General features: G+C 40.9%; 3 protein-coding genes and 1 long non-coding RNA gene across 6 annotated transcripts; 3 read left to right on the top strand and 1 right to left on the bottom strand.

The window, feature by feature from the left end:
- Positions 1 to 903: 903 nt before the first annotated feature.
- On the top strand, positions 904 to 8,771 carry lpla (lipoprotein lipase a). Its single transcript, XM_056379029.1, has 10 exons — positions 904 to 1,154; positions 2,110 to 2,315; positions 2,911 to 3,090; positions 3,683 to 3,794; positions 4,560 to 4,802; positions 5,515 to 5,757; positions 6,539 to 6,659; positions 6,906 to 7,088; positions 7,191 to 7,298; positions 7,423 to 8,771. Exons 1-10 carry the CDS (start codon positions 1,052 to 1,054, stop codon positions 7,472 to 7,474), a joined length of 1,551 nt encoding a protein of 516 aa, XP_056235004.1. The 5' UTR covers positions 904 to 1,051; the 3' UTR covers positions 7,475 to 8,771.
- Positions 8,772 to 13,694: 4,923 nt separating this feature from the next.
- LOC130171386 (lipoprotein lipase) lies at positions 13,695 to 19,592 on the top strand. Its single transcript, XM_056379368.1, has 10 exons — positions 13,695 to 13,947; positions 14,884 to 15,080; positions 15,430 to 15,609; positions 15,850 to 15,961; positions 16,099 to 16,332; positions 16,892 to 17,134; positions 17,462 to 17,582; positions 17,820 to 18,038; positions 18,191 to 18,298; positions 18,388 to 19,592. Exons 1-10 carry the CDS (start codon positions 13,848 to 13,850, stop codon positions 18,407 to 18,409), a joined length of 1,536 nt encoding a protein of 511 aa, XP_056235343.1. The 5' UTR covers positions 13,695 to 13,847; the 3' UTR covers positions 18,410 to 19,592.
- A 731-nt stretch (positions 19,593 to 20,323) lies between these two features.
- si:ch1073-396h14.1 (disintegrin and metalloproteinase domain-containing protein 10) lies at positions 20,324 to 48,342 on the bottom strand. 3 transcript variants are annotated; one of them, XM_056377668.1, is made up of 15 exons: positions 48,093 to 48,342; positions 47,021 to 47,168; positions 46,699 to 46,817; positions 46,101 to 46,256; positions 40,610 to 40,695; positions 39,755 to 39,877; positions 37,140 to 37,232; positions 36,639 to 36,807; positions 30,037 to 30,200; positions 25,923 to 26,094; positions 25,592 to 25,736; positions 25,144 to 25,327; positions 23,810 to 23,909; positions 23,152 to 23,372; positions 20,324 to 21,063 (listed from the first exon to the last, which is right to left on the bottom strand). In XM_056377668.1, exons 1-15 carry the CDS (start codon positions 48,151 to 48,153, stop codon positions 20,959 to 20,961), a joined length of 2,046 nt encoding a protein of 681 aa, XP_056233643.1. In that variant the 5' UTR covers positions 48,154 to 48,342; the 3' UTR covers positions 20,324 to 20,958. The 3 variants fall into 3 exon arrangements, 2 of the variants coding, with proteins under 2 accessions (XP_056233643.1, XP_056233644.1); XM_056377669.1 differs by lacking the exon at positions 46,101 to 46,256; XR_008827980.1 differs by lacking the exon at positions 20,324 to 21,063 and having other exon boundaries at positions 23,288 to 23,372; positions 23,585 to 23,909.
- On the top strand, positions 39,948 to 43,210 carry LOC130170417 (uncharacterized). Its single transcript, XR_008827981.1, has 3 exons — positions 39,948 to 40,069; positions 41,066 to 41,132; positions 42,638 to 43,210. It is a non-coding gene; the product is annotated as an uncharacterized LOC130170417 (long non-coding RNA).
- Positions 48,343 to 64,893: the final 16,551 nt, after the last annotated feature.

The following is a 64,893-nucleotide window of genomic DNA, read 5'->3' on the forward strand; positions in this document are numbered from 1 at the left end:
TTCCTTGTAAAGCACTTTGTAACTGTGTTAAGAAAAGGGCTACACATAAAAAGTGTATTATTACTATTATATTTAGAGGGATAAGAAATCCAATCAATTTATTTCACTTCTGACCCTGGGAAGAGAAAGATGGCTGAAAGACAAAAGGCTGGTCATTAAAAGTCTGCATAGTCTGCAGCCCATTTCATACGATTCAGTCCCATGTGGGCAGGAAGAACAGCCACTGCCAGGGGCCTTTAGCCTAAAGACAGACAATAGGAAAAAACAGAAAATATTAACACCAAAAAACGAATCAAACCGATAAAATCGCATCATTTTCAATGTTACAGTATAAAAATACACCAGTTTTGGTGTTCAATTAGTAAAAACATTACCTCCTTTTAATGACATTTCTCTGTATTAAAACCATTTAGACTTTGATTTTTTTTTTCTCACATTTCTGGCCACAAAACTGGACTCCCTGAAAATGAACACCTCCATCATGCAAGTGAACTCTTCACAAAAGATTTGCACATATAAATTCCAGATAATTTCTTTGTTCTTTATACCAGGATAACATAAGTCATGAAATAACTATATCATATTCATTTTCACACACAAAAAAAGTCTAGAGTCCAATTCAACTTTCTTGTATAGTCTCCTATAAATCCAACAACTTCATTGAGCTTCGTAGCTGATAATCAAGTCTAATAATAGTGTTGACATTAGACTGTGTACAGAGGGCTGGGGGCAGCAGTGCATCAGCTCCCCTATGCGGAAGATTGTGAATGATTTCTCCTGGTGATTAAGATCAGGGACAAAGGTTAAACTCCGCCCTCTAAACTTCAGCCAATCATGTCTGAATATTCAAATGAGCCACCCATAAAGATCACTTGGAGCGGCAACATTGACAGACCACAAGAAGAAACTTCAGTCCTTAACCGCAACTCCATACAGCGCTGTGACCGGTGCTCTGTGTGTTATAATAAACGATTGGATATAAAACTGTTCGACCAACACCCAGAGATTTTTTTATTCAGGATATTTTTTTAGAAAAAAAAGGCTCAATAATATGGGAGAAGAAAATATCAGTTTTTTGGCTGTTTGGATAATTTTGGGAAACATTTTCTTAACTTTTTCTTCTGTCCCTGAAGCCACCACCGACACTGTGTTTGGTAAGACTGAGCTAACATTGCATTTAAAAAAAAATTTTTTTTGGCAGGATGTTATTTTCATGATATATCGGCAGCTTTAATGAAGTCAACATAAGTGGGAAGCAGGTTAATTAATGCATGCTGTTACGCGTTGACCGAGAATAACCCCGTGAAAAGTTTTCTGGTCTGCAGGTCTGCATCTCATTTCATAGCATTGAGCCTCATGTGAGCAGGAAGAAAAGCCGCTGCTGGGGGCCTTTTGTCTGAAGACAGACAAGAGGGAAAAAGAAAACATTAATAATGAAAAAATCAATCCATTTAAAATCATATTATTTAAAATGCAGGAGTATAAAAGAGCATCCGTTTTATTGCTGAATTAGAAAAACATTACAATCTCCACTTAAAATCACTTGGACTCATTCAATTTTTTTCATTTCTGTATTTCTACTAAAGCGGACTCCCTGAAAGAATGGGATTGGTTTAGAGGTGAATTTTTAAATCCATTTTTAATGCATGTATCTCAAGTTTAGCAAACCCAGGTATTAACAGTGGTTTCATGCAGATACTTTCACTAGTAAAAATGCAGGGGAGACAAAAGGGGGCGACACTACCATGCTCTATGTCTCAGTGTTGTTGCTGCTTGAGCGAGTCACGCTGGTGAGATTAGTGCTCGCTTAGTATTATTGACTGGAGCAAGTTTTCATAATTTGCATGCGTAAGTTTTTTTTTTATTGAAGACGGTTTAATTAATTTTGTTTTCTGCAAAACATCAGTGTTTCCAACAACAGCTGAATATACATGATTAGACTGTGTAATAAAAATCTAATTTATCAAATTTATCTTTTCCCCGGTCAGACAACAGTCATCTGCATTTCTATCATGCCACAACAATTTAATAACCTACTGCATACTGTCTCTCTCCCTCTCTCTCTCTCTCTCTGTCTGTCTGTCTCTCTCTTTGTGTGTGTTGTAACAGTAAACCCCACAGTCTCCACTTCTCCCCTGCCGACCACCGCTGAATGGCTGACAAACTACACCAACATTGTGTCCAAGTTCTCCCTGCGCACGGCAGACATCCCTGATGACGACATGTGCTACATCGTGGCCGGAAGGCCAGAAACCATCAAAGAGTGTGAATTCAACTCAGAAACACAGACCTTCGTTGTGATACATGGCTGGACGGTATGTCACTCAGCATAAATAATCTATACAGGTAGCCTATATTAGCAGCTTTTATCAGTCTGTGTTGTGGGTGTTTCATTACTTAAGTATCTGTTTGTGTAATGATGATGTTGACAAAAAACTTCAAATTTATAAAACAGCATGTTGCATAAACATAAAATAAACGGGGGTTGAGTCATATTAACACAATTTGGAACAACTTAACTAACTGATCATAAACAATGAACCAAGTCCAAGAACTGACAGAGTGAATTGAGAGTTGTGATTCAGGCTCAGCTGATGAACATCCATTCAGTAAAACCGAGATAAGTGTTAATGTAACAGCAAGTATTCTCAAAATACACTTTATTTTTGAGAAAACAGACTGAGAGTAGTGCGTTAGCGGTGTGAACAGCCCATGCATATCCTATAATGTGATTTATAGCCAGTCAAGCAACAAGATGTGAACCTGATGACACTCTGGCTGCTCTCCAACCACAGGACACAGAACGAGGGCTAAGGCCAGAATATATCACACTATCTTGCAACTGACCTTAGAAATGTGTGTGACCACGTGTGTGTGTGTGTGTGTGTGTGTGTGTGTGTTTAACTATAGGTAACAGGGATGTTTGAGAGCTGGGTGCACAAGCTGGTGTCTGCGCTGTACGAGCGAGAGCCCACTGCCAATGTCATTGTGGTGGACTGGCTGACCCGTGCCAACCAGCACTACCCGACCTCTGCAGCCTACACCAAACTAGTGGGCCGCGATGTCGCCAAGTTTGTTACCTGGTTACAAGTGAGTGTTTTAGCTGATTGACAGCTAAATTACAGATAGAATCACATTTCCCACATCCTCTTTGTTGATTGTTGCCTTTGACCTACTGCAATTGAATAACCAAATTATCCTGTTAAAATTGCCAGCAAAGAAATTAGAGCAGCTGGTGAATCTGTAGCTGATGATGTAATGTTTTTGTATCCAGCGGATATGTCTTCCTACTGGTTATGATTGTAAAAGATCCATAAAGGCGTTTTATGGCCATGTCTGTGGCTCACAGCGGCCTCTCATTACAAGGCTCAGTATTAAGTGGAGCACAGCATTTATATGAACAACTTCAAGGTGTATTGGCATCCTCTGTTTACGTGACTTCCAAGTTTAAAGCTTGCAAAATGTTGGCAAAGCATAAAATAACACAAATTAATCCTTGCCTTGGATAATGTCCCAGACTCTATTAAGACTTGAACTTGAGTGCTGCAGAGCTTCGCCAGGTTCGGCCCACTGTTGGTTTTAATTCCTTCCACCAAGTCTGCAGGATTCACTTTAAACCATTTCTAAGGTACGTCAACATGTCAAGCTTTCTGACACATCTCATCCATCTCTTCCCTTCCAGAATGAGCTGCAGTTGCCCTGGGGGAGGATTCACCTGCTGGGTTACAGTCTGGGAGCACATGTGGCTGGAATCGCCGGAGACCTCACTGACCATAAAATCAGCAGGATCACAGGTGCGAACCTTAACTTAACCAATGGATCATCATCTGCTTACATTACATTACAGATAAGCATAGGGGGGCATAGATAGATACTGTAAGTACTGATACTCTCAGTTCTGATTAATCAGTGGATAAACCTGCACCTTTTCACATAATAACACTTGATTTAAGCCTGAATTTATGAACAAAAAATTGTCAGCTCTAAGTGCAACTTTTTTTTAGTATTGATTAGTTTATTATAAGTGATTTAAGTAAAGGAATCATCAAAGGTAAATTCTGTTTTGAGCGCAGTGTGTTTCCTCCTCTTTACCAATCAAGTATGACCATGTGTTGTGTGTTTTAAAGACTTTATATGTCTACAGCTAATGAAAGTATGCATGTGAACAGGCTGTACTGTACTGTAATGTATGAGCACTTTTCTTTGCAGCCCAGCTCGTGAAAACAGCACAGCTCGCCAATGAAATATAATCTGTCGCCAGTTACATTCCAGGCCTGTATTGTATGTGTGCACATAGTCAGTTAGTAGCTCCAATCCCCCTATTTGTCACAATGAAGTTTATCCAGCTTTGAAGTCTCTCTGACCTGCTTAGAATAATGGTGTGTTTACTGTGAGAGCAGTAGCCCATTAAGAGCCCACAGTCTCTGCTTCACATTTTTCTGAGCTGCAGTGAGTCTGCAGAGCTGCACACGGCAGAAAGAGTCCAAATGAAACACATACTCTAATGATTAAATGTACAGTTTTTAATCCACAACATCCATTCTCCTCTTTCTACCCAGGTCTGGATCCGGCTGGTCCCACCTTTGAGCATGCAGATGACCAGAGCACCCTGTCCCGAGGCGATGCCCAGTTTGTGGACGTCCTGCACACCAACACCAGGGGCTCCCCAGACCGCAGCATCGGCATCCAGAGGCCTGTGGGCCACATCGACATTTACCCCAACGGAGGCACCTTCCAGCCTGGCTGCGATATCCAGAATACCTTGCTAGGGATTGCAATGGAAGGGATCAAGGGACTTCAAAGTATGTACCACAAACCCTCCCTGCTGTTTGTAATTAGTTTTAGAGGCTTTACTCAGGTTTTAATTTATACAGTGCAAATGCTGTGGTTTGTTAGCACTCAGTCACTTTGGCAGTAGGGTAATACAGTCAGTATGAAGTCCACACACTCTGCCTCTGTGTTGGCAAGCATCTGCCCTTATTATAAAAGTGTCACCACGCTACAAGAGTTAAATTTAGGGAGACCCTGTTACATCTGCTCAAACCTGGTGGTATCAATCTTCTCCACCTCCTCTGTGTGACACACTGCACCATAAATACACAACTCAGCTCACATTAAAGTGAACATTTTGTAACAACAGTGTTGTGAATCATCAAGACAGGTTCATGTACGTGTACAGACACTTTTGACTCTCAGGGGCTACAATTACAATATGCTTGCCTCCAGTCATAACAGCTACGGATTCACAGTATGTCACAGACATGTTCTTTTATACGTAGAGATGAAAGGCCTTGCGTGTTGTTTTGCTGGTTCACTGCTTCTTAGCTTTTGCTAAGTTCTTTAACTGAGCGAGGCAGGACTAAGTGAGAAATGCCATCTGAGTCAGCGTTCAGTGGTGGCTGACGTGAAGATTCAGAAAGAGCCACAAATGAGGAAGATATTTTCTCTGCGTAGCATTACCTCGGAATAGATGAGGAGCTTTCATAAAGTCTTTGCTCTGTGTGTGTGTTGCAGACATGGACCAGCTCGTCAAATGCTCCCACGAGCGCTCCATCCACCTGTTTATCGACTCTCTGCTGAACACCCAGCAGCAGAGCTTTGCGTACCGCTGCAACTCCAAAGAGGCCTTTAACAAAGGACTGTGCCTCAACTGCAGGAAGAATCGCTGCAACAAGCTCGGCTACAACATCAACAAGGTCCGCACGGCCCGCAGCACGAAGATGTACCTCAAGACTCGTGACATGATGCCATACAAAGGTAAATACCAAGAAAAAAGGACATCTAGTACCTAAAAGGAATATTGTATCTCTCAGTAATATTTAGGTAAAGGAGAATTTGTAGGTTTTGTTCTGGCTTAAGTCATGTACTTTACTGAGGATTAGTGAGAGTTGAGTTAATTAATGCACATACATCAACTGGAGTAATCCCCAGTGTGTGAGCTACTGTTGCTGAATGTGCTTAGTCTGGATGTGACTGCTCGGAGATGGAATTAATATTAGTACAGTTAGTGTTGTTACAAATAGACCACACACGATTTGTGGACAGGGTAACACTTCATGCGAGCCCATATGTACAACAAGTAGCAAACACTCAGGAGGTCACATGAACAGGAGGTCACGGGTATTTTAGTGGGTATGCTAAGGTAATGCGACACCGCTATATGTAATGCACCGTCAATGGAAAAGTTTATTTAAGATTTTGGAACAAGTCAACAGTATTATTGTTGCACAGTGAGATGATAATATTTTAGAGATGCAAATTTGTATTGAAAGCTTAGTATGTTTGGTACACACTTATATAGTCATATACGAGGGTGTGTAAATGAAACCAGGGAGGATTTTGTTTAAATGCAGCACTATGAGTGTCACATGAGGACAGAAAGATCAAGGTTACATAACGGCTTTTCTAGTGTTGAACTAACTTTAAGTCGTGTTATGAGAAACATGGACCAGTTGCTGGGAACCTGTCAAGCTGTGAGAAAGTGTATAAAGTGTAAAACTGACCCTCAGTAAACTTTCTGCTTCCTCCCCTCTCACAGTTTTCCATTACCAAGTGAAGGTTCATTTCTTCAGTAAGGACCGGCTGAGCTTCACAGAGCAGCCAATGAAGATTTCCCTGTTTGGAACCCATGGAGAGAAGAATGACATTTCCTCTGTCCTGTACGTACACCAAACACCAGAAACACACACACACACACACACACACATGCATGTGCAAATTACAAGAAAAAGCAAAGAGATAGTCAACATGGTATTTCCAACCGTTCCGACTCTAAACAAACTTTAAAGGCCCTCATGCTATTTACGTCACGAACATGTATGCTGACACACACATGCACACATGCCAAGGATGCCTTTAAACTGAGCGGCTGACCTTTGAACATCACATTTCCTTTCACCCTGCAGGCCAGTCATGAACGGTAACAGCACTTTGTCCTTCCTCATCACCACCGACGTCGACATCGGAGACTTGATGATCGTGAAGATGCGCTGGGAGAAGGACACGATCATCAGCTGGTCCAACTGGTGGGGCAGCAGCATGTTCCACATCCGGAAACTGCGCATCAAGTCTGGGGAGACCCAGTCCAAGTAAGCTGTCAGCAACACAGAGACACAGAATAGACCTGGTGATATTTATGTATTTCCATTTAAAATGACATTCACAACAATTGTTTTCCTGTGGAACTCCAGGGTGATCTTCAGTCCAAAGGAAGGAGAGTTTGCCTACCTTGTCAGGGGAGGAGAAGATGCAGTCTTTGTCAAGTCAAAAGAGGACAACAGGAGCCGTAAAGAGAGAAGGTAAGTTAAGAAGTAGCTTCTTCTAAATGGAGTCTGGATGGGCCACCTAAAAAATGAGCCTTGTTGTGTACCATAAGAAGCAGGAGTTCTCCTGTTCACTGTTCTCTTTTGTTTTCCTTTCCAGGATGCACAAGCTAAAAATGCAGGGCAGTCTTTTTGGGCAGAACGATGCTTGAAGTTGCACTTGACCACACACCCACATCATGCACACTATCCATCTCTACATACATACCCAAAGATGGACAGCACACAGCAACACTGGGAAGGCCTCTGCAAGTAACTGGACATATATAGGGACTGCTGCGTTTTTTCTGATTCTTCCTGTTTTTCCTCAACTCCCAGTGCAACCAACACAACCTCAATGACAGTGCTGGAAATCAGTCTGTTCATAAGCTCTCTCCTATCTCTGAACGCTCTCTCTGCTGCTGAAAAATGTTTCAGGCTTCTTTGTGATGATGTGCTCCCAGTTTTACAAATTCACAGTAACTTTTGCTGCATATATTTGTAATCATTCATTTATGCTTTTGTAGCCTACATGTACTGTTTATACTGATTTTAATGTAATTTGAAATCCTGGACTGGTGTGTTTTCTTTACTTATGTGAACTTGGATTATTGTTAATGTAAAAATGATTCAGATTGACAGGCATAGTTTAGGCACATCTTTTTGTTTTTTGTTTGTTTTTTTAAATGTGCAAAATGATCACTTTGTCCCTAATGTTTGTCTTTACCTAACCACTAATTGCCAACAATCAACAGGGACCAAAGAAATATTTACTATCTGCTGAATGGAGAATCACAGTGGTCATTGTACATACCTTTTTTAATCAACATATATATATATATATATATTTTTGAATATGAGTTCTGTGTTAATATCTGATCTCTTGAAGCCTTGCTTGTTCTTTGATTGCATCTTGGTTATTGTGTCACTGGTCACTTTAAAAAGCTCTTCGTCCCCTGCAGCCATATTAGATGTTAAGGTCATTGAGGGTGCAGTCCAGCAGGGACATGCATTCTTTAGTTTTGGTCATTTTCTTTCATGATGCAGTAAAGGCTAAGTTTGCCTGAAAACTTCATGAATGGGTCAATAGTTGAAAAATGAAATAGTTTACCTCATTGACTAAGCTCAGTCTACAATATGCCCTTATTTTGAAAGGTCAAATGTTTCAAAAATTGCTTAAAAAATAAAAATGAAATTTGTGATGGACTGGCCTACATGATTGCCATAATACATCTCAAGAATACTTCATATTGTATTTATTGAATGTACATTTATATATATGTATATTAAGCTGTAATATATTTTTGCCAGGCTTCCATTGTCATCTGTATTTTTATAAATGAAGCGTTTTGTGATTTTATGCAAAAGGCTTTGGAACGATCGATCAAATTGGTCTCCATGCCAGCTGTTGAGTGCATTTGTATGTATAAAGAAAGAGCCCAGGATGGTTTAATAAAGAGATAAACTACACATTTAAATCTTCCAGACTGCTCAAGTTGCTTTTAATAATAATAATTAAATAACTAACTCGTCAAAAGATTGTGGACCTGTGTTGGAGTTAAGGTTGTCACTCACCATTTCATGGATGAGAAACGTGGAGAGAAACGTCTTGGCCAAGAGCTTACACATGTCTCTGTCATATATCAGTGTAATCAGATTTTAAATAACTTGTAGCAGCTCATTGATTTTGAAAGCAGATGAAAATATATTAAAATGTACACATAACATGCATTTAATCAATACAACTGTCTACACAGGCTGGGCAACAGCTCATGCTTCACTCGCTCCTGTTTAGACACTGATTGGAGGACTGTGAATAACTGTAACAGTTGTTAGACACTGCTGCTGCTGCGCTGCTTTCACTGCATAGCCTGCGCAGACACTATGAACTGATCTATACCAACAAAACAGGGAACCTGCTCATAAAAACATTGCTCTGTAGTGCCACCAGTGGTCAAAAGCTCCACAGTGTGTCTTTAAGTAGGTTGTTATTTATACTGTATACTCTCCCTCATGGCTTACAACTGTGTTAACACAAACCTCATTGTAGATCAGCCAACATCTGAAGGCACTTAGAGCTAACATCCAACATGTTTTAATAGTACCGGATTATAACTGGTTGTTGTTGCTAAGCCAGCTTGGCTAAAAATTCAAAACATATTGCATAACACCGAACCAATCCAAAGTATAGCTGCGAAAAAAAAAAACCATGTATCTCTGATTCTTTGAGTTTGTTGAAGAGATTCCAACTTGACTGTGGAAAGGGAGGAAAGGCACTGAGCAACAGTTGGGATTAGGACGAAGTTAATGAAGTGAAAAACAGTATGACGAGTAACTCATGCTTCAGTTCCTTTAAATTTGGATTATTGTAGTTGGTTGACACTTGAAAGGCCAATCTGCCCCTCAGCTGACAGCTGTTTTGATCTGAATGTATCAAATCAAATTATTAAATCTTCTGAAGAAAAATGTTTTTCTCGTCTGCAAGTGTTGTTTCCAGAATTGGGATACTGAAAAGAATAATGATGCATAATCACATTTTTCTACTTGTTTTTTCGTCTAATCATGAATGAAACAAAGAAAATGCAGTTGACAATGTTTTACCCTTTAACACTGAAACATTCCGTACATATTCTGTACAAATCATCAATCACAAATCAGCATTTCATGATCTTCAGACTATTGGTAGGATATACCATTGGTTCCCTTTGGTTGACAAAACTTTTAACATTCTTTATTCATCACTATGTGAACTATTTGACCTCACCCACAAAGTATTACTGACATTATACCTCATATCCCTTATATGCTGACATTTCTCGAACAACAGTGGAGAAGATTGAATGCAAACATCTGTATCAATGTGCCCTGAAATCGACTGTGTATAAGAGAGGTGAGGAAAGAGTAATAATAAGAGCTGAGGACACTGGTTCCAGCTTGCACAATAGTAAAGTAAAACATCATGTGAACATCCATCTTATCTCTCTCACTGTGGTCACTGTGGAAACACTACCTCATGACTTTGTGTTGGTGGTGGACAAAAAAGACTTTTAAAATGGTGTTCAGCAACCAATGTGCAGCCTGGCTCGAGAGCTACAAATCCTGTATGTATCTAACTCTTGAGAACTGTCTCTTTTCCTGTCAATGATTCAAACACATCAAGATCTGCTACAAGCCTCCCTAAAGTCAGTACAATATATTGGTCTTTTGCATCATATATTATTCCTAGAAGTAATCCTGGAAAATAAGTCTTGGAAGTCCAGTAAATTTAAGACATTTTGTTGTTTCCAAACTTTGTGGAGGAGTTATTGCTTGTCCACTATCTCTCTGCTGGTAATGACATATAAATCTGTAAATGTCTGACTCCCTCTGCTCTTCATTAGTTCCTCGTCACCACAGCAGAGTCCTTCCCTCGCAAAGGCGAGAACGCCTGGATAAGAACTGCAGCAGCAGTATGTGGGAAAACAAATGTAGTCACTGCTTTTCAAGGAAAATGTTATCATGTTCATGGAAGAGAAAAAGCTCATGAAGCCAGATGGTCTGCTGTGGGAGCAACGTCTGGTGTGTATATGTTTGTGTGTGTGTGTGTGTGTGTGTGTGTGTGTGTGTGTGTGTGTGTGTGTGTGTGTAGAGGAGGAAGAGGAAGAGCAACACTGAATTAAACAGCCTATATTACGCAGCTTTCCTCAGTGCCACTGAGGCTTCTCATATAGCTAAAGCTTCGTTTTTGGATGAATGTGATGACTTGTCTTGGGTAGACAGCTGGACTCTGATTGGCTGAAACGGCAGCCCCTCTTATTTAAATCAGGGAAGGCTTCAGATGCTGCAAACCTGCCTGACTGGATGGAAGTGTGTGTCCACAGGGGAGCTGTGTTTTCATCTCCCCTCTCCTTTCATTTCCTGTCACCTCTCCACTGTTTGTTCCCTAATGAAAATAATAATTTAAAAAAATGCAGCCATGAACAAAGCCAGAGGTCATTTAACAATAAAGGATGCATTTTTGAAAATGCAATAACTAATTTGGATCAATATGTTGGTTGAAAACCACGCATTTCCAAATGTCAGGATTTTTTGAGATAAACTAAAGGATTAAGTTTCTTTATGGGTTAAGAAATGATCATACTTTTAAAGCCAACTAAAACATTCAAAACCCCAATGGACAATCTGAAAACGCCACTATCACAAAGCTGAAAACTGGACTGTTTTTCTTGGCTTATGAAAAGCTATTCATACAGAGCAGAAGAGAATTCTTCATTTCTACAACAGGGCTGTTGTTTCTACTGCTGACAGACTACTTCTACGGACTGTATTCTTTATGTAATGTTATCAAGTAAACTGTAGCTGTTATTACGCTGGAATCCGCACACTACCTGGTAATTGGTTACAATGTCAGTGGTTTGTTGGAACAAGTGTCAACATCCCTGTGAACATCACTGTTCAACTGACCCTCAAAGCAACAAGCTTGTAACTCTTCAACCATTAGCTCATCGGCCTCCTGCCCAGTTAATCTTGGCATCTCGCACCACAGTTTTGGGCAACAAGTCAACCAGAGGCAGCCAACTACTCTTGCCTGAATATTAGCACATGATCTCCGGCGGGCATGTAGCAGCATTTTTTACCCAGTTAAATGCTTTATGCAATAGGTCAAAGGTCAAAGTTTTTAAGTAATGGAAACTCAGAACATGCTATAATAGCAATCTGTGATTCCTAGTGATATTGCAGGCCAGCCAAGAGCTTTACTGACTGTTACACACTGTCCAAATGTTGCTGATGCTCAGGACCAGGTTTGTTGATCAGCACTGCCAGGAGTCTGAGAACAGGAACTTGATCCCAGTAGGTAATTTGATATTTCCCAAAATTAGATATTTTTGAAGATATTCTTTAGATATGTATATTCTAGTTTTTATTTTATGCCTCAGCGCCGGTGTAGCTGGAGGCACTATGTTTTCGGGTTGTCTGTCCATGTATCCTTGAGGGAATTTCTTCAAATTTGGTACAAACATTCACCTGGAACCAAGGATGAACTGATTAGCTTTTCGTGCTTAAAGGTCAAAGGTCAAAGTCACGGTGACTTCACAGAACACAATTTCGGCCTTGTGAAACGCAATATCTCCAGAACTCCTCAAGGGAATCCCTTGGCAGAAACATTCACTTGGATTCAAGGATGAACTGATCAAAATTTGGTGGTCAAAGGTAAAAGGTCAAGGTCAGTGTGACCTCTCAAAACACTTTTTTGCCATAATTCGAGACTTCACACAGCAATTATGACAAACTTTCACACAAATGGTCAGTATCTTATATAATTCTGGACAAACAAGACGTAACCTGAAACTAGTATACTGTATATATATATACATACATATATGATACGATGCTCTTTAAAAAGAAGAAAGAAGATAAGAATAAAATAACAGTCGCATACTTTTTAAATGAAAGAGCTCAATAATTGCAAACTTTCAGCATACTAAGATTTGCTTGAAGCAGGTATACATCTGCTCTCATCTGGTCAGTGAAAAGGGGCCTGAAAACACTCCCTTATGTCCAGCCTATAGCTGCCTGCATCCTGGAATGTCAGGGAGAGCCAGCCATGTAGGTGACCGGTGACTCGTACTGTACACTGTTAGTGCGTCTGCTGCACTGTGCACAACAGCTGCAGCTCCTGTCAGAAAACACTCATGACCTGCTCCTCCAGCCTGCATCAAGCAAACTGACTGTAAATACGACAACAGAATGAACCAAAGGTCTCAGAGTTCATCAGTGATTATAGTCTAAATACAATGCACTTTACAGGAAAATAAAGGAGAGGAAAACTTGAAGCTCATCTTTTGCAAACTTGCTTTTAACATGAAACTTAATATTATTATTATAATTATATTTTACCCTATTTATTTATTTTGTCTGTTGCTGTCTTTTTTTTTTTTTAAGTGTTATTATTATAACCTTTTTCTATTTGGCAAACAGAGCATTGAAGATAAATGTGTAACAAAAACATGTTTGAAATGAACAATTCGGTCCATAAACAAATGGCAATGAATCAGTTGTTACTCACTTTCATGGTTTTAGATTTGGTTTAGATTTTTCTACAGAAACCAGATAAACAATCTATTGTTAAATCACTTATACTGGAAAGTAGACAGTTAAATAACCAGCCCAACATGCAGATGTAATCCATTCCTCATGTTGGCTTTATTATATGGGCGAAACATACATTTAATAAAGTGAAAAACATGAATAATGCATTCTACTGGCTTTAATGAGAAGCTATGTTGCCAGCCAGTGCTGTTAGCTCCTCTCATAAAGCAGTCTAATGATTGACTTTACACATATTTTTCCATTCCCCGCCCGGGGGTCAGCAGCCAATGGCTTGTCAGAGGTACTATTTAAGACGCGGCATGTTTAAGGTGGTTCAGATATCAGCGCTCTGCGCGCAACACGACGCACAGGATTATTCTGAGAGGGGATTTGTTATACACTCTTTTCCTGCGACATATTATTGATTTGATTCGCTGTCAAAGGTATTTTCTCCAACAGGAATAAGCTGTAAGAGAAATGAAAGCGTGGCGGGTTCGGTTTCTGTACTTTCTGGTGTTGAATGCAGCTGTGCAGTATGTGACGTCCCTGGAAGAGGAGCTCGCCGATTCTATTTTTGGTGAGTTGCCAGTTTAACCTCATCCACACTTACTCACATCAACAGACTTTTCTACAGGACAGAGACTTTGGGCTTTTATATCGACGCAGATAATCGTCGTGAAAAACGTGTCATCTGAAGGAAAATCCTGCGCAGAGAGTGTGTACGAGCAGGGTGTGTAGTTTAAACTGAGGATAACATAAACTGTTTGCGTTATACAAGATACTATGAATCACGTGTCTATGACTAAACCTGTGTTTGTGCTCTCTGGGAAATACTCAACTTCCACTAGCTACTAATGTCCATGAGAGACAAGATGAAAGTGTTTGTTTTCCAAGAGCCAGCAGTGGACATGAGGAGAACAATGTGTTGAAAACATTCATGCAACTGAATCATCTGAACAGGAACTGCGTTTTCCAAGTACTATCATGAGCATTTATGTTTACAATATGGCCCCTAAATCGCCTCAAGCCTTAGGCAATGTAAGCCTTGTAAATATCTCTGTGGTTCCTACATACACCACCCCACCCCCCACTCTGAAATCCAGCACAACCCCCAGTTGAGTTGAGTCAGCTGACTGTGTCAGGACCACTGAAACTTGCACAGATTATAGTCGGTGAGGTGGCAGGAACAAAGCTGGGAAAAAAAACACTTGGTAGTTTCTATGGAGCTCAGTCTGACCAAGTGAACCCTTATAACCCCTGAGAACTGGATTTGTTTAAGGTGGAAGCTCATTTACTGAGGGGCCCTGAGGGCCGGGCTTATTGGAGCCAGTCACTCAGTTAGCTAGTCAGGCGTCTCGGACCTCCCAGCAGAACATTAGATAAGATTTACACATCTGACAAAAACACCAGCTAGACAGAGGAGTTTCTTCTTGTCTTCTCTTTTATGTCTCTTCTTACACCTTTTGTTCAAGAGAAAAATGTCTTCATAAATCACACCTTTCTTCCCTTTCAGGTAACTTCCTCGAACCTCTGAGTGACTTGTTTGACCACAAAGATGATGGCAATCAAACTGTTGCCAAATTCTCCCTCCGCAAGCCATCCCATCCTGATGATGACCTGTGTTACATCATTCCTGGAAAACCTGACTCCCTGGCAGCCTGCACCTTCAACAGCACCTCCAAAACCTTCCTAGTAATCCACGGATGGACGGTGAGCGGAGATGCTTCAGCCTGTTGTGACCTGCCTAGGTCTCAAAACAACCCAGGGGCTTTGTTCACTTGACTCTGCTTTGGTTTAGAAAAGAAAACTGTGACTGGTGTTGTTTCATTACCTCACCAAGTTCTGGCGCCACAATGTTATGCAACAACATGTTGTAGTTAGTACTTAAGAACATGCTGTGAAGATGGTCAGGAGTTGGTTTACATTTGAGGCATATGGACATTAGACAGGCTAATTCCACCTGCAATTCCCCAAATTTGAATGTTATCAGTACCAGTGTGACCTTGTTGCAATGCTGTGTCACATAGTAAGTTCAGTGTTTTATCTGTCCTTTCAACAGTTGAGTGGTATGTTTGAAAGCTGGGTGGCAAAGCTGGTGTCAGCGCTGTATGAGAGAGAACAGACGGCTAACGTGATCGTGGTGGACTGGCTCACCTCGGCCCAGAACCACTATGTGGTTGCAGCTCAGAACACCAAGGCAGTGGGGCACGAGATCGCTCGCTTCATCGACTGGATCGAGGTCAGTGGGAGCAAAATGTCACAGGTGTCATTCACATGTGCCACCTGTCAATATCCATTTTTGAGGAGTAGATGGCTTTTCACTATCTGTTCATTAAAAAGCAAACTTAGTAAAGACTTGTACTTGTCATTAATTGCTTTTTGAATGATATCTATATAGCTATTACTAAAGCCACAACATGGGCTTTAGTAATAGCTTCTTAAAATGTATAACTGTAAACTTTTCTTTTTCTTCTTAAAGGAAACCACCAACATGCCTCTTGAGAACATTCACCTGATTGGTTACAGCCTTGGGGCTCATGTGGCTGGATTTGCTGGCAGCCATGCAACCAATAAAGTTGGAAGAATAACTGGTAAACAAAACACAGCATTCTGACACATAAGGTTTAATTGCACATCTTGTAATCTTGCATTTTGATCTGGTCAAAGATCAGTTAATTGTAAATGGATTGGTTAATTCATTGTTGTCTCTTCCTGTCTCTGTCTGCAGGTCTGGACCCGGCTGGGCCTGACTTTGAGGGGGAGCACGCCCACAGACGCCTCTCACCAGACGACGCTTACTTTGTGGACGTCTTACACACCTTCACACGGGGCTCCCTGGGTCTCAGCATTGGGATCCAGCAGCCTGTCGGCCATGTGGACATTTACCCCAATGGAGGCAGCTTCCAGCCGGGCTGCAACCTCAGGGGGGCCCTGGAGAAGATCGCTAACTTCGGGATATTTGGTAAGGATAACTTCAAATTCATCTGTAAAATGCAAACGATTCAAATGTAACTAAGCTTAAAACATGATAACTGCAACCAGAATGTGGTTCTTCTATTTTGGCTCAACATAATCATGCATTATTCAATATTTCTTCTAAGTAATTAAAACCTCCACTTCAGCCAGTATAACCTGCCATTAAACAATGATGCATCTGTTACAAACAGCTTACAATGCACATTTTTGTGATTATTAGTCTACACACAGTCCAGCAGCTTCAGTAAGACTGCAGCTACTTGCTGCTTGTTATTAATCTGTCTTAACAGTGAACATTGTTGCTGTCAGTTGCACAATGACCCCATTCAAACCGGGCTGAAAATAAACAGAAGGCCCTGAACATGGCAGAGGAAAGGTCAGATACAATATCAGTCATCCTGGCTGAATAGGCTGGTAGGTAAAGTAAGATAAAGTTTATTTAGTGATGTGTGGTCAGCAAACAAATAAAAATGTAACAAACTGGAAAATGTATTTCTCTTCTTAAGAAGCACGTGTTTAAATATATTCCCCTCTTTCCTCCTCAGCTATCACTGATGCAATCAAGTGTGAACACGAGCGCTCGGTCCACCTCTTCATCGACTCTCTGCTGAACGAGCAGGATGCAGCCAAGGCCTACAGGTGCGGCAGCAACGACATGTTCAACCGCGGCATGTGTCTCAGCTGCCGCAAAGGCCGCTGCAACACGGTGGGCTATGACATTAGCAAAGTCCGCAAGGCGCGCAACGTTCAGATGTACACCAATACCCGAGCCTCCATGCCTTTCAGAGGTCAGTGGACTTTCAAAGCAACTCATCACTACTGTCACATAAAAACTGCTGCTCTATTTTCTACCGTACCCAGAGTCAAATTAACTAATAATATTGCAAAGGCCCAACAAGGTCCAATGTCTAAACTTTAAAAACTCTGTTATAAAAAAGTTTTAAGGAATTAAAGACTTTCTGAGCTTAGTAGTGTTTCAAATCCTGGATGTTCTGGCTGCAGCGGTCTGAGCACTCGCAGCTTAGTTTAGCTAAACCAACTAAACTGGAGCAGCTTGCAGCTACAGTAAACTACAGGCATGTTTAAAGTTTCCCAAATGTTCTCTCACTCTGCAGTTTACCACTATCAGCTGAAGATGCATTTCTCCAGTAAAGTGAACCGTTCAGAGATGGAGCCCTCCATCACTGTGTCGCTGTACGGAACAAAAGGAGAGGCTGAAAATCTGGAGCTTAAACTGTAAGTGGGCCCTTTAAAAATCAGTATAAAAGAGAATTACTGCACCGTGACTTGCATTTTTGAACTTATATGTAACAGTTGCACAGTAGCCTAAGAAAACAGCAACAGCATGAAGAAACCATAAACAGTGATATATAATGGTTTTATCACTGTTTATGGCTCAAAGGTTTCAAGACTAGATAAATATCACTAGCTTGGAGCAGAGCACTAACATGTCTCTCTGTTTGTGTCTGGTAGGAAGGAAAAAATAGCCACAAATAGGACACATTCGTTCCTGCTGGTGACAGAGGAGGATATCGGTGACCTGATGATGTTGACGTTTAAATGGGAGGAGACAAACGGCTGGTCGGCCTCCAACATGTTGAAGATGGTTTCCTCTTGGTGGTCCGGTGACTCCGACAGCGCTAACATGGAGGTTCACAAAATCCGCATCCGAGCTGGCGAGACCCAGCAAAAGTAAGTATGTCATACAGGTATTGCACACTGTTTTAGCATTATTATGAAAAAGGTAAAAAAAGAAAAAAAGTCAACCATTGTACTGCCATCAATGGAATGAATGGGTCAAGCGCTCATATCGATCAACTATGTGTCATGAATTTCCTTTGCAGGATGGTGTTCTGTGTAAAAGACCCTGAAACTCACAGCTTAAAACAGGAGGTCACATTTGTTAAATGTAAGGATGCATGGAGGACAGACCGGAAACAAACTGAAAAAAGGTGAGTTAGACTCTGTTCACCCTACCTCAGTGCTTTTGATATTGCTGTTAATGCTGATAAATGACAATGAACTTTGTCTTTGTCCGTAGAGTGACTCTGGAGAACCACTGACTCAGAAGAAAAGACCCAACTGTTGAAAGCCCTCCGGTCCATTTCAGCACTTAGTAAATAATTTATACATCTGTAACTTATTTTATTTCTCAAATTATACAAAACCCTCACCGCTTTGTACATATCCACAGAAGTTTGTTTCTTATTTAAAACAATGTGTATGTAAATTACTGTGTAATATTTTGTAGAAAAAAAAAGAAAAAAAAAGAAAAGTTTTTATGACACATAACTGTAACATCATTTGTACGAAAAGTAAATGCCTTTGTCTTTGGTAGAGATGGATACTATTCAGTCACATGCACATTTCATATTTATAGCACTGTGAAGAATGATGTCCTGCAGACTGTTGCCTTCTTAAGGTGTTTTATGCAATAGGGTACAATTGTATTACCTTCATATATTATCAGACTAATGCATAACCTAACAGAGCATTCACCACTGTGGCTCTCAGCACTATACGTGACTGTGGGACCTGGATCAGTGTGCCTTACGTTGAACGGTCGCTATAAGTAAGCTGTTGCAAAATGAAATTGTCTTAACGTAGCGCTTTGTTGCTGTATTTTTCACCCGAGTTTTTCCTTTCATTTTTCTGTGAACCTTTTTGACCTTTACTGAACCACCTAAACATTCAAAAGATGGTGTTTCGATCACTTTCACAACATTTTTACTCGTGCTCATGTTACTATGAAGCTGTTACCTCAAAGAAATGCCTGACATTTTGTCGACCATTTTTCTTCTAAACTTTATGAGGTATGTTGTGATCCGTGTGAGGTAGAAGGCGGAGTTAATGTCAGTGATGCCACTTTGTTGTCTTTGTTTCCTTCTCAAAAGTTCATAAAAACATTTCCAGTCCTATGAGCATCACCTAAACCTCGGCTCTTTAGAGATCGGTACTGTAATCATTGTGACTTCATTTCCACCTACTTTATAAAAGAGGAAATGTTTCACCTTTGCACTGAAAACAGGGGACGACATTGCCAAACAAAGGTACTTGTACAGTAGATTTAATGTAAATACCATAATACTGATGATAGGTTTTGTAGTACGGAACACTGTTAGTTATATATTTTTACCTCTGGATGAACTTAATCTGTAAAATATGGATTCCTATAATCTTTTGTACGTATTTGTAAATATTCACTGTGCTGTATAAATTCTTTAATAAACCAAAACTGCCATCTGAGCGGTCATTCTGAGCGTGACATTTTATTTAGGGAATGAAATGATAAACTTAGTTTTATCCTGACCTTAATCATTCGGCAGCTCATTGTTATTAGTGTGGAATGTATTATCAAAGAAAAATGTGTTTGATGCAAATATTTTGACAAATGAAACTGTTTTTCAAGTCAAGGAATTGTTAAATCACCCAAAATAAACTCTGCAGTTTCTTCATGTCCTTGCAGTTGTGAGGCCACTGTCTTGATATGACTGTGTCAAGGTGACCCAATGTGAAAACACAGGTCCTGCAACCAGTAAAAGCACAGCAGTACTATCAGTATTAAATGTAGTTTCAACTAATTTATACACAGTTAGATAGTTATGACAATTTCTGTTCATTGTTTTTCTTTCTGGACTTTTCCCTAATCTTTGCTGCTCTCTTTCTTTGCCTCTAAGTCAACCTAAGAAGTTTAGACAAGAAACTACCTAAAATACTAGTTACTGCTTGCAATTTTTGAAAGAGTAATTCATATAGCTGTCAAATAAAAATTGTGGTGTACAAAAGTTCCTTCTGAGGTGAAATGTAGTTAAGTAGTAGTAGTACTAGTAGTAGTAGTAGTAGTAGTAGTAGTAGTAGTAGAAGTAGTAGTAGTCCAGGTACTTGGTAAAAAGCACAGAACCTGAGTAAATGTGCTGAAGTGACTTATAACCACTGCAAATCATAAATGGTAAACAATTGCTCATTGAGATGATAAATGTGTTTACTGTCGCTTTATTAACTTAAACATCAGAACCTTTTTCAGACAACTGACAGCATTTAGACCCAAGGCCCTGTCAATCATCAGTTTCCACTTGGTATCTCATCTTCCTGTGACAATATTAAAATTGAAAGTGTCGCTGTGGTGGACAGCTGGATGTTCATCTAGGCTCAAATTAGCACTCAAGTTCAAACACAGCAGTAAGGACATCGCAGGCTAAATCCCACCAGCCTTTGTAGGGACAGATGGCCCTTTAAATCACTGTAGGTGCACTGCTACAGTATGTGGCTCCTCTGAGAGGGCTGATGGACCCACAGCAGCAGCAGCAGCCATGTTTTCCACAACACATGCATCACGTTGTAGAACACACTTGCTGAAATGTAAACAGACAAGTCACACGAGGAAAAGAAATGACAGATGCATAATGACGTCGAAAGATATCAGTCAGTGAAAAATTGGCACCGAGCAGGTGTGTCCTCACGAGTCACCTGCAAACCACTCAACCACCCACTTGAGATGTGGAACAAAGTTGAAAAAAGGAATCTCCTGAATGTGGCCTTGACACTTCAAAACCCCTCATAATCTAAATGAATTTGTGCGTCATTGTGAGGATAGTTCCCAGAAGGTCAGAGGTTACTCCAGGTCAGCCGTATTGAGGGTGCGGCTGCAGAGGCAGATGGTGCAGCCCATCACTCCAGACAGAGTCAGGATAGCCAGCAGGATGGCCCACCAATGAGCCTGCAGAGACAGACAAATGAAAAAGACTATTGTACAAACGTTGTCTTGTCATTATGGTTTTTTGTGTTACTCCAGTTTGGATTACTGTTGGTTGACTGTATGTCTTAGCCAGATGTTTGGCAAGTTATTTAAGTGTTCCCCTTCACCCCGCTGAGTTAGCATCAGTGCTTCTTCCATTGACTGGAGGTGCAGCTGGAATTATTCACAAATGCAACCAATGACATTTAGATCATCGCTTGAGCTCTAAACATCTGTTTTCATTGAGTAATGTTGTAATACTAACAACCTGCACAATGTTTATTGAGTCAAATATGACTAAATATTGCATTAAATGCACTGTCTTGAATGTCAAGACTTAAACATGGTCATTTCTATCAGAGTAGTTCACTGCTACTACTACCCACACACTGTACTTTTAAGACAATGTTAGGGCAGTTGGCAACAAGTTGAGTTTGAAAAAACATAAAAAAAAAATAAAAAAAACTATGGTGTAATGTTTTTGGTGTCATATTCTTGGTTGAACTTATGAACTTGCACTGAAAACCCACACTTTGTCACAGCCTGCTATGCCGATTTGTTACTCCCCACTCTGCCACACCTCCTAATCAGCTTCACTGTCTTCACCTGTTGCCCCCAGCTGCAGTCGAGCCCCAATCAGACCATTATATATACATCCCCGGTTCACTCGCTCTTTGCCAGATTGTTCTCAGCGTCATGCTTAACTTTCCAGCGATTATCCCCGGACTGACTCCCTGTTTGCGACCCTGCTTGCCCCTGACCATCCTGCCTCGTCTCTGCCCCGGTGAACACCTTAGCCTTCTGTCCCCGACCACGAGTTCTGCCTGTGCGATTCCTGTTCCCCTTCTGCCCGTCCCTGTGGCTGTTGGACGTTTTCCAGCTACCTCGACGACATCTCCAGCCTGCTCCCTAACGCTCGGCACCGCCAGCCCCAGTCTTCGGGTCCAAGAGCTTTCCCCTGTGTGTGTGAGCGCAGTCACCTCGCTCCACTCACTGGACCCCGGACTCTCCAGCCCCGGACCCCATCCTCGACTCCTCATACCCACCTGTGTGTGTTATCTTTGCTGGTATTTCAATAAAGGTCATTTCAAACTATCCATCTGTTTGGTTGTGCTGCATGTGGGTCCTATCACACCCCGTTACACACTTTTGCAATGCAGTAAATACTTGGTATGATGTAGTGCACTCCCATGTCCATTACTTGTTTAATTACTTGCATCTTTGGGGGACTACATCACTACGAAAGATTGACTGATTAGAAGGATCAGCCTACAGGATCAGTGTCGTCAGTAGTTTCATGCATAAGAGTCAGCGACACAGGTATGGAGAAAAAACACAATGAAGCGAAGGGTCAATTCTGCCTCCAGTGAAGTGGATGGCTGATCCTTGCAGCGCTCTTAAACCCAAATGGGCATTCCTGATTCTCCATGCTGTCATGAGAAACTGAACCTCAAAGGCAGCTACAACTTAAACACTGAAGACAGCTGAACATCCTGACAGGAAGTTTAACAAACACAGTGAGCTGAGCCGAAGATGTGACCTCAGAAAAACATCTGCTGCTTCCTTACAAAGATGATTTCCTCAGTTATAACACGAGGTGAGGAATCATTTTTCAACCACATAATAGTAATGCTGAAACCTCTAGTCTGACCTGATGACCAATAACCACTGATCAGGTCATTTGAGTCAGTGGGGCAGCTTGAATAAATGTTACAATTTTTGTGTACATCAAATTATTACACTAAAGCAGGAAACAACCATCTTCTAAAAAATCCGAAGTATTGCACATTAACTCTTCTTGTAAAAAAGTAAATTAAAAAGAAAGTAAAATATCTCATCTAAGTTTAAGATTAGACTTTGATTGGAGTCAGTCATTACAGTATTACTGTATTTTATATAATGGTGCTTTTTAAACTGAATGATAGGAGACATGCCTGACTGTAGCAGTTCCCTGTAATTCCATTTAAGAATTAAGAAATCAATACTCTTCACCTTCATTGTGACATGCCCTCCACGGCTTAATGTCTGAATGCTGAATATGCTATCAGACTAATCATGGGAAACCTTCACCTTCATCCACTCTGCTACATCACTGAAGTCCTCAAATTGGAAAAAAGAGTTCTTCAGTCGTGCGATGGGGCCGTCTGCGTCCAGCAGGCGACACACGTGGAATTTATCGCAGTAACCTCGGTTTCCAGAGCACGGAGCCCCACCGACCAGCGGCATCGCTTTTCTCTGAAAGTGACGAGACAGCACGGAGGAGGTGGTGCTGGCACAAGTCTCAGGCTTATCTGCCGTAGACAGAGAGAAAAAATAATTACAAAACAAAAGAATAAATATTTGTATTGAATGTGAAAATTTCTGTCAATGACACCCCCTGGTGGTAGTAGAATTTTTGTACAATTGTGTCTACAAAACGAAAGCACTTAATAATACAAAAGCTGTATTTAACCTCTTTAAAGCACTGATACCAGACTCCTGAATAAAAGGTTTGCCCACTCACATTTCTTGCTAAAATGTGATATTCAAATCTCCTTTACAAAACATGTTATTCCACCTACATGACCATCACATCAGACGGTGTCTCTTGTAGTGCTTATGACGTTGTCTAATGGAAAACAATAATGTATGTGGGTGACCCCTGTACAAATTGACCCAGGCTGTTTTGTTGGGCCACAAAGTGTAAACACATTCCTCGGTATTGGAGCACACATGGGCTCATGGTTACCGAGCTGCTGGCAGCACATGTGGCATTTCTCCTTCATGGAGTCTCCTGGACAGTCACACTGCTGCAGGCGATGCTTCACACACACAGACTCAGCACAGACCTGCAGAGAGAAGCGGAGGAAGAGAAGAGATGGACCTTCTGTAAATTATGTTGGTGCATTGCAGTATGTGAAATAATATACAAACAATATACATAAATGTACAAGATTTGTAGTTAAATCGTGTGGTGCTGAGCTCCAGTGCCGCTCAGATGTAGAGGTGCACATCAGGGTGTGTCAGTACGTCGTGACATCACAGTTGGGTGCAGTTACAGGTGCAATAAAACCACACCCAGGTGAAACACACTTTAAACTCTGGACCAGCGACAGCAGTGAAACACTGCTCAAATTTATTTACCCGGGCTTTTGGGAATCTAGGGCAGTTTAATCTTGGGCAAACACACGGACAATCTGCTTCACATATGTGGTTTTAGAAGTTGTGTTTTAGAAGTTCAAGCCTGTTTTCCTGTTTTCTATTCACTCATTTGATTCTCAGGACTTAAACATTAAGTCATTTGAAATAATTTAGCATTCATTTGGCTATTATAAACAAAACAACACCTTTATTTGCGGATCCGTTTCCTTAGATTTTTACATTCACACATCCCCAAAAAAGCCTTTCTCTAGTTCCATGTTCATGGATCAGGTGATGAGGAGTTAGCACACATAGCACCTCTGGAAAATAATATTACGTGATGAAGAAATATTCACAGCTGGAGTGAATTCCTCCCCAGAGGACAATTTATCATGTGTAGCTAATGAGGGGTCACACACTATTGTCTTCTGGTATCACGGATCTTCTCAGTAATTCTGTGTTGTAATGCTGTTTTTGTTCACGAATAAAGTGGGTCGTGAATACGCTCACTGGATGGTGAATCTACTGGTAAATACCTGATTGTCAACTTCAGAATTTCACTTGAAGATAATACAGAATTAGTTTTGCAGAATAACGATAATAAGAAAACAGTCAGGAAATAGCCGATAGACGCACAGTTGCATGGCTTTTAAAATGGGTTCATATAGATAAAGCTGTTGGTATCCTCCTTTACATAAAGCTATTAGAAGACTTAGTGTGATATAACTAAAAGCTCCAGAACAGCATCCAAATGGACCTTACTGTGTGACTGTTTTGGCATCGGCTGTTTCCAAGTTCAAGAATGATCTGGAATGCAACATAGCTAATACATTTTTCTTTCAGGACCAGCTTTGCAACATCCCTGCACACTTTGCCTTGTTGTTGGGCAACTGAGTTGAACCATACTGTCACACTGTGGTGTAGTGGATGTGGTTGCCTCACCCCGTTCAGGCAGACGCGTGTGCCCTGACTGCAGACGGTAAAGTTTTCCTTGGCGCTTGGCTCAGGACAGAGCGGGGAAAGGCCTGAACACACACTCTCCCTCTGACAGTCAGTTTCCTCATCACAGGTCTGACTGGCCGGCTTAAACCCGCAATCATGACTGCAGCACAGGCCCTGACTCGGACTGATGGATGGATGAGTGAGAGGATGTCGTAAACATATAGTGAGGGCGACAGATACACATGAAAGCCACATATAAACAAAATAGAGACACACCTAGAAGATAGGATGTCAGAAAAAATTGTTCAGATGAAAGGTTGACACGGTCAACGGTTGACATTTAAAAAAAAAACCTTTCAAACTGAAAACAATGCCAATGTCTTATGATCACCTTTTATTACATTTTATGCACACTTTGATGGTGTGTTTACTTTTACGTATCCAGTACCTGCAGACTTTACCAGGCTTGAGGCGACACTGGACTCCTGCAGGCTCTTTAGCGCTGTAGCAGCAAGGGTCTGTGTTGTTGTGACCGACATCACACTCCTCATCTTTCTCTACAATCTGGTTTCCACAGATGGGCTGATTGCTGACTGGCCCGAAAAAAAAAAAAGAACAGACAAGCAGATAAGCATACACAAGTAAAGACACATGAAGTGAAGACAAACTATAGGCCTAACTATTTACAATGAATAATGACAGTGTAAACATTTGCCCCATATCTGCACAACTCATCAGGCAACATGCAGGTGCACGTTGTCGTACGTTTTCCTCCTCACCCACAAAGCAGTCATCCTTCTTCAACTTAAGGATCTTGCTGATGTGCTTGATGCTGCAGTGGGAGAATTTTTCATTGTTTTCACGCACCTCATCTGTGGCGTGAGGGAACATCAGGTACCTGCCTTTACCACCAGAGGAACCAAGATTCCCGCAGTTAGAGCCCTCGTCGTGCTGAAACACAGACAAAATACTAGAAAATGAAAGTTCAAGTTTATATCTTTCTTGAGACATTATGCATGTTGACACTGAGTGAATAGAAATTGAAACAGCAGGGGGAAACAAATGATCTAACCCATGCTGAAACAGTTTGTTTTCCTCTTAACCACAGACGGTGGAATTAACTCCATTTGTTGCTGATATCAGTAGCCTGTTATAGGAAATCGCAGACAGTCAAAATGTATTCAGTAATGTCCACGGACAGTGGAAGATGGTGCCTGTAACAGCAGCTATATTACAGATCCTTTCTGACTTTTAAAGTTATCTTTGTTATAGTTTCAAATCCAAAGTGGAGCCTCTCGACAGTCAAAAGCTTCCTCTGGAATCTGATGGCCCTGAAAGAGCAGAGGAATGTGGTGTTCCATGTGTGGGACATCAGGGACAGAACAAAGAGCTCCTCCAGCTTTACTCCGAGATACATTTGTGAAACATTCCCTTGAACGCCTCCTCCCTGCATGTCAGCATGTATATGATGGTGTGATGGTTTTATCAGTGGTATCAGTATCTTCTGGACGTCAAACTCACGGGTGAATTAAAAACCAAAGCGTAGACTTGAAGTTAACATGGACACATGCAGAGAGAACATGTTCAGATGTGGGTGTTTCTGCATCTGTCCTCGGTTAGTTTGATGGATGTGAATGAAGTGCTAATTTTATAGTGCTCACTGTGTTTGTCAATATCTTCGGTTCTGGGTTTGGCAGAACACTTCGCCACAGCTGTGCAGATGTTTTTGCAGTTTCTTAAGAACAGTATATCTATTTTACTATCTTTGTCATCTGTTAACTTGTGTCAAATTTTCAGCCACATCTTATAAAGCAACTTAGTCTTGAATTAGGTTTCCACTGTAATGTCGTGCTCTGCCATGTTGTGGTAACACAGCTAAAAACGAGCTGCACTGTTCACGAACACTGTACCTCCTTTACTGCTACAGTCAGACTGACAACAAAAATGGTGGGAAGCACTAAGAAAAGGAAGAATGAACGATTCTAATCCAACATAGTTTTTGTCAAATTCAGTGAATTTCTCCTCTTGGTCCACAAGCTGTCTGTTCTGTGTGTGCGCTGAAAGAAATCTGGTGTTGCAACACAGCTCTGGCTTTATACATTTGAAATAAACAAAGTGCAGACCAAGTCACACAACACTACTCCGACTAGTCAGCAATAGGGGGCATTGATGCTTGTGCACAGGACAAGGGAAAGAAGAAGAGAAGAGGGGAGGGGGAGCAAAATAGGTTAAATAACGGGAGCGTGATTATGGTGTATACTCCACAATATAACCGTATTGTCAAGAATGATGGCAGAGGAACAGCCAAAGAGTAGACATCAGAGGAACAAAAATTTAAAAAAAGAAAAAAGAAAAAGCTTTCCAATGGTGGAGACTGCATGGTTGGACTGTGAAAGAACTTCAGCACTGGTCTTATCCACTGTGACAGGCCTGCAGCCTGAATGACAGGCACACAGGGAGGGCCACTCAAGAGACTGACGGTGTGGGTAAAAACTTTAGAGATGTTTTGACGTTGCACTGGCCCACCGGGATTGTCCCGGTAGTCGTGATGGCCAGTCCAACTATGGTGGATAATCCCTGAGAGAAAGGCATGAAGACGGATGCAGAGGTTGCTCTGTTTAGTTAGTTAGTTAGTTAGTTAGTTTTGCTACGTTTCATAAAGCCACTAGGTCGCCCTTGTTTTGTGCTGTTTTCTCGATCTTGTGATAGCTGTCACAAACAATCTAAACAACTATTTCTTGCTAGTTTTTACTCCATTGTTTGTGTTCACGTCGTTTGTTTCATGACATTTTATATTATAAGGTTTGTTTTGCTTCAGCTATGAGAGAGTATCCACCAAGACGCTGTGGATGAATTCCACCATTGTGTTGTTGCTGTGCCCTGGGACTGAGCTTCTAAAGGAGCACTGAAGGGAGGGGTGTATTTGTTTTGCTGTTGAGTTCAAATAACAACAGTCTCTCTCCAGAATTGCTTCCTCCACCTTTAATCGGCAGTTTTATTATTTAACTGTTTGTTTATTATTGTTTATCTGGTTCCGGTTACTCCCATGTGAGAATATGATGCTTTGATGCTATGATTGTAAACTGAACATTGTTAGATTTTGGACTGTTGGTCAGACAACTGAAGCCCGCCACCATACCTACCACAACTCTCAGGTGAAGCTATTCATGTGCTTTTTCCAACCTGTCTGGCTTGAAAACAATGTGACATGCCTTTTCACAGGCGCTTGGACACCAGGCCAGAGCAGGAGAACTCATGGTAGTTTAACTTATAAAAAGCCTGCGGGGTCTGACATAGCAGAACTAATCTGCTCAGGAACGCCTCAGAGGACTCTTTGGTCTGTGCAAGTGTGAATAACAGAAGCCAGGGTGAAAAGAGATGGAGAAGCACGGCTGGCGTTTTGCGCAGTGGGACAAAGGTTGCAGGTGTTTGCAGTTGTCACATATGGCGAGAGGTGCAGGCATTTGTGTGTACACATAAGCTGTTTGTTGATATGGTAGAAGTGGAGGATTTTTTATGGGCTAGCTTGTGAAAATATACCAGAGAATATCAGAGATCCTCCTGTTCCCTCATTTCAGATTACCCAGTGATAGTGAGTCAAGGGTTCATATCAAGCAAACCAGTCATTAAAGGCCAAGGCCTCCAATGCCCACATAAGTGAATCATTCACAGACACTTTGTTCTGGTGTAGTGCAAACAGCCATGTTTGGGAGAATATTCGAAGTAAGTCTAAAATCTGAATCACAGAGATTCATCATGTTGAATTATCATTCAGTACACAAACCCGCATGCTCTCATGTAGGACTAACATGTTTGAACTCCTGGTCACTGAGGCCCTGGAGGGGATTTACAGTAAAACTGGGCAAAGTTTAACAGACATCTGAAATACTACACTCAGCTGAGCAAATGCACAAATCAGGTAGCAGATATTTCGCAATATTGTTATTATCTTTTTCTCTTTCATGATATTAATGTTGATGTGATTGGGTTGGTAGTTTAGTTATGTTTTTTCATTGTTGCTTGTTACTTCCCCTGTGCTGTATAAAAAGAGTACCAGGTGTTGACAATGTGTTTTTACAGTTTTTACTGTTTCCACCCTGATGAAGACTTTGTGGGGTTGAAATCGGGTGGTGTTTCAACCAATATGCCTGATTGAAGGCTTTTAATACATCTTGTCTCCTTCCTAAGAGTGTCAATGTCTCATTTACAGTTTCTTTCTGAACAAGTGATGTAAATAATTGTTTACATTCGTAATTTTTTGCTTTTTCAAATAGACCATCTGTAATGACATATTGATTAGATCTTTTAGTTACTTGCCCCGCACTGCTTGTCTGCTGTATGACATTAAAAGATATTTTAAAGTTTTAAAGTAATTCTTGTATTATAGTTATTTGAAGTTGAGTTATGTGAGGTTCTTTTACATAGTCAAATTATTACCTGCAGTAGATTCGGATCAGTGCACTACTAGTTCAGAGAAGCTCCCGGACAAAAGATGAGCGATGTGCTGCTATGGACGGGGCCAGCCGCAAAAACATGTTTTAGCCACTTTAAAAAATGCATTTAGCTACCAGACTCCTACACACAAGCACACCTATGCTGCTACTCCAGGCCGCTTCTCTAAATTGGCAGCATGCCAATCTGAATCTACTATAGGTAATACATTGACCATGTATAAGCACCTCACACACCCCAAGGTCAAACCTGAACTATCCCTTTAAAACGGAGGTTTCCAATTTTGAAAGGATATAATATTTCAAATACCAGGTGCATGTCAGGGGAGACATTGTGTGCAGTGCATTGTTTGGTTTGGTTGTCTAAAAGTGGACTGAGTGGATTTCTGAGCATCAGGCAGATTAAGGTGAAGAGGGTGTGGCGTAAAGGATGGCGACTGACCGGAGATCCCAGGCTGTGGCCGAGTTCGTGAGCAAAGGTCAGCTGGACGAGTCGTGTAGGCAGGAACTGTCCGAAGTTCTGAATTGTGACCAGACCTGTGTTCAGGGTGGCGGTCTGGCCGTTACGCAGGGTGGTTTGTTTTGAACATATTCCTCCCCAGTTACCTGAATAACAAAGAGATGAGAGGATAAACATGGAGCTGGCAGGTTTGATGCTGCCAAGGATAAAATTCCTGTGAGGTCCTATATAGTAAATTACAAGTGAAATAAATAATTACTGAGTAAAATGTAAATGTGTTTAATAAGATGTTGTCCAGGTAAATAAAAGGTTAAAAAAGGTGGAAAGGTGGAAATACTCAGTCATAGCATTGACTGCTTACGGCTCATGATATGCTTTGAATTATATAAAAAACATCATATAGACAACGTTAAAAACTTTATTGTCATTGGAGGGGCTCTTTAATGATTGAATGACTTGGTCTTAAACACTGTGTGTGTGTTAGTATTACTGCTGCTGTTGCAACATGTTTCTCATGCGTTGCGATCTTCTGTCTCTTTTGCTATTCATTACTGTGTATGGGCAACCAATCCAATTTTACAATTATTAATTCCAACTATCTCTTTATGTAAAGAGCAAAGTCTAAGCATCATTTACTCTACTATTTGTGGTTTATGTAGTTTACCATCTATAGTTCAGAGCAGGTATTGCACAGCAAGAAGGTGGAAATATTACATCTTTTGAGCCTGAATGAGAAGTTGACAGCTCATGAATATGATGATCGCACATAAATCCTACTGCAACAAAAGTGTTGAAATGTAGACTCAACAGGCCCAATAAAAAAGAGAGCTGCAGACCTAATGAAAACATACCTACTTGTCACTTTGCAGGACAACATGGTTGCATAACTGACCGTGTGCTACTGGACATATCCTAAACCAACAATGTTTTCCTGAAGTGTTATCAACCTCTGAGGCCCCCGGGGACAGGGAGGTGCAGACAGACATGCCAGCAGACCTCCTCTAGCCTGCACAGACATTTGGCCTCCAATGGCCTCCATTGCCTTTGGGTTTATGTAATATTCCTGAAAGCCATTCCCACAATGACTAACACCTGGCCACATTCACATGGATGGGCGGCTGGGCTGTGACATCATCTTTCAGCAGACCAGCCAGACGACTAGTTCTACAGAAACCAGTCATATTGGTCAAACTGAGCACCTATGATATGGTTCTTTAGACTACTTGTAGATTAGAGTAACACACATGAGCTCTTCCCCCAGGACTTAAGTTTAACAAAACCATTCCTTAAATTTGTGACATTTCTTGATTCAAAACAAGATGCATGCAAAAAACTGCTAAATACTGAACCTAGAAGAATGATGACCTCCGATATCTTTAATGTAAGCCCAATAAATGTTTCAGTGCTCCGCCTTATCCATCATAATTTTCTCAGCAATCATTGCCACCACCATTTTAACGCAATCCGCTCCTGTGGGAGTAATTTCCATGCATCCATTCTGTCACTTCATTGGTTCCATCCATTTGTACACGTGTGTGTTTCAGATTGGAGGCCTCAGCAGTTCACATGCCTTTTATGTAACACCTCTTACACAATGTGGTCAGCAGCACCAACATTTTGGTGGGTGCATGTCTGTTCCATATATTCAGCGCCGTTTCAGAGAAATCTGAGTTCACAGGATGTCCCAGAGGACTGTGGGAACCAGTCGTGGGCATCTGGATCTCCCATTGGCATGTTTGTGTTACACAGTGGGCGTAAGTGTGACGTTCAGGAACGATGAGGAACAGTTAGAGGTCAAAAAACAAAAACAGAAGTGCCTCCTATCTCTGCTGTTGTAGAAACAATGAGGGTACTGTAAGGGTTAGGAGCAAAGACAACACCGTCACACTACCATCATATGTCAGGTGAAGGAGGCCGAGAGAGAAGATACAGTAACCTAAGACTATTTTATCCCTCTGTATTGATCTCATAAGATGGCTTGTGCCAGAAATGGGATGGCAAAGTGAGATTTTTAAGCTTTAGAGGAGAAGTTAGAACAAAATAAAAGCCATTGTCATTATTAATAGTACTCCTCACTGCTAAAAACCAAAAGATATATCCACAAACTGCCAAGCAAGACTCCCCCGGCAGAATAATCAAGAATTCTGGATGCATTTCTCCAGCGTTCCCTGCTTTTGACCTAAAATGGCCCCCCTGATGGGCTATTCAAGGAGCTGGGTTTCCTAGAAAGAGCATTACTTTGGAAGCCCGGCTGTGGTTTTTGGCAGTGCGAGCAGAGAGGAGCTATGACTTTGACCCCTCCTCCTTCTCGTCTTCGCCACAGAAAGGAGCCGTAATGAAAGACTCCTATTATTGGCCCACTGGATAAACACGGTCTGGAGAAACAAACAGTCCTGTGGATCACTTGCACCCAATGCACACACACAAAGACAAACAGAAACAAGACACATACACACAATAACACCCACTTAAATATACATATTTGATCATATACTATCAATTAACATTGTAGACAAACATATAAAGGTACACACACATGCGCACACGCACACTCATGCACACACACCACACACAGACACCACACACACACGCACACACACACACACACATACACACACACACATACACACACACACACACACACACACACACACACACACACACACACACACTCATAAGCAAAGATTCATTCACACGGTGTATGAACAATCAAACAATAGTAAAAGGGGTCTTTCCTTTCCTTGGATAAACACACGAGGGGAGTCTGTGTGTCCTAATATCACCTTTAATAAGAAAAACAGACACCGGTCAGAGTTCTCAGGAAACTACAGTCACTACTCTGGGAGCCAGCCAGAAGTACTGTAAATAATGTAACTGCATCCGTTGACTTTCCATCACTGCTTCCAGTGTGAGGGGTCAGTGACCTTCACTGTATTGTGAGACTAATTTGACCTTTTCTTTGCTGAAAACAAAAGACTTAATGTGTCTGGAATGCTGCACGGGTCTTATTCAAGCTGGGTCTTATTCATTGTGAGTTTCTGCTCTTGATAACAGTAATGAATGATTTTACTGCCAGATTTCATTGGTAAGATCTGGTGGCAACTTCACAAGCAACAAGAATTATAAGTTGATCTGAGAGGTGACACATAATTCCCCAGCTTTATGATAATATTGAAACCGCTTATTTAAAAAAGAAAGTATGTGAATCATTGGCTAATCTTTGTTGATAAAGGAGGCACCATTGTAAAACGTAATTTACAACAGATTTGTAAATCATTTACATATTGTTGCTCATTAGACTCTTGTGATGATTTGTTATTTGCTGTGTATTTATTACATTGTTGAACTTCCAACTTTTTTTGTCCTTATTTCAAAGCTGACAGTAGAGAGGCAGGCAGGAGGTGACAAGAGAGGAAGAGGGCTAAGACATGAGAAATAAGTCCACTGTCTGAATCAACATATATGATATTAACTCTTTGGCTAGCACATGATGACAGGTTGTTCTTTTGAAAAAAAAATAGCACAAAAAAGATGAAAGTCGAATCTAAGGACACAAACTGAATATTATATTCATGTAACTTTTTACAGGGTCAAGCAGGCACAACACTGAGTGGTAAGGTTATTTACAAATCAACATTTTGACGATATATATTTATGGTAACATACTCCCCGGACACTGCAGTGATTCCAGCCAACAGTCTAAAAGCCCCTCAACAACACAGAGCATATTGTGTGGAAAATTACTATCTGTTCCTCAGGTAGTCTCAGGAGAAGACGGAATTTTACTGGTGAAAAAGCTTGAGATGTTTCGGCCCCAACCCCCCAACCCTCCACTGATGTATGAACACTCAACTTGGAGAGGTTAGGGGAGGAGTCTGGTGTGATTGATGGGGGTTGTGTGTGTATCTACATGTGTGTGCACGGTGCACCCTGCTATAGCTGCAGGGGCATCGGGGTCTTTGAGTTTATGGCCCTGTGATTAAAGGTCTTTCTATTACCCAAGACCACTGATAAAGTGGGAAAGTAGGTGATGGAGACGTTGGGGTTGAGCGTATCTGTTTCTGGAGGTCAAACATTATCCATGGTTAATGCTCTGCTCTCTCTCTGGGGCGGTCACATGAGACTGAGAAGTCACAACAATGTCACTGCCACTATGAATGTACAATGTGTGTGTGTGTGTGTGTGTGTGTGTGTGTGTGTGTGTGTGTGAGTGTGCCTCACGTGAGCTGTCACCATGGTGATCATGCTGTGGAATGCAGTCACCAATCCTCACCAATACGTCTGGGAGTGGTGCGTGCGTCCTACGTTTGTTTGTGTGTGTGTGTGTGTGTGTGTGTGTGTGTGTGTGTGTGTGTGTGTGTGTGTGTGTGTGAGAGTGTCAAAGGTTCATTGCTTCCTAATCACATGGTGGTCTGCTCTCACGCCCCTCAGTTTAGCCAATCAAAAGCTGCATATGAGACAATGTCATAGAATCAATCAGGAAGATCCTCCTGTCTTGACGATTCCCACATATGTGTCCAACTTCCTCTAGCACAACAACAACACTACACACACACACACACACACACACACACACACACACACACACACACACACACACACACACACACACACAGTCAGTCTGCCTGACATTCAGAATAATTCTGTTGTTTCATGTTAATTCTCTTGTAATTATATTGACCTAAATTTGTGTATGTAGTTCATCAAACAGTATGACCTAAAAATTAAATGTTGACTGAAAATGTGTGAAAGTTAATTTGAAACTTCAAACTGCCATCATTAACATCTAATAACAAATTCAGTAGCATTACAGAGTTTCCCACAGGAAATATTTCATATCTTCATATCTCATGCAGACATGGTTTGTAATGTGAGTCCAAGGGGAGTTCTTAAGGGCAAAATGCACATCACTATTTTTAAGAAGAACAGAAAGAAAATTAAAAAAACATTTCCTACTGCTTTGAGCCAACAGCAGAGGGTAAGGCTGAATAAAGGGCCAGATTTATATGCAAATCACTTAGGATTGTTCATTGAGGAGTTTACTCACGTTTTGCTTTTGGTCTTTCAAACCAAAACACTGCTTCTATAACAGGCCTGAAATGGAAGCTGTATAATTCCTGGAGCTGCGTGCCATAACATCAAGTGATCCAGGAAAACTAAGGTTGGCTTACATGCATTTGCACTGCATTTTCAACACATTGCTGCAAATCCTTAGAAGATGCCTCTTATGAACTGTGGTGCACATTTGCAGAAGAGTTTCACATTTTCTTAATGCATATTTGTTTTGTTTTTTTATCGTCAGTGCAGTTGAATTCAATTCTGCACAATGCTTCACCCTGGATTCACCTCCTTCATGGGTCAAATAATTCACACTGATCTGGAAACTGTGAGTGTGTGTAGGAGTGTTTAATGTAGAGACTTGTGTCACAGATGAAGGCCAGGGAGTCCTGGGAGCCAGAGAAGGAGCTACGCTTTGACAGCTGCGATTCACACAGAGATTAACACTTTTCAAGTCTCATACTTTTTAACAAGGACAGACTGGTATCTTTTTCACATCTCTGTTTACCATGACATATGTTTTATGCATAGCCTTTTAAGTTTGTCTCTACTATTAAAGATCTATATACTTTTAACTATAAATGTGCAGACATGAAGTGAGATTAATACTGTGGAACCATTAATCAGATGCCCGTATTCAAATGTCCATTCACTCCTAGAAAAAGAAAGAGCGCTATCTTTCGTAACAATGTTACAAATTTCTATTTTAAATGATAAATGAATGAAATAAATGAATACATTTTATTTAATTAAATCCATCTGTCTTTTCAGAGCTGTGTTTTTTTTTCTTGGTTTTTTGTCTTTGTTGAATCCAACTACACAACAGTTGTGTAGTTCATCAAAATAAAGGCTGAGTTCAAAGATGGGTGTGGTCCGACTCATTAGTACTGAGTACTCATGTAATAATGTAGAAATAACTACTACGTACTAACGGGTCAACATGTTGACGGGTGGCTGGAAGGATCCCATCGCAAGATAGTTGGAAATGCACTCATTTGCTTTGTTGCCAGTTAGCTTAGCTTAGCAAAAAAAATGGAAACAGGGGGAAACAACATGCCTGGCTAAAAATTCACCTACCAGCATTTCTAAACCAATTAACACATTATATTATGTTCTTTTAATCCGTCCAGCAAACAAAATGTAAAATTGTCAAGATGTGGTTTTACGGAAGGTTATGTGCTCACAAAGGTTGAGTCAACAAGTTAGACTGTGACAAAGACACGTTGAAATCATACAAAGTAATTAAAGAACAAGCAAGCAGCTTAAGTGTCTCATCCTCGGTGCAAGAGTTATTTCATATAAATCCCCAGAGTGCAGCACTTAGACCCCAAATACAAGGCAACGTCAGCATTCCTACTTTACATGTTTTTTCAGTGTGGGGAAAACTAAACCACCTTTTTAAACCTAGGGTGCTGCAAGGCAACTGTGCAAACCACTGTGTACTGTGTATGTGTGTCATTTGTGTGAATCCATGCGTTTGAGTTGTGCAGGAGGCCTACACATGTGACGCAGCGAGAGTGACTCACCAGCCTTGCCCTCCCAGGCGAGCCCCAGCACTCCGCTGTAGTCTCTGTTAGTGAGCAGGTAGGACAGACAGAAGTTGCCCCAGTTTTTCTCAGAGTACAGACTCAACAGTGTCTCAGGCCCGATAAACAGAGGATTCAGAGGATCGTTTTTATCCTCCTCTGTCATCACCTGGAGAAAGCGAGGCACACAAGGATACAAAAAATTACACACACCCCCACAGCGCTGAGAAAGTAAGACTTATATTTCATTCATTTTGGGGGCTGAGAATCAGCCCTAGTTTGATTGTCACTGGTAGAAGAAGACATCTGAGCACCACCACTAATAATTATCTTAATCAGTGTCTTTCTCCAAAACCCTTCATTCCTGTTAACAAGGAGCTCACTGCGTGTTCGTGAATTAAGACGTGAATGAGTGACAGCCAGGATTAGTGGTTGTATGGAGTTATCAGTGACCTGCATCTGGGACAATCGTGTCATTGTTTGGGTGCAGAAGGATCTTACACTGAGGGATTTGACTCTGAAGTTGATCAGCTTGATTCCATCAAACTCCACCTTGTCGTAGATGTCATTCACAGCTTGGATGTAGGAGCTCACCTGAGAAAGATATGGGTTCATGTGAGAAAACAGTCGGATATATCGTCAGTAACAGTGTTTCTGGCTCTGGGGGGCTGAGGTTGACAACACAGAGCAACACGATGACTGCCAGACCAGTTTGACAATCACAAAACAGAATTTCACAGTAGATTTATCATTTTATACTTTTGAGTCTATACTTTACTCTCGTTGAACTGCTAATGCTGTTGTGCCAAAACATCTTTGAACATGCCTTGCTCATGATTCATAACACCACCATGTCGGGTAATCTGTAAAGCAACGTTATCCATTGAGTGTTTCCATAGTGGGTGGCACAGCCCCTCGCACATTCAGAGAGACACGTGCAACCCAGTCACATGCGAAGGCCTCAGAGGAGATGAACATACAGGACCCTGCTGGGAAATTTCCACAGATGTAAAAATATATACCTTGGACTTACGAGTCCCTAAAACCAGGTCAGCAGTGACTGACACCAGCATTTTGTCTATTTACACTCAAAGATCGCATCACGGCATCACTTACACCATATTTTCTCACCCGGTGCAACAAAGGTCTGGCACTGAACCAGGGACAACAGCAAGTGTGTGTGTTTGTGGTGGAAAGAATCTGAGGCGAGTGAGAGGAGGTGATGAGAGGACGGACAGCAGGAGGAGAGCTGGAGAGAATAACAGAGTGGCCGCAGAAATCAGCTAAGGACAGACTTACTCACTCACTGACTGACCTTGCTTTGACCAGTAAAAAATTGAATCAAAAAAACACAGATGTGAAACAGATTTCACGACAGAAAACACAGAAACCAAACTGAACCTGGCTCAGATCATGAGAGCATGAATCTGACATAATTAGATAAGATAAAACATCTGTGCACTTATAATTTCATTTCAGATATGGAATGCAGTGACAAACAGCTCCTCGGGTTTAATTTAGAGGAAGTTAAACGGGTAATTATATTAATGTTGCTTCACTGGATTCTCATATCAGTATGTGGCTAAACTCAATATCAGTAGAGCATCTCATGTGACCTCTAAGCCCAATTACAAAAGCTCTGCTCAGACAGAGAAACTTCAACACAGACAGACACTTCAATCACTGCCATGACTCTTATTGCACTGACGCAATACAAGCATGCCAGCAGGCAGGCAGCCTTCACCACGGGTCAGCTAATACTAAAACCAGGATCAATATACACTAAAAACAACTGAAAAATTATTTGATTTAGTCAATTAACTCAACAGAACATTCCTCTGAAAATTGCATGAGTAGTGAAGCTCAGAGACTGCTGCAGTAATTTTGCGGCTCTAATAAGGTCAAGGGTCAAGAGTGCAGGACAAAGGGTTAGAATCTTTTTGACATTTTAAATGTCATAAGCCACTTCAGAGCCCACAGAGTGTATTAAATACCAGAGGGAGGTCGCTAAATCTTCAATAAGGGCTGTGTTATTTAAATTTCGTACAAAACTTCTACCAGTCTTTATCAGTCTGTAAGCTTCAGCTTGGCCTTAGCTTGACAGTTTTATAGCTGCTGCTTCACACTGGGCAGAAGGGAAGGAACAGGAGGTGCTGGTGGCTCTGTGCCAGGTCTTTACACCTGGCACAAAGCTTCATTTTGCCAAATCTCTGCACTTCATGTGCCACCATCGGAGAATAAGAAGATTCTCAACCTTCTCTCAGCTCCTGCCATGACAGCTGTGTACATCTGTGCAGGGCCTGCATTTGGCCCTTTATTCAGCCCTGCAGCAGCAACAGCTTAGTCCTTTATATAGTATTATATATATATATATACATTTCTTAATGGTAAATAATTCACCCTGTGTGCCTACCGAATTTAAAAATGATGATGTTGGATGCAAACATATTGTTTGTTGTTTCTCTCTTTTCCCTTAATTTCCTAAAGTTTACTTTTAGTCTTTAAGTCTTTGTATAGTTTTTTTATTTAAATATAAATACAGATTTTATATCTAATAAACCATTCGGTTGACAGCATTAAAAAGTTGTTTTGGAGCAGTGCCAGGTTTGCTGTGTACCTACCAATGTTGAGCCCAAACCTTGGAATTACATCAAATAACCTTTGATTGCAGCACCATGTACCCTGAATCCAGGACACTAGATTCAGGGACAGGTTTGCAAACAAAGCATGTACTGCTCAACTAACACCTGAGGAAATCCTGCTGTGTTCTGATGCTCCTGTTGGATTTTCCATTACACTAGAAGGGCTCTGGTGTACGCTGCGTTCTTTGAGGCCTTGATACCAGCTCAGGTATCAGCAGCATCTAAGTGCCGCACTCTGGAGGGGGTGACACATGTGCTTGAACCGTTTCTTCGTGTCAAGAAAGAATCTGAACTTTAAAGCTCAGTGAAGTTATGTTTTTAGCAAAAACACACACAAGCAGTACATTTTTTGTGTAGCATCAATCCTGAAATTAAAAATGAAATCCTGGTTAAAGTGTGCATCACATTTGAAATATCCTGTTTAGTCAAAGTATCTCGTCAATCCGAGATAGATGTTGTTTGAAGACTTATCACCTGAGCCACAACAGCTTCCACAGACTTGAACCTCTTGAAGTAGAGGTGGTCAACATGGAGGTGGAGCAGGCAGCTGGTCTTTGACTCATCAACTGTCCTCCTGGACCGGCTCGCTGCTGCCTCCTGTGGATGAAAATTGCAGGGACATGAAGAAGGAGTATGTATGAGAACATATGTTGATACAGTGCTGATACGTGTGTCCCAGCAGGAGAGGAGGGACTGTAGTGATAGGAACACAACTTGGACGCGCCACTGGGAACAACATCTGTTCAGCCCATTTTATGACCAAACAGTGGAAATGATCTTCACTGGCAGGTATGTAGTTAAAAATGGACCCATACCAATGTCCACATATACACTTTGGACAACAATGGACATAGGGACCACCACCTAGTTGGTCAAAAGTTAACAACAAATAGGGCACCCAAGGGAGAGATTATCTAAATAGAATTGGCAGATGTTTATTTCATCATACCGGTTTTTTAAATTTCTTTATAAAAAAAACACTCAAGGTCGTCGCCAATATAGGTTTGGCCTATAAATACCCCGCTATGTTCTTTGTATTTTACACATTGTTCTGTTAGTGTCCTTACATCCGTGTAATTTGCTGTTGGTGACTCATCAAGGTAATAATAATAAATAAAAATATGTGACTGAATGAATGAGGGCCCTCATAAATTAGGTCACTGACAAAAGATGAACCAGACACTTTGGCGGATTCCCTCCAAGAAAAAATGAGTTAATTGGCTGTAAATGGTTTTGCAGAGGAGGAACTGGAGGCGATTTTGAAGGCGAGGAAAGAAAAAAAAACAAAAAGTATGTCTGTTCACTGTGGTGATGTCTGGACTGTCCTACCTCTTTGGGTCTGAGGCTTTGGGCGAGGACGTTTAAATGTTCTGCACCACAGAATCCATCAGGACCAGGTCTCATGCGTGGCAGGACTGCATAAAAACAAACACAGACACTTCAAATACGCACATGTACTTTCAGAATATTTCATTGACTCTGTCTTTCATTGAGTGAAACACACACACAGCCAAGTAAACAATGCCATAATGACGCATCTGAATGTGGGCGTATGCGTTCCAGATAATACAATGAATAAATAATTGCACAAAGAACAAACATGAAGTTCGGTTCAACCCACTACTCTTCCTTTTTTTGGAGCAAACAAGATATTGTGAAAGATAAGCTCAAAATAAACAAACCTGTAATGTGGACCAGGGCCACAGTTTGATCTTTGGAAAATGACTTGTTTGTTTGTGCTGAAATGATTATTGTAAACGCGTTGTACCGTGTGTGTTTAACCAGGGACACTGATCAGGGAGAACATACTGAATGATTCAAGAGCTGGACAGGAGGACCTGAATAGTGCAAGGTACAATAGAAATTCTCACTATCAAGGTCCTGACGAGGCAGTTTCCTGACAGCTAGAATTTCAAGAAGCACCTTTGTGCTTTGGTAAAATGTGGGACATGTTTGGCAAACAGATCCATTATCAGAGAGGAAAGTATTTGTGTAATAGTTGACCACTACATTATGGAGTATGTTTGCTGTGTTTCATTCAGATGTTTTCTGATTATCTTTCCTGACATTTCAAGGTATAAATCTCCAAGTCTGAAACAAAGTAAAGGTTTTTTTGCTTATGGTATTGTCAGGATTTTAAATACAAATTTTCATGTTACCTCTTCTATACCAACTCTTCCTATACAGCCTTTTTAAGGATAAACGAATCCAATTAGTCTTCACAGAGCGAAAATGAGTTCATGAGTATCTGTTTAAGGCTTTTTGCAGCCTGGCAGATTGTGGAAGTGAAGGCATCAAACAGAAAGCTTAAGTTAAATGTAGTATTTTATGTAGAAAGTTACACAACTTTGTCTGTCTTTTCCCTGCAGTTTCAAACACTTGTCTCACATTAAAAAGTACACTTTACATTTCTTATACAGAGCAATATAAAACAATAAGTGCAGAAGACATTCGAACTCAGCTCCTTAGTGACTGGTACGTCAAGCAACTAGCATGGGCAGAAGCACACTCACATTCTCAGACACTTTATAAATAGAGGACCCACATTTGGAAATTAGCGCAGTGGTCTGGAGTGGGAGCCATGGGGCGGCCTGTGGAAAATGCTGTGATAACTGGTGGTTTGATTTCCCTAAAACAACATCATCGTCCGCGATTTTGCAACACCTCTGGGACAGCTGCCTCGTTCAGACTGATGCAATAATGATAGGATTGCAGTCACAGGGAGGCATTTCATTAGGATAAACTGGCCCATCGTGTTGCATTGGAAAAGCCAGAGAATTCCACAAAAATGCAAAAAGCCAAAGGACTTCATTGCAACAGAGTATATCAGGTTTATGGTGAGGGACTCTGGGGGAAATATGGGGTAACCAATGTAAATGTAATGTAAAATACGCTGCTGGAAACATTTCATAACCGTGCAAAATATTCAAAACAATAGGTTTAGCTGGGAGCATGTAGAACGCCTGTGGTTATAAGGCCGATATAAAGAAAACAAACTCTTCCATTAATGTAGAGAAAAAATGTCTTTAAATTCCACAGTTACAGTTCAGTCACATGCCATAATAATCACTTTCACATGTTTGCAGTAATGAAAGAGTGAAAGAATCAGGCAATGTTTTGCCAGTTAACTGTTGACCCATAAGAACTTAAAGACATAATGCAAAGTGTGTGTGTGTATGTATGTGTGTGTGTGTGTGTGTATGTGTGTGTGTGTGTGCGTGCGTGTGTGTGTGTGTATGTGTGTGTGTGTGTGTGCGTGCGTGTGTGTGTGTGTGTGTGTGTGTGTGTGTGTGTGTGTGTGTGTGTGTGTGTGTGTGTGTGTGTTTGTGTGCGTGTAAAACACTGTCACCAGTACAGCATCTCCCTGCATCAGACATGAGTCTACAGAGAGAGAGAGAGAGAGACAACACATGATTGGATCACACCATGCTACGAAAGTCCTCCAGCCAATCACAAACCTGCAATTCAGTCCATACATGGCATGAGTAGGGGTGGACTGTGCGGGGGTGGAGGTGGATGTGGAGGCCTAAATGCCGGGCGTCGACCCACTGACGGAATTATTTCCAGCCCTTTCTACTTGCCCATGTTCTTTCTTTCTCTCTCTCTCTCTCTCTCTCTCCTTTCCAAAGAGTGTCACCCTCTGTTGATCATACTGTAGGAGATAAATGTTTCTGACCTGTGTTGCCAAAGTTGGAGAAAGAAATTATTATTTATTCCATCTTTTTCCAATTTAAATAAGAGAAGAAAATGTCAGTAAGTGAACTGAATCCCGTCTATGCATGAGGCTCTTTGACAGTTACAAACTGCTGTACGATAAGTGCAAGAAAATAAAAGGATTTTCCCAAATGAAATATCAGAAATCACATTCCCAGCAGCTGTTGGATACTAGTTTTTACTGCTAAGATTAATGTAGAAAATGTATGCCAGAGCCTCAAGTCTCATTCCAGCACAAAGCTTTGAGCATATAACAGTTATGACTGGACACCACACTATAAAATCAGACACTCACACATTAACATTACATTTTCAATCTCATGCTTTTGCACTTTACTTCTATCACAATAGTTGGGGAGTTTGGTGTCTAGGGGGAAGACCCAACATTAGCTAAAAAAAAGGCATTGACTGTTGACATGCCCATCTTTAAGCCGGGATGTGTGTGCTTTAACGGGACAACTTTTTTGCGTTGAAGCTGCTGCCTCATGAATGACCCTCTGGTCAGGCCAAGTGCACTCCAAGCACCCTTGTAGTTGGCCCAGGTGCTGCTGTGGTTGGTCTAAGTGCCCTCAAGTGCCCCCTTGGTTTGTTCAAGAGCAAATTAACCCTAAATCTAAACATTAAGCTAAACTCTCCGTGCCAGTGTGTGCACACCACTACTCAAGAATATATGGAAATTGCTCTGATGAAATCTCTGATCTACCAGAGGGTCAATGGTCTTTCTAACCACAAGGCCCCAGGGTTGTTAAAAACAACACGATTCACACATTTGGTGGGAGATTTTCTGTCTCCAGTGGTCCTGATATTCCCTAATCAACCTGCAACCTCCCCATTTACATAATTTATGAAACCTCCATAGTGCTCATGCTGCTATACTGATAGTGTTTGTGGAAAACATGAAAGCCCTGTTGTCTTACAAGTATATTTCCATACATGATTTTCTTTATATGATTGTCAGGAGGTGTAACAGCTGTTTCTTCAGCTGTAATGCTAAACAACAGATAACCTCAAGATATCGGTGCAATTCCGAGAGTTCAGCCAGTGTTCACTCGAGATATTTGTCATATGTGGCAACAAATATCATGAAGAAATAGATGTTTGAAGAATATTTTGCATGATTGTTAAACTGAGGATTTGAAATATTCATATAAGTGTGAAATCTAAATGAAAGCTCCAGTGAATCTTTCAGAGAGACGGACTCTACAAATGTAGAAGGAAAATATAAAGGGATCTACACAACTTCACTGACTGTAAGTTCAGTTTGAGAAAGCAATTATTACACAAACAGTTAAACATTCCCAGAGATATTTAAAGTATGTTTATCACTCTTGATTTCGCTCAAGGAAGTGTGAGGTTAATAGTTACCCTTTTATAGATATGTGAAACTTCAAAGAGAAGGTCACATGAACTAGGGTGTAACTTAGCTGTAGGTACACACGTACACACACGCGCGCGCACGCAAGCACACACACACACACACACACACACACACACACACACACACACACACACACCTATTGATCATAATAAATCATGACTATTTTTAAAAGTAACATCCTTAAATTGACGACTGACAGTCAGTGATAGAAACACGTTACACAACAAACCTGTTTTGACAAACTTCACAGAAAACAGACGTTTGGGAAAAACACGACAAAGGCTGCAGATGTTCAAAACATTAGCAAACGTGTATCTGCCTTGTTGTTGTATACACATTATACAGGGATACAGTTCAACTCATCTTTTCAGTTTTTGTTTGTTTTGAGCATCACCTGTTTCGGTTATTAATGGCTACCCAGGCCGTGCCTTGTGTCCCAGATCTGATAGACGCCTTGACATCCTCCATCCCAGGGAACAGAGGGTTCCTCATTCAACTTTAGTAGCATTTGAGACGACAACCACAGGAAGTGGAAATACACACAGGAGTTATGTCAGCCCCTCATGTCTTAATTTACCACTTTGTATGGAGGCATTGATTGTTTATGGAACTATCATGTGCCAGATCTCTCACAGTTTCCTGCAGATATGCTGGCCTGTGAAAGAAAGAACAGGATGTTGTCAGCTGCAACGTTACTCGATTTGTGAAAGGGGTTGAAAGAATGGCGGGAGGCGTGAGGAGGAAGGCAGCCAGGGGCAGAAGGCAGGGGGTGTGTGTGGGGGGGGGTGGTCTGGCACGTTTTGCACTATATTTCCAGGAAACGCTTTCTTGGAAATAATCTTATACTGATGCATGGTTGTCTACAGAGCCAGGGAAAAAGACACAGCTACACATGCACACACATATTGACACACACACAAAACATTTTGACAGAACTCAGTGACGACTGCCATCTGGCCAAATCATAAACTGATATAATTTGAAGCCAACTTGGAGTTCATTTTGATCCGTTGTCATGGAAACCGTCTCTATGGCCTTCAAACTCTGCAAGATCCTATACATGGTCCTGTTCTCTTTTTCTCTTTTCCTCTTTCCCTTTAGAAATTCATATCCTTGTACATATCCTCCTCCTGTTCGTCATCTTCATACTTTCCTCCTTACTTTAGCCCCCCACCCGCTCATTTATCCTCCTCCTCCTCCTCTTTCAAAAGTCACCCCATCTTCGGCCTATCTCTTCTTTGGCTAGTGCTCAGGGTGGATCCGCCTCAGAGCTCTAAATAGGCTCTGCTGTTACATTATAACTGACCTACAAGTTAAGGGCACGGCTGTTTCATTGACCCCTAGTGACCTTAGTTTATGCTAGAGCTGGGATCTGCAGATACTGTAATGTATAAGAAAGAGCAATAAGGAATAGTAACCGGGGAGAAATGCATTTTGCTGTAGTTGTTTGTCTTTCTGTGAGACTGCAGGGCCCTGAATAAGACCTTTAAGTGAGATCTACTGTTACATGGCATTTCTTTTTGTGCTCTTGACATCATCACCAAATGGCCAGAAAAGCAGTTGAGGTTTTGGGGTGACGTTAGAAGAATTTCAGACCGCAGATGCACAAGGTTCAGAGTTTTCGTCTGTTACTGCAGAGGCAAAAGAAGCTTGAATTTTTGTGCTGAGACAACACTTTTGGAAAACCTTTTTTTTTTTCATGCAGTGGAAAAATGAAGGAAGTCTTACTCATGTCGTCTTCATGGTAGATTATAGAGTGGTGGTTTGTTTGGCTGCTGTTGTATCTATGGACTGACTCTATGTGATAAGTCCCATTGTCTGTGTGGATGGTTCCCTCAAATTGACCCTGTAACACAGAGCCATGGCAGGCTGAACCGTGTTCACCTGCAATAACAGGTCAAGAGAGATGTCAGGGTCAGAGAGGGGGGAAATGAGCAGAGACAGGAGATTGTGGAGGAGAGACAGACAGAGTAAATAAATAAGATACTGAGAAAAATGTAAAGATTAGAGGCAGTGCTCAGACTTCACAGATATATGAGGGGAGGTATGAAGCAGGAGAATCAAAGCAATAAACTCTCTCATTTAATCCACTCCCTTCATTAAGTTTTGCTTTGTTCCTCAGATTTCAATAAATCATGAATGTTTTGCCACAAACAGATGTTTATACAAATGTTTTATCCAGATGTTTTATCCAAACCATAGCAATTACAAATGACTCTTGAAGTTATGTGATTAATCACTTTGATTACAGTAAAGTCATTTAGATTTTCCTCTGAATTTAACTAAATTTAGGAGATCTGTTCCTAGGTTTCATTGTCATACCCACCTTCTAATATTCCTGAATATATGTGGGAGAGGTCAGCTGATGTGGAACCATTTTCACTAACCACCATGAAAGTTTGGGAAAATGCTGCTGCATTTCGTCTCAAACGCAGACGGAAAGTTCTGAAGGGAAACAAAAGCACAAACAGCTGTGGCCAAAGCTTTGTACCGTTGTGAAAGGTATGCAGATCTATCAACAGTGGGTAAATATGTGGACTAATCACGGTTGACATGTGTTTTTGGGTTAGGAACAGATACAAAGACTCTGCACAAACAGAACCATGCTTTTGAGTGCAATGCTTCCCAAGATGGAAATGCGACGTTACCTGTGAAAAGCAGTAAAATCCAGCTGCAGCGTATGTTCCTGAGGTTGCGTGGCTCTTCTGGCTCTCAAGTGCATCTTGTGAAGATCCTCCCTGTCATATGACAAGCCCTCATAATGCTTTATATATGGACTGATGTCACCCACAGCTCCTGATAAAAAAGGACAAAGGCTACATTTTTAAACAGCATTATTGATTTTTATTCTATGATAGAGTAAAGATTTCTCTATGCTTTAATCTTCTGGTTACTCTGTTACTCTGTGAATATATTATTTTGTCGTTTGAGTTAGTTACATCACTCAAACAGCAGTGGCTGCAATGATAATAAATGGCATCATTTCATGGAACTTCCCATTTCACAGGGACAGCAGACAAGAGCCCACTCTCACCTTTTATGGTTATTGTCTTCAGTGCAACATTTGATGCATCATGCAATTAGTCATAAAATGAGTCTTTACGCCAAACAAGCTATTGTGTTTGCTTCGGCAAATTTACAACACATGATTCAATGTGTTGCCGAGTTACTTATAACTATTTTTAACTTTATTTTGACCATATCTTGAAAACAAATGGTCAGCAAAGGCTACAATCAGCTGAGCAAACCCGGTAAAACCATTCATTACTGTACAGAGAAAGCTTTGGAAAAAGCATGCACTCTCATGTTCAAGGTGTCATTACTTTCTCACTGTTGCCCCTCCTGAGTGAATCACACATACTTTAGCCCTTAATAAACAGTTGTACCCCATTAATCACAACACTAGTAAGCCAAGCACTCAGGCTACGTCAATGGCAGAGTTTGCTTGAGGGCTCCTGTTTGCAGCATTGCTGAGAGGACAGGTTGAAACATGCTCGAGCGGAGAGGAGGCCAGTCCACCACAGCAGCGGAAAACTGCATATTCATACACACACACACATCGACATGGTGTGACCCAGACAGAGAGAGTGACACCTACATACACACACACATATGCAGCTATACAAACACAAATAACACCACAAGCTTATTTAGGGTGCAGTGCGAGGACAAACCTCCATATACACAAACACTGATCTGCACATTCCACCACCACACTACCTGTAATCCATTCACGGCAGTCGATCAACACCAACAGCAGCCAGTAGCGTTGAACCCACATGATCTCCTCATTGGTGGGTTTTTTTTGTTGTTCTTCACCCTTCACAGTTTTATCTTTCTCCTCCTTCACTCACTTCTGTCTCTCTTTTTCATCCCTTTTCTCTTTACCTCTCTCTTCAATAGTCTCGTACCTGTGGTCCCGCACTGGAATGTCACTGATTAGGAAGTTCAAGCCAGAACTCGGCACGGAGACGTGAACACTGACACAGTGAAGAGGCATATTCAGACTTGTTTGCGAGTTAGCATATCTGCACAGTTAAAGGAGGGGTTTGAGATAGAGTTGTAGGTTTACTTAATGAAATAGTAAGAGTGACATGGTAAAGATTAAAAATGATGAATGAAGGATCATGTTGAGCTTCATTTAAACTCAGCTGAGACTGTAAAGAAGTTTTAATACAGGAATGTAATTCAAACCATGGGCTCAGTGGACAAACGTGGAAAACAGACACAGTAAACTGAGCTAAATACAAATGTTGACATACTACTGTGTTCACAATGACAGTGCTAACATACTGATGTTTAGCAGATATGTTTACCATGCACACCATCTTAGTTTAGCATGTTAGCATGTTAACATTTAGTACAACTGATGTATGTGATCAGTGTTTAAACCAAAGTATTCTGTGACTGTTATGTAATTGTGTTTGGACCCGAAAACAGAGACAGACAAAGGTGAGTTAGTTGTTTTTTTATGTAGTTCAGTGAGAGATAGACAGGAGAGTCAGGGGATGACATGCAGCAAAGGGCCATGGGTCTGATTCGAACCCATGGCCACTGCGGTCAGGACTGAGCCCATGTGATACGCACTTACTAGGTGAGCCACCAAGGCGCCCTAAAGGTGAGTCGGATTTAAAGTGATTTAATGTAAAAAGAATGAGGGGAGGAGAAGCTGGAGGCTGGCCTTGGCTGAGATTGGCTGAGGGGGACGCAGGGAATGGCGGGCACTGGAGAACACTGGTTAGCAAACACGTTTGAAGAAGAAAACAACTATTTAGCACTGGATATTTACTCAAAGAAGAAAGGAGCCAAGAGTATATCCGCTGTAGACTGAACAATCTGGAGAACATTGGAGAGAAAGCTGGGGCTCTTGAAGTGAGAGATTGATGAGATGATTGACTGCAGGTGTGGAGAGGAGCCAGGAGCGTGAAGCCCAGGAGCGTGAAGCCCCCCCCCCCCACACACACACACACACACACACACACAGACACAACAGGGGAAACCCAGGGGAAAAGACGGAAACGCACGGAAACACAAGGGAGAGAAAAAAAAATCTAGAGTCTCGGATAGAAGATAATGTCAGTGAGAGTGTGTATAAACTTCTGTGCCAGTCCATTCTGAGGATACTGAGATATTTCACTGGCTAAGTGAAACTTTTATGGCAATTAATCCGATAATTGAAACCTTACCGTCTTGACCAAGTAGTGGACAACAGGCCGACATCTTGCCTTCTCCTGAGTCAAGCTGCAAGGTTAGTGAAAAAACAAAAAATGCATTAGGATGTCATAGGTAATAAATGTCAAACTGTGAAGTATAATTAACTTTCTCTATACCCTCACAAAGGAAAAGGCCTCCCACGCTTCTTATTATAGACCGTTGTGTGGTCAAGAAAGTTCTAAAATGGTTGGAAATATGAGAAGGAAACAATCATCTGTCCAAGTCACACTGGGTTAGAGGTGTTACTAAACAAAGGGTGACAGTTTTAGATAATTTTAAGGAACAATAACCTATAAATAGGAAATGTGGCACCATTTGACCTGGAAATGAGATGAATTAAAACAAAGGTTTTGATACTGAAAATAAAAGCCACTAGATGACTAAAAGCCATCTATGTATGTACTTCTGCAAAGATAAAAAGCAACACGTTAGAGACAGTTTGATGAAAATGAAATTGTACTGAGATTATTACATAAATTCTCTTTATCTCTTTCAGTGTGTTTCCATTTCACTGTTAAACAATCCCTGCTGTATTACATAAGAAATGGATGGCAGTATATATTTCCTTCATGGGATAATGTGTTACAGCAGTTCAGTGGCCCCATGATATGTTTTTCAGACAGTTACAGTCATGCTATACGGCAGGGAGAAAGTTGAAGCTGGGCCAACATTATCGCCAAAGCAAACTGTTGCTGTCACAGGAGCTTCACTACTCACACATCTGCACCAAATCCTCACAGCATCTCCCGCAAAATCATAAAAATCATAAATAACTCAGATGAATTGGCTAAAAAAAAAACATTTTCTAGGTAAAAATGAAACAGCTGTGCCAAGATCTTAACAGAATAAGAATCTAGGGCATGTGTGTTTACAACCACCATTCTGACTTATTTTACTTGAAAATGCTTTCTTACCACTTAGACAGTGTTTTCTAGAAGCCAGCTGGTGCTGCAAGTTTAGGGGCCAATAGTTTGATTAATGTCTTATTCACCAGAACACCACTGACGTGCAGAGTAGCTCCTAGTCTTCTGTAGGTCCATAGCATGAAACATACTAGTGTGAAGATATACAAAAATCTGCTTTGATTTATGTGGTTAACTCAGTGACTTCTGTTTTATGTCTTGAGGGTCTCTTGGTTTTTTTTCTTTGAAGTTTTACAACTATGTCCATTCACGCTGAACCTCTCTGGTTTGAAGGGGCCTCACCTATGATGGATATGACCTGACTGTTGTTAAGATGATAACATAACATCTATTACAGCTTTAATCGTGTCTTAGCTGGGTCATATCCAGCTGTATAAAACTAATAGGTGTCACACTTGGCGAGCTGCAGACAGGTCCCTGGCCTGAAACGCTACACCGCTAACTTACTCCCACAGGTCAAAGTTTCACAGCCTGGACTACAGCTTAACCTCCCCCATCCTTTCAATCATCCACTGACCGCCTCCTCCAGAAACCTCCTGCTTCACACCGATTGGCCAAGAAGGGATCACCCGGATCCGAACCATGACATCACACACTCAGACACGCCCGTGAGTACAGGCTCGCAAAAATATGCACACACAAATACATTCACACTCTTAATAAAATGAAGTGCAACTTTACACCATTTCCATTTTAAGAGGTTTTGCATGTGATCCCATCTACGAAATAAATAAAAAATAAAATGGAAATTTAAAACGTCAAAGTAGCAATTGTACATTGAACACCTGCACAACTTTTACGATTACAAAAGACCCCTAGCGGAACCTTTACTTTTCCTATAATTACCCTTTTTTTTCAAGTGTGGAGAGGTTACTCTAGGACATGACTTGAAACAGTGAGGTGACTGAAACATAAGTTGTTTCTCGTGAAATGTGATTTGACCCTAGCATTTAAATTCTCGCTCAAACACTGGATTACTTATGCACATTTGAAATAGCTATAGTACCAGAATCTGGACACAGAGGAAGCATTTAGAAGTAAAATCTATGCTCATTTCCCATGCATTTACCACATGCGTGGATCTAAGTTCTTGTTACATTAACTGCAAACTATGTATGTAAAGAAAAATAAATTATTTTCAGGCTACGATACTGTAACTGATCCTGTCAGCTTTGGGGGAAAAAATCCACATTTAGACCCTCTGCTCTGCATTCAAGATTCATTTTTGTTTCAGGTTTTACAGGATGAGAAGTTCTCATGAGGTTTTCTCACTGCTCGACTGAAATGTTTTGATGGGGGGGGGTTCTGGTTGCCTTTGAGGCTAATTCAAACCAACACTACACATGACATCCAATCTGACCCTACAAATGTCTGGTATTTAGTGCCAGACAAAGGATCATGGGATAATTAGTGCGACTGCAGACCCTTAGCAGGTTTCTTTGGTTCTCTGAGGGTTCATAGGCTATGGGAATTATCAAATCACATCTTTCTGCTGACATAGCCAACTGTGAACCATTTCACAGACCTGACCCACTTCACAAAGAGCCACAGCTTACCCTTTCTTCATGCCTGGGCACAGCACAATATCCAGTCTGTGTCACACTCCATAATGAGTGCATTGTATTCAAGGCGTTGACATAGATCTGAGCCGAGCGAATAGGCAAGCTGCCATCCATCTCTGTTTATTGATGCATCTGATGCCTGATGCCTGATAGCTGAGAATGAGACATTCAGCACTTGGAGGACTAATTGTATCTTTTTTCCATCAAACTAATCAATTTGTTGTAAATACATGACAGTGCTTAATGGTCACTTGTACAGTTATTGTGATTAACATACAAGAATACAGTTTTTGTCTCAATAAATCAACATCGCTGCACACTATAGTTCCATAAATTAAGCTATTAAATGTAATAATGCTTTACACATCTAATTTATGGTGACAGTTATGTTATTATAAACTTCTTGAAAGATACAGCCTTGTGTATGTCAAGTCAGTATGATGAATCTCAAAGATTTTTTGTACCAATTACATGACTGTTTATTGTTTGTTGCAGTTAACATAAGAGACCTGGAAGTAATTTGAAGGCACGTTTATCATATTGGTAACAGTAAAACTCACTCAGGTGTTGTCTCTCAGTTCAGGAGAAAACTGCAGTTGAGTTAAAGCATCAAACTTTTACTACAGAAGTCAGTCCACTTGCAATGCAATGCCTCCCCCTACAGGAAGCTCCTGAAAATGAGGCTTAAATACCATGGAGCTGCATGGAATGTGTTTTTTTTTCTTCGTGCATAGATTTTGTTTATTTTTTTCTGCAGTCTGTTCTTTCTTTTTTAAAGATTTTCATTCATGCAGTTATTTGTGAAATTGTGAGGGTTGCATGCTGTTTAAAAAGTCTTCATACTTTGATTTTCTTAATATTATTTAATTACTGTTACATTTTGCAGCAAAAATAATCCAGTGTCCCAGCATAAGTTAATCATGATGACACAAGTGGAAACAGTGACAAGCAATAAGGACAGAATAATAAGACAGTACACTCTGGTTAACACTGAGTTTATTTACTGATATTCTGTAAATAAACACCCACCAATGCTGAATACAGCAGTATATCAAACATTTCACTATCTAGCTAAGCTGTGAGGACTCACAATAGATTTTAAGGGCCTATCTTACAGCCCCACCTTATATAAATCTGACTCTTTGCCATCTAAGGCCCAAGGTCATGGCGTTAAAGTACCCAAAACAAGAAGTCAGACAAGGTCTTTTGGACAGCAGATTACAGAACAACTACATGGACTATCAGTAAATATGGGAACAGTCTCTGCCCACTAATCTAACATCAGGATAAACTGTATTTAATATGGCTCCGAAGTAAAACAAAATACTGATACTAAAAAACATCCAATAACCTTGACACATTGGGGATGCAGTAAAGTTGGTGTCATGTTGAAATATTTGACTTTATGATACAGTTTCAAAAAGGAGAAGATCGTGTCTCCAACCAAGAGATTTTTCATTTCAGGAAAAGTTTCCACATTAAAACATCATGAGTTTTGTGGTACACAAAAAACAGTAAATAGCAGTAGTAGTAATATTGATGTGTGTACTTCAGTTATTTACCAAAGAGAAAACTTAGTTTGCTATTATGCAATAGATCATTTGCCTACATGATCTGGAACAAATGGCTGCTCAGTGTCAATGATACTTTGATCAGTGGACTGCGTCAGTAAAGAGAGTTTTATCTCCACTGATCTGGGCCAGTTGTAGTGAGGATTTCTTTACTTTACACTGGCACACAGAATGAACCCTGAGTATTGCCTTTGTGATAAAATAATAAATATGTCTGACTCTAACCCGTGAATTCTGAAAAGGCAGCAAGCAACACATAGTGCACCAATTTTCACATCGATTGTTTCCTTTTTTCATTTAATTATTTGTTCATTTATTTATTTTAACACCCAGTTTATGAAATCAGAACTCTTTTAAAGCTCTGATCACTAAATGTTCTGCTCTCAGCACTTTTTAAAACTCTGGTCAAAGCAGCAGTTGGCACAACTGACTGTGACATGCGAGTGAGTGAAATAGACAAAACAGACCTTGACAAACAACTTGTTGTTTGGAAAGTGTTGTAGTCAAATCTTATAAACACTGAAAGGAAAAATGAAACAAAAGTTTGCTTAAAATTCTGAATGTCAAACATTGTGATCCCAGTTTATGGCGCCACCAAGAGGAGAATATTCCCAAAATTCAACCATACGATGGGAGTAACACACATCTATTCAGAGAAACGTTCGTGCACAGACAACTTTCAGTTCCATTGACCATCTGAGTTTCCATGTCAAAATATCTTAAGTAAAAAAATCTGTTAATTGTGTCCAATACTCTATTCAGCATGAGGAAGGTTGGTGGCACTGTGCTGTTGCTGTGAATTAATGATTCTCTGAGCAAACATTTTTATTACTTTCATGTTTGCAGAGTGTGTAAATGATGAATAAATTGGTGATATTTGCAACTTAATTTTTTTAGCTTAACTATGGTAAACGTGATCATCTTAGTCATATAAAGTGTTACGTTTTTCTCATTAGTGAGTCTTCATTTGCTTTTTTAAAAGGTGTATTCAACAGTGTGTAGGGGTATGAGTTTCACTTGGGCTGGTGCGGGATTTAAATTCAAGACAAACCCCCAATTTGTCCTGACTGGCTCAAAGGACCGTGGAAAATATAAGAAGACACTTGAATTAAATGATGTATTTGCATAAATTAAATAGGAAGAAAGAGAATCAGATGTGGATGTCAGGACAAAGGGAAGCAAGGCTCAACCAAACAGGACTGTCACAAACTGAAACACTGAGTTTAAATAAGGATCTACACCATTTAATGACAGATATGCCTAACATAAACCAGATGGCTAAAACCCACAGTTTTTAAGTCAACTAAGTTTGAACTGATGTATCACACAAGGCAGCTTTATTCCCACTTGAATTCCAGTTTCAAGAAAAAGATGCAAAAAAGTCAGGGCCTTCTTGGTGCACCTGTACTTGATAGTTGTGATGTTCTCGAAGTCCAGAAGAGGGAGCTGCTCACAAACTTAATGAAAGTGATTACACTTTCTTAGCAGTGAAGCAGTGAGGAGAGGAAAGGGACATCCCCACAACTGAAAGCCAGCAGAACTTCCTCCCAGGGACAGAGGGAGAATGGGTGCGACTCAGCAGGGGTAGAAACATAAATGGTTCCTGGCTCTGTTGCTGCTATGAAAAGATTCAGAGCTGATGAAATAAGGTACATGTCGTAAAACAGACTTGACCGAAACAGTTTGGGATGCTCAGAGATGGCGACTGGGAAAATGGAGGATACATCGTGAGAGCCAATACATATGCAGCTCATAAAAGAATGCATGTGCGCATGTGTGTGTATGTGTGTCTCCTCATTTGTTTATACTGCTGATGACAAATGACCTCCTTCCATCAGTCTCTAAATGAAGCCATATGTTCAACAGTATGTGGGCACACACACACACACACACACACACAAGATCTGCAGCGCCACTATCATGTAATTCATATGCAAGCGTAATATATATTTCATTTAAAATGCTCGGCTGATATTTCAAACTGTTCTAAACGGTGTAAAAATACAGTGACCAGTGGAGAGACATAAGAATATGTTACACAGGAACTAAATAAGAAAGAAGCAAATAAAATAATTAACGTGAGCATGATAATTATTTGAGGAATATAAAAGAGGGCTTGGTCTCCTCTACAGGAAGGTAATGGTTCAGTAGAGGGAGGAATGAGGTTCAAGTAGAAAAGAAGTTAGGGAGTTACTCTTCTGGCCTGACGTGGGTGGGAAGTTCAGTCCCACATTGGGAAAGCCAGAGGGAAGACATTTCAGGCGAGGCTGGGTGGAGTGATGTCCAGGTTGCCGCAGGGCAGGAAGGGGCAGCCAGCAGTTACAAATCGAGCCCATACAGCGCTGGAGAGGAAGGCTGGCTGTGGTCTGCACGTTTGGGGGAGTCCCTTGCACCAGTATCAGGACTGCAGATTTAAATGTGAGCAGCCAGTGGAGGGAGCACAGGAGGGGGGTGAGAAGAGAGAATTTGGGGAGGTTAAAGTCGAGGTAGGCTGCAGTGTCAAAGGATGAGTTGCTGGGGTTGCTGAGAGTGAAGTTCAGCCAAGAGGGAGTTACAGTAAAGACTACAGTCTGGATAAGGAGCTTGACTCACAACGTGGAAATGTAACAGCTGTTAGATTTGATCCAGTTCATGTGAGATTTAGCAGCAGCAAATGATTCTCACCCGGTCTTCATGTGCCCTCCCTGCGCTCTTGTCTCGTTTTTGTTTTGTTTCTAATCCAGGAAGGGTGCTCATCATTCATACAGTGACCTTTGACCTCTAATGACTGTTTTGGCAGCAGCAACACATCTTGGTTCACTCAGCTGGGCTATGCTGGCAGCTATCAGCAGCATATCAGCAGAATGGCTGTTGGATAACATCATGCATTCCTCCTGCATAGGCGCTTAAGTGTAGCACCTAAATAACATAAGCAATACAGCTCTGTTTAAAAGGTAACAGCTTTGCCCTTGGATAATTCACCATTTAGAGAGACATGAGGTCTATTTTGATACTGTGTACTTAAACTAAAAAAAGGAAAGTACATTTTCGGAAGCATATGTACATATGTACAATCTTACATTGGTTGCAGCATGTAATTTACTTTTAAAGCTGCACTGATCCATGTTTTTATATGAACCATGGGTCCCATGTCTATGCGTGATGTGCAAGGAGTCGCTTGCAGTAGCAAACCCACAGAGAATTATTACCCAACTCTGCAGTTCCCCTCAGCTCTACAGCGCTTTATAGCCTATTTTAGCTAATTGTTTTGGTTTTATGGCGCACAGCTTTACTGCTTTGCTGCGGCCCCATCGACCTTATTTCCAGCAGTAGCAGGCAGCTGTTTCCAGCAAAAAGCTCTGATAAAATCCCACTCTGTTCTACTTCCCCATTAGCAACCAGCAGACAGATAATGTTAGTGATTAGCTTACAAAGATTGAATTTGGTTAAAGCCAAAACAGAGCTAAAAAAGACCAATACCAGACTAACATTCATCAGGTAACCAGAAACATGACTCCAAATGAATGCTAATATATTTTCCTGTGTGCTGGATGTGTAAATAATATGCAGCCGTTCGCTAACATATTTGCCATATTAACTTTACAACATGTAGTGGCAACATGCAGATGCTTGTGTTTGATCAAACCAGCTCACTTTCTAAGAGAATATTTTTTATTCCTCTGAATAAATTCATGGATTCCAGCTTATTTGTTGGCACATTAATGTGTGAAGTAGCCATGAGTTAAATTTTGTCAGATGATGATCCAGTGAGCGTTATCAACTCATATAGAGTCACAGTGACCTGATCATTTCTTCATGGTGTGAAACAGGGAATTCATCATACGTACTGCATTAATTCATGCAGTAAATCATCATGACTCGTTCATTAGTTTTGCATCACTTCAATATGTGTGTTGTGTTACCAAAAAACGAACTTATTGCAGCTTTAAACCAGCAAAGTGAACAGAAAGTGAAGCTGCAGAGACACATAAAGCTCTGCAAATATTTATGTATTGAGCTATAATGAGATGTGAAGTAAGTCCTGTTCAGAATACACTTATCATTCAAAATTAATAATTTTACTGTCCATCAAAGCCGGCCCCAGGTTCAGAGCTCCCTCTCCTCTGTCACCAGAAAAGGCCTACTGTGTACTTCCCCTCCTCTCTTTCCTCTCACCCTGTCAGCAGCTCTCTCATGAATGACTGTGATGAGGTGATAAACGCTCTGAATAACTGGTAGAAGGCATGCTCTCATTACAGCCATTCAACCACAGGGACCTTTATTTATACATCGTCTGTGTGCAATGTTAGAGGAGGCAAATGTTAGGCCAGATAACAGAGGGCATGATGAGGCAGCGCCAAAGCAGACACACACACACACACACACACACACACACACACACACACACACACACACACACACACACACACACACACACACACACACACACACACACACACACACAGTATTTGTTGATGGCAGAGGGAATAAAGGGAACCAGGGTTGAGTTAACATGTTGTCATGGCCTCATTGGGGAGTGCCAGGAGCTGGAGTCACACAATATAATATATTTGTAAGGGCAAGGCACATACACACACGAATGCACGCACTCACAGCCTCCATCTGGTTTATCAGAAAATGCTTCCTCCATGTACAGGGTTAAAACATCTCTAGCTCTAAAAGAGTCAGAGATGTTACTGAAGAGGTCATGAGAGCTATTGCTGTAAACCCTCCTAACATCACACAGGAATGTCTGTACATTGTTACTATCAATGACAATTAAATCAACAATGCAATCATTTAATAATAATAATAATAATTATATAATAATAATAATTTACAGGGACAACAACCTTCACTGAAGTGAGGAATTTGTAATCCTCTTGACAATACACAAGAATTTCCCATAATGACTTGTCTGTGGATGCATCTTTTGTTTACAATTGCTTGAGATAATTTTCCCATGAGGAAGAAATGCATGGGGTCTATTTCCCACACTTCTTCTTAATATGACTCTGACAGCAGAGAGACAATGTGAATGTTTCTCATCTCTGTGCAGTGGGTCACTGGCTCTGCCATAAAGATGCAGTCATGACCAGGACTAATGTGTGCCGTCACTAATGCTCTGATAGTGAAATGTTATGAAAATGTGAGTCATTGCTAACCATGCCGCATTAAAATGGCTGCACTCTTAACGCATAATAGGTCTCCAAAAAAAGGGAATGCTCAAGGAGACTTTCCTCCTTCTAAGCTTTGTTTCTGATTAAAAGCATTTGAATTTTGCTGTTGTTCACTTTTCATAAAGTCTTTCCACACTCACAGGCTTCCACCCTGCTTTTCCCTGTCTCTCTCTGTAGCTTTAAATGTGACTATATCTTAGTGTATTCCCTAGTGAGAAGAGTTTTGGGGAGTTTTTTACCTTAAAAGGCCATGTGGAGTGGAGAGCCGGTTTCCTGTGGGAGGGCTTTCCTCTCTCTGACTCTGGAGCTGGAGGCCGGGCCCATCCTCATCCTCTCTCACCCTGACTGCTTTGGTCACTCCCACTTACACACACATACACGCCTTCCTCTTTCCACTCCCAGAAAAGTGGCGAAATCCAACCACAGCCAGATGTGTGTGTGTGTGTGTGTGTGTGTGTGTGTGTGTACACGAGTGTGTGTTCATGCGTGTTTGTGCGCGATCCACGCTGACCTCCTTACTTAACAGGAGGTGAACACACGGTCGCACAGGAAAACAGGGTAATGGGAGAGACAAAAAATAAAGACAGTAGGCGAGAGAAGGAAGTGGGAAAGAGAGGAAAAGGGTGTCAGGAATTAAAGTGTGGGAGGAGACAGGAAGAAAATGAGAGGCATTAAGAACAGGGAAGAAGTGTTGAGCTGTGATAATGAACACAACTTCATGGGATCATTTGAGGCTGAAGTCACAGAATGCCTCAGGTCTGAGCATCCTGTCTGTCAACAGTCAGTGTTGTCAGTTAGCCTCCCAGTCAGTCAGATAGTAACTGAGTCAGAGAGATGTTGTCCTTATAAGGTCTGTGCTGAAGACCAGGCAGCACTGATGAAGTGTGGGCCAGAGCTACAGCTGCTGGTGTGTCACCACCATGTCGGAGTGAAGTCATAACTATCACATACTGTACCAGTCGGGCTTTCTCTATCTCCTCTCCTTTGTCTATGTAAACCCTGCCGCTCTTTCATAAGTATTAGTGTGCTGTCATTGTGTCCCTGTTTCTGAATTGAATGCAGTTCAGTTCATTTAGGGAAAGCATAAAAGTTTTATTATTGGCTTTTTAATATTTTTTCACCACCTTTCTTTGTCCCTGTATGGCTGCCGTATGTGACATGAGGTTTTTGTTTATTTTTTATGTGAGTGCACAAAACCAAATTCCTGTCGACTTCATTAAAATGGTAGAAAGGTATTGAATCCTAAATGCTGACAACACTGAGGTAATGTCTTCTGTAATATTTGTAGGTTGGATCAATATGAACAACAGGTCACATTGTACGATTACACACGTTTTAGCCCAGTTGTGTTTTTAAGGCTGATTCTGATGTAATGGTCACATAAAGTCAGCAGCAAAGGTTTTGGAGAAGCTGAATCTACATTTTCTTGAAATCCCTCAATCAGGGAAACTTAACTGATCAGCTGAGGATTACGCTAATAGATGTTTTGATCCTTTTATTATTTTATTATTTATTAGGATTAAGAAAATTAAGCTGATTCGTTTGTATTGTGAGAAACCAATTACCAATGAAAATTACGAATTAATTTGCTCATCCGTCTCTGTGTCATCTGTCTCGCTCTCTTTCTCTGTCTCTGTGTTTGTTCTGATCCTCCACCACAGGTATTTGATGTGTCATTCATACATTAGTCTGGGAAGTTCTCACTTGTCTTACACAGAAGAAGCTGCTGCTTAGTGAGAAATTCACTGATGGTGGGTCATATTTGCAAAAAAACATTAATTAATCAACATCGATGAATTAATAGACTCGACATTTCACGAACATGACCGCCCCAAGGTCTCAAACTTGATAGTGTATTTGTCCGACTCCAAGAAAATAAAGTTAGACATGAGGCATGGAGCAAAACACGTCACACTCTCTGACCTCACCCCTTTGTATGTGAGCAATCAGATTCCTGTTTGTGAACACTGATTTAATTCTCTCTATCTGAACCCGACCTGCAGGTTTAAGCGTCCAGGAGGCCCGACAACAATTCTTCTACTTATTGTGCTATGATTACAGACTCAATGAGCTGCATAAGTATTTTTGCAAAGGTCGCGGAAATAATTGGGACCAGTCAAAAACCTGCTAGACTTGTCCCTTTGACCGAGCTTCATTACACATTTAAGCAACACATTCTCGAGGGCCTCTGGTTCATCGTACATGTACATTTTGATGCACATTTTCTGCTTTTATGAAGACATTGTGAAACAGTCAAAAGTGTGACATCACATGATGTAGCTGTGTGGGTGCATGTTCAGGATTTCACCCTCATCAGAATTACCAACAGTGACGTTCTTCACTTTCCCCTGAAGCCAAGCGAAGTTCAGACATGCAAACTCACTGCTGATTGGTTAGCTGTGATACAAACATCTGTGAAATGCCTGTGGAGAAGGTGTGTGTGTGTGTGTGTGTGTGTGTGTTTGAGGATGTATGAGGGAATGTTGGGTGGGGGGGTCATGACGTCACCTCGGGCAGCACAGAAGCGTGTAGTCATACAGGAAACATGTGCTTCTGCTTGTACAGACACAATGTTACAGCGGAGATGTGCCTCACTGTGTGTATGTGTGTGTGTGAGACTGTGTGTGTGTGTGTCACCAAAGTCCAGGTGGTGTCCTGTCTAAGTGAGTCATGAGGTATATTTCCATCCCAAGGCCGCAGGAGCTCGCACATGCATGCACACAAAGAAGACTTCATGTTCTACATTCAAGGCACCAGTCCACAGAGTCCTCCCTCTCTGCTCCTTCTTCTTCTTCTCCAGTGTGCCCTGTTCTCCATTATATATCAAAAACATACACTGTCACTGGCAACTCAACTTGCATTTGCAAAATATCTTCATGTTTAGTCTAGGCCCCTCCGCAGCATTTCTGTGGCTGAGCAGCAGTAAGAGAAAGCATACTTGGAACATCGGGGGAGGATATTGAAAACACTCAATTACACTCTTGAATTACTCGCTGAGAGGCTGGGTGGAAGATGGCAACGTTCATACAGTGAGAGTGTCCAGGAAACTTACAGCTGCAGCGCCACAGAGCCGAGCAGAGGGCTGCTGCTGGTGCAGTTCACATTGGAGGAGATGTCTTCAGTGGACTCCATATGTGTTGGAGACACCCATGCTGTCAGGTCTCCCCACATCTTTTTGTTACATTAAGTGTGACTGTGTTTATTTAAAATTTCCCAGGAAAGGATTTTACTGTGGAACTTTTCTTCATCCAAATTATGGATTTAATGGCACATGGCATCAAATGTTATGAAGCCCAAATTTGCAATTTGTGCATTTGCTACACAGGAATAAACTGACTAGAACTATTTGTGCATAACTCAGGCAGATAGAAGACAGGCAGTAAAGAGTCGAATATAAAATCCAGCTGGCTTCATCCAAATCCTTAAATCTGGTTCAGTATCCCAATGTCAAGAAACGCTGAATAAACCACCCTTCAGTAACCACTGGCTTTTAGTGTCTTGGAAGCTGCACTTCACCAGTCTAACTAATCTGGTAAGTCAAAAATCAGTTTAAGGATCAACACAACAATACGCAGCAACTTTAGCTATCAAATACTGCTGATGTATGCAACGGGGAGTTTCACTGTGTCAAAGACATATGACAACATTTGTACTCATTCGCCTGAGCTTGACATGAAGTTGAACCACAACAACAGTTCATCTAGTCCAGATTGTTATCATAAGGGATCACATCACCTCGAAGCCATTGCTCCTGTTTTCATTGTGACACAGGTTGAAGCCACAACAGCAACCAACAGTCAAGCAACAACAATACAAAGCCCTTCCTCCCCACTTAACTACATTGTTGTTCAAGCTGCAGTCACAGTTGAAAAGCTGCCAGGCACCAAGTAACAGTTGATTATGGACCAAGTTTGTTCCGTACAGATCACTCGTCTGACCGAAAAATAGTAGCTATGACATATTTGTCTTCATCCTGTGTTTTTTTTTTTTTTGTTTGTTTTTTTCCCCTGGCTCTCTCTTCCTGTTCCACAGAAGGAGGGGCGTTTCAGTTGTGGATCAGTTTTGCAGCTCCTCCACATCAACACTGTGGACAGCTGTTGCTCACATCAGCAGCTGAAAACAGCAGAACTGTGTAGCTTCAGCAGGGTTACTGCACATTGTACTTATTTAACAGTTTACCCCTAATAAAACCTGATTTGAGAAATTTGTGGAGCCATTAAATTCATCCTGACTTTTTTTTTTTTTTTTTTAGGTTCTGAAGGCAAAGGGAGCAGATGCTTTGAATCAAAGCCTTGTATTTTATGATGTATTGACACATTGGTTAAAACGTCTGGATTCCACTGCTCAGAAATGATCTTTGTAAATAATGCTATGTTATGAAAAACAGCCTTTACATGAACAGTCACACCAGTAATATTTGCCAGCAATGTGGAATTATGGTAGGTGTTTAGTAACAAACGACACAGTCCTTTTTGTAAATTCCCAATAGCACATTCCTGCCTGAAATCACAGCTCCAGTGGTTATGTAACAGGTAGAAGATGCAGCTGAGTTTTAGCAGTAACACTCAAGTATTATGGCCTGGATACATCAGTACAAATGCCCCTGAAAAAGCAACAAAGGACTAACTGTTACACAAGAGAAGAAATCAGGTGTAACGGGAGCTGACGTTGTCAAATGTCCCTGACACAGTGAAGCTCCCTGTTGCATACATCAGCAGTATTTCATAGTTGAAGTTGCTGCGTATTGTTGTGTTGATCCTTACACAGACTTTTGATTCACCAGATTAGTAAAACTGGTGAAGTGCAGCTTCTGCAGCTGTTATGGAGCAAATTTAAACTAGCTACTTGTTTACTAAGTGGAGCTTTTCATCTCTAAATTAAAAAAGGGGTTGCTCTATACAAACAGGTTATTGAGATTATAAGATTTAAGGACATTTTTTAATTGTTTATTAATGTAAAGTCTTAAAATTAAAACTTTTCCCATGAAGCCATAGTTTATATAATCACATCTGTGTTTTACCATTTATCTGCTTATACACCAGCCTCTGCTTATGGGTGCCCACAGGAGGAGTTAATATTTTACACAAATTCATTAATAGCATTAATACCTGCTTACAACTATGTGTGTTATAAACCATTCATTAAATGTTTATATTTTGCTTATGAATGCTAAATGCAGAGACTTAAAGTAAAGAAAAAAAGAACATGTGAAATATAGTTGATAAATGTGAGTAATACTTGATCAAAATGTAAACTAAGAAGATTTTAAATGACATTTCACAAAAATACACAACATAGCTCAAATTACAAAAGGCTGTGCTAATAATGCAGGTCAGGTGACATGCTAAAGTGAAGCATTGCTGAGGTTAGCATGATAGGACATTTCCCACTCCTTCTAAAAGAAAACCGGCCCATGTTTTTTATATTTATATACATCAGAGTTTATCATATAGGCCTATAATATAAAGTCTTTAATAACTATATCTCTAAGACAGTTTTCAACCTGATTTAGCGAGTCATTCGGAAAGGAAACTAAGACGTCAAAGTCAAAGTCAAATATCAGGTGCACTGGACTCAGAGATCCAATTTGACATGATGCTTCATGATTTCTCACAAACATCTGTCACATTTATCCTTCTGCTGCCCCTGACAATCATACTTGAAACAACTACGCAGAAACTGTGTCAATTACATCATGTAGCCATATAACCAAAACAGCTTAGTGACGGCATAATAGAGGCAACACATGTACCATCACACTACCTCATCGGGTGCTACAGCTGAGTGATACAAACAAAGTATCACTTATTTCATGTAATCCCTATGAATATTTTGGTTTGCATGTTTTTCCATAGTAGCTAGTTTTGTGTTTGTCTTTGAAACCGCAGCATGGCCTCTGTTTGGTTTTCACTTTGCAATAACCAATTAAGTCTCCTTGACGTAACATTGAACTTGGGCAGTGCAATACAATCAGCTTTAATGCTAATATTTTGACAGTGTGATAACAACATGGGAACTCTTTCTCTTTCTTTCTCCACCCTTATTTATCTCTCAGACTCTCCCTCCCTCTACTTTGCTTTTTGCTCTCTCTC

The sequence above is a fragment of the Seriola aureovittata genome, chromosome 6, assembly GCF_021018895.1.
Source record: "Seriola aureovittata isolate HTS-2021-v1 ecotype China chromosome 6, ASM2101889v1, whole genome shotgun sequence".
Taxonomy (NCBI): Eukaryota; Metazoa; Chordata; class Actinopteri; order Carangiformes; family Carangidae; genus Seriola; species Seriola aureovittata.

What these genes read in the sequence shown, in the direction of transcription:
- lpla (XM_056379029.1), top strand. Translation starts at nt 1,052, where the DNA reads ATGGGAGAAGAAAATATCAGTTTTTTGGCTGTTTGGATAATTTTGGGA. An exon ending in AATGACATTTCCTCTGTCCT is followed by an intron (nt 6,660 to 6,905) that starts GTACGTACACCA and finishes TTCACCCTGCAG; the next exon opens with GCCAGTCATGAACGGTAACA. An exon ending in AGGAGCCGTAAAGAGAGAAG is followed by an intron (nt 7,299 to 7,422) that starts GTAAGTTAAGAA and finishes TTTCCTTTCCAG; the next exon opens with GATGCACAAGCTAAAAATGC.
- LOC130171386 (XM_056379368.1), top strand. Translation starts at nt 13,848, where the DNA reads ATGAAAGCGTGGCGGGTTCGGTTTCTGTACTTTCTGGTGTTGAATGCA. An exon ending in TAAAGTTGGAAGAATAACTG is followed by an intron (nt 15,962 to 16,098) that starts GTAAACAAAACA and finishes CTCTGTCTGCAG; the next exon opens with GTCTGGACCCGGCTGGGCCT. An exon ending in GCTGGCGAGACCCAGCAAAA is followed by an intron (nt 18,039 to 18,190) that starts GTAAGTATGTCA and finishes TTTCCTTTGCAG; the next exon opens with GATGGTGTTCTGTGTAAAAG.
- si:ch1073-396h14.1 (XM_056377668.1), bottom strand. Translation starts at nt 48,153, where the DNA reads ATGTGGGTTCAACGCTACTGGCTGCTGTTGGTGTTGATCGACTGCCGT. An exon ending in CTGCCGTGAATGGATTACAG is followed by an intron (nt 47,169 to 48,092) that starts GTAGTGTGGTGG and finishes CTTTTTTATCAG; the next exon opens with GAGCTGTGGGTGACATCAGT. An exon ending in GAAGGATGACTGCTTTGTGG is followed by an intron (nt 25,737 to 25,922) that starts GTGAGGAGGAAA and finishes TTTTCGGGCCAG; the next exon opens with TCAGCAATCAGCCCATCTGT.